This window comes from Triticum urartu, chromosome 7 (genome assembly GCF_003073215.2).
Source record: "Triticum urartu cultivar G1812 chromosome 7, Tu2.1, whole genome shotgun sequence".
Taxonomy (NCBI): domain Eukaryota; kingdom Viridiplantae; phylum Streptophyta; class Magnoliopsida; order Poales; family Poaceae; genus Triticum; species Triticum urartu.
In genome coordinates, this window is record NC_053028.1 from 458,948,669 (window position 1) to 459,020,757 (window position 72,089).

At 45.1% G+C, this 72,089-nt stretch overlaps 1 protein-coding gene across 18 annotated transcripts; it reads right to left on the minus strand.

Moving 5' to 3' along the window:
- Positions 1–23,471: 23,471 nt before the first annotated feature.
- On the minus strand, positions 23,472–28,370 carry LOC125518785. 18 transcript variants are annotated; one of them, XR_007288114.1, is made up of 6 exons: positions 26,907–28,370; positions 26,610–26,799; positions 26,405–26,490; positions 24,165–26,316; positions 23,902–24,000; positions 23,472–23,828 (listed from the first exon to the last, which is right to left on the minus strand). XR_007288114.1 is itself a non-coding variant. In XM_048683653.1 (3 exons), the coding sequence occupies exons 1-2, from the start codon at positions 28,103–28,105 to the stop codon at positions 26,242–26,244; spliced, it is 429 nt and encodes a 142-aa protein (XP_048539610.1). In that variant the 5' UTR covers positions 28,106–28,370; the 3' UTR covers positions 23,794–24,257; positions 26,213–26,241. The 18 variants fall into 18 exon arrangements, 4 of the variants coding, with proteins under 4 accessions (XP_048539610.1, XP_048539611.1, XP_048539609.1 ...); XR_007288117.1 differs by having other exon boundaries at positions 23,794–25,267; positions 25,943–25,983; positions 26,213–26,316; XR_007288116.1 differs by having other exon boundaries at positions 23,794–24,561; positions 24,630–24,680; positions 24,808–26,316.
- Between the last annotated feature and the right edge of the window lie 43,719 nt (positions 28,371–72,089).

Sequence of the window (72,089 nt, forward strand, 5' to 3'; positions counted from 1 at the left end):
TGTAGAAGCCCTTCGTGATCGATTCCCCCTCCGGCAGATCGTCGGAAAAGGCCCCAAGATGGGATCTCATGGGTACAGAAGGTTGCGGCAGTGGAAAAGTGGTTTCGTGGCTCTTTGCGATGTTTCTAGTGTATAAGAGTATATATAGGCGAAAGAAGTACGTCGGTGGAGCTACGAGGGGCCCACGAGGGTGGGGGCGCGCCTACCCCCTAGGCGTGTCCTCCTACCTCGTGGCCGCCTCATCGAGTTCCAAACTTCGACTCCAAGTCTTCTGGATTGCTTTCGGTCCATGAAAGATCATCGTGAAGGTTTCATTCCATTTGGACTCCGTTTGGTATTCCTTTTTTGCGAAACTCTAAAACAGGCAAAAAAACAGAAACTGGCACTGGGCCTCCGGTTAATAGGTTAGTCCCAAAAATAATATAAAAGAGCATATTAAAGCCCATTAAACATCCAAAACAGATAATATAATAGCATGGAACGATCAAAAATTATAGATACGTTGACGTATCAAGCATCCCCAAGCTTAATTCCTGCTCGTCCTCGAGTAGGTAAATGATAAAAACAGAATTTTTGATGTGGAATGCTACCTATCATAATTATCAAGGTAATTTTCTTTATTGTGGCATGAATGTTCAGATCTGAAAGATTCAACACAAAAGTTTAATATTGACATAAAAACAATAATACTTCAAGCATACTAATAAAGCAATCATGTCTTCTCAAAATAACATGGCCAAAGAAAGCTATCCCTACAAAATCATATAGTCTGGCTATGCTCTATCTTCATCACACAAAATATTTAGATCATACACAACCCCGATGACAAGCCAAACAATTGTTTCATACTTTTGATGTTCTCAAACTTTTTCAATCTTCACGCAATACATGAGCGTGAGCCATGAAAATATCACTATAGATGGAATAGAATGGTGGTTGTGGAGAAGACAGAAAGGAGAAGATAGTCTCACATCAACTAGGCGTATCGATGGCTATGGAGATGCCCATCAATAGATATAAATGTGAGTGAGTAGGAATTTCCATGCAATGGATGCACTAGAGCTATAAGTGTATGAAAGCTCAAAAAGAAACTAAGTGGGTGTGCATCCAACTCGCTTGCTCACGAAGACCTAGGGCATTTTGAGGAAGCCCATCATTGGAATATACAAGCCAAGTTCTATAATGAAAGATTCCCACTAGTATATGAAAGTGACAACATAGGAGACTCTATATCATGAAGATCATGGTGCTACTTTGAAGCACAAGTGTGGAAAAAGGATAGTAGCATTGCCCCTTCTCTCTTTTTATCTTATTTTTTTATTTAGGCCTTTCTCTTTTTTATGGCCTCTTTTTTCTCTCCCTTTTTTTATTTTTCGTCCAGAGTCTCATCCCGACTTGTGGGGGAATCATAGTCTCCATCATCCTTTCCTCACATGGGACAATGCTCTAATAATGATGACCATCACAATTTTATTTACTTACAACTCAAGAATTACAACTCGATACTTAGAAGAAAAAAAATGACTCTATGTGAATGCCTTCGGCGGTGTACCGGGATGTGCAATGAATCAAGAGTGACATGTATGAAAGAATTATGAAGGTGGCTTTGCCACGAATACGATGTCAACTACATGATCATGCAAAGCAATATGACAATGATGAATTGTGTCATAATAAATGGAACGGTGGAAAGTTGCATGGCAATATATCTCGGAATGGCTATGGAAATGCCATAATAGGTAGGTATGGTGGCTGTTTTGAGGAAGGTAAATGGTGGGTTTATGGTACCGGCGAAAGTTGTGCGGTACTAGAGAGGCTAGCAACGTTGGAAGGGTGAGAGTGCATATAATCCATGGACTCAACATTAGTCATAAAGAACTCACATACTTATTGCAAAAATCTATTAGTTATCGAAACGAAGTATTACGCGCATGCTCCTAGGGGGATAGATTGGTAGGAAAAGACATCACTCGTCCCCGACCGCCACTCATAAGGAAGACAATAAAAAAATCATGCTCCGACTTCATCACATAACGGTTCACCATACGTGCATGCTACAGGAATCACAAACTTTAACACAAGTATCTCTCAAATTCACAACTACTCAACTAGCATGACTCTAATATCACCATCTTCATATCTCAAAACAATCATAAGGAATCAAACTTCTCATAGTATTCAATGCACTTTATATGAAAGTTTTTATTATACCCATCTTGGATGCCCATCATATTAGGACTAATTTTATAGCCAAAACAAATTACCATGCTGTTCTAAAAGACTCTCAAAATAATATAAGTGAAGCATGAGAGATCAATAATTTCTATAAAATAAAACCACCACCGTGTTCTAAAAAGATATAAGTGAAGCACTAGAGCAAAATTATCTAGCTCAAAAGATATAAGTGAAGCACATATAGTATTCTAATAAATTCCGATTCATGCGTCTCTCCCAAAAGGTGTGTACAGTAAGGATGATTGTGGTGAACTAAAAAGCAAAGACTCAAATCATACAAGACGCTCCAAGCAAAACACATATCTGAATAAAAATATAGCCTCAAGTAAAGTTACCGATAGACGAAGACGAAAGAGGGGATGCCTTCTGGGGCATCCCTAAGCTTAGGCTCTTTCCACTCCTTATTCCAAAATCCATCAAATCTTTACCCAAAAACTTGAAAATTTCACAACACAAAACTTCAACAGAAAATCTCATGAGCTCCGTTAGTATAAGAAAATAAACCACCACTTTAAGGTACTGTAATGAACTCATTCTTTATTTATATTGGTGTTAAACCTACTGTATTCCAACTTCTCTATGGTTCATACCCCCCCCCCCCGATACTACTCATAGATTTATCAAAATAAGCAAACAACACATGAAAAACAAAATCTGTCAAAAACAGAACAATATGTAGCAATCTGGAGATTTCGAATACTTCTGTGACTCCAAAAATTCTGAAAAATTAGGACGACCATGATAAAAAGTATATTCATCTACTAAAGTTGGAATTGGTATTTTATCGCTCTCTGGTAAAAAATGATAATTATTTTTGTGAGCGCATACTTTCTGTTTTTATCAGCAAGATCAAACAACAATCACCCAAGAAGATCCTAAAGGCTTTACTTGGCACAAACACTAATTAAAACATAAAAAACACAATCATAACAGAAGCTAGATGAATTATTTATTACTAAACAGTAGCAAAAAGCAAAGAACAAAAATAAAATTGGGTTGCCTCCCAACAAGCGCTATTCTTTAAAGCCATTAAGCTAGGCATCTATAATTTTAATGATGCTCACATGAAAGATAGAAATTGAAACACGAACGGAGCATCATGAAGCATATGAAAATCACATCTAAGTCTAACATACTTCCTATGCATAGGCATTATATAATCAAACAAAATATCAAGACAAGCAAAAACTAACATATGCAAGGAAGGAGAAAGAAACAATAGCAATCTCAACATAACGAGAGGTAATTTAGTGACACGAAATTTCTACAACCATATTTCCTCTCTCATAATAATTACATGTAGGATTATAATCAAATTCAGCAATATAGCTATCACATAAAATTTTCTCTTCATGATCCACATACATGCAAAGTTGACACTCTTCCAAAATAGTGGGATTATCATAAAATAAAGTCATGACCTCTCCGTACCCACTTTTATCAAGAACTTCATAACATTGAACATTATCCAAATTTGTGGGATCTAAAGTTAACACTCCTCCAAACCCACTTTCAATATTATTGCAAACATTATTATCAATCTCATATTCATCATGGGGCATAAAAAACTTTTAAGATTATAAGAAGAATCATCCCAATCATGATCATTGCAACAAGTAGTAGACATAGCAAAATTAGCATCCCCAAGCTTAGGGTTTTTCATATTATTAGCACAATTGATATTAATAGAATTTATAATAACATCATTGCAATCATGCTTTTAATTAAAGGAGCTATCGTGAATCACTTCATAAATTCCGTCTTTCAACACTTCATCACAATTTTCAGATTCATGAATTTCGAGCAAAACCTCATAAAGATAATCTAGTGCACTCAACTCACTAGCAATTAGTTCTTCATAATTGGATCTCTTAAAAAGATTAGCAAGAGGATGATGATCCATAAACTTTTGGCAAGAGAAGATGCAAACAAAAATAAGGCACATGGTAACACAAGATCGAATGGAAGAAGGGCGAAAGAGAAGGCCAAATCTTTTCTAAAATCGTTTTAGAAGTGCGCGAGAGGAAAACGAGAGGTGAATGGAAAATAATGTAATGCGAGGGAGAAGAGTTTATGATGGGTACTTGGTATGTCTTGACTTGGTGTAGATCTCCCCGGCAACGGCGCCAGAAATCCTTATTGCTACCTTTTGAGCATGCGTTGGTTTTCCCTTGAAGAGGAAAGGGTGATGCAGCAAAGTAGCGTAAGTATTTCCCTCAGTTTTGAGAACCAAGGTATCAATCCAGTAGGAGACAACGCACAAGTGACCTAGTACCTGCACAAACAATCAAGAACCTTGCAACCAACGCGATAAAGGGGTTGTTAATCCCTTCACGGTCACTCGCAAAAGTGAGATTTAATAAAGATGGTAAAGTAAATATTTTTGGTATTTTTGTTGTATAGATTGGAAAGTAAAGATTGCAAAATATTAAACGAGATGCGATGTAAATAAAAGAGATGCAATATAATAAGAAAGAGACCAGGGGGCCATAGGTTTCACTAGTGGCTTCTCTCAAGATAGCATGTATTACGGTGGGTGAACAAATTACTCCCGAGCAATTGATAGAAAAGCGCATAGTTATGAAGATATCCAAGGCAATGATCATGAATATAGGCATCACGTCCATGTCAAGTAGATCGAAACGATTCTGCATCTACTACTATTACTCCACACATCGACTGCTATCCAACATGCATCTAGAGTATTAAGTTCATAAGAACAAAGTAACGCATTAAGCAAGATGACATGATGTAGAGGGATAAACTCAAGCAATATGATATAAACCCCATCTTTTTATCCTCGATGGCAACAATACAATACGTGCCTTGCTGCCCCTACTGTCACTGGGAAAGGACACCGCAAGATTGAACCCAAAGCTAAGCACTTCTCCCATTGCAAGAAAGATCAATTTAGTAGGCCAAACTAAACTGATAATTCAAAGAGACTTGCAAAGATATCAAATCATGCATATAAGAATTCAGAGAAGAACCAAAAATTATTCGTAGATAATCTTGTTCATAAACCCACAATTCATCGGATCTCGGCAAACACACCGCAAAAGAGTATTACATCGAATAGATCTCCAAGAACATCGAGGAGAACTTTGTATTGAGAATCAAAGAGAGAGAGAGAGAGAGAAGAAGCCATCTAGCTAATAACTATGGACCCGAAGGTCTGTGGTAAACTACTCATGCTTCATCGGAGAGGCAATGGTGTTGATTTAGAAGCCCTCTGTGATCGATTCCCCCTCCGGCAGATCGCCGGAAAAGGCCCCAAGATGGGATCTCACAGGTACAGAAGGTTGTGGCGGTGGAAAAGTGGTTTCGTGGCTCTCTGCGATGTTTCTAGGGTATAAGAGTATATAGAGGCAAAAGAAGTACGTCGGTGGAGCTACGAGGGGCCCACGAGGGTGGGGGCGCGCCTACCCCCCTGGGGACACCCTCCTGCCTCGTGGCCGCCTCGTGGAGTTCTAGACTTCGACTCCAAGTCTTCTGGATTACTTTCGGTCCAAGAAAGATTATCGTGAAGGTTTCATTCCGTTTGGTATTCCTTTTCTGCGAAACTCTAAAATAGGCAAAAAAACAAAAACTGGCACTGGGCCTCCGGTTAATAGGTTAGTCCCAAAAATAATATAAAAGAGCATATTAAAGCCCATTAAACATCCAAAACATATAATATAATAGCATGGAACAATCAGAAATTATAGATACGTTGGAGACGTATCAGAGTGGCAATAGTCGGGACACTTCCCGGTGATGACCGTAGTTTGAGGAGTTCATGTACTCACTAAGTGCTAATGCTTTGGTACAGTACTCTATTCAAAGGAGGCCTTAATATCCCTTAGTTTAGGACCCTGCTGCCACGGGAGGGTAGGACAAAAGATGGCATGCAAGTTCTTTTCCATAAGCACGTATGACTATGTTCGGAATACATGTCTACATTATATTGATGAATTGGAGTTAGTTCTATGTCACCCTATGTTATAATTGTTGCATGATGAATGCCATCCGACATAATTATCCATCATTGATCCATTGCCTCCGAGCTCGTTTCATATTGATTTTTGCTTTGCCACTTTTCCGTTTCCACTGTTATGATTACTACAAAACTGCTACTGTTACGTTTGCCATTGTTACCATTACTTCCATGCTACTTTACTACTAAATACTTTGCTGCAGATATTAAGTCTTTCAGGTGTGGTTGAATTGACAACTCAGCTACTAATACTTGAGAATATTGTTTGGCTCCCCTTGTGTCGAATCAATAAATTTGGGTTGGCTAATCTACCCTCGAAAACTGTTGCGATCCCCTGTACTTGTGGGTTATGAGGTATGTACATGCACTGTAGCTTTTCATTTCTCAAACTGTGGTATTTCATATGTCAAACTATATCTTTTCATTTCTCAAAGTGTAGCTTTTCATTTGTAAAACTATATCATTTCAATATTACCAACAACAGCTTTTCATTTGTCAAACTATAGTGTTGGTGCAATAATTTGCCTCCTTGTGTCTTGGAGGTTGTTGTCATAAACAGTGAGGGACTGATGTGTTTGCTAGTTCACATAGAGTAACAGGTCCCTGAAGTCATGTGGAGTTTGGTACAAACTCTGAAGATAATCTCCTACGTGGCACTGAGGATTATCACTGAAGACTATGTATATCATGTGTGACCCCAAAAATTGTTGATGCAAAGCAATTGGTTCGGTGTCTTTCCGAAGAAATTGATTGCAGCGGAGAAGTTGAAGACGGAGTGAAGACGTAACATTTATTTTGTTGTTCTTCTTTCTCTTTATTGAGTCATAGGACCACCATACTATTAAGAGGGGTATAGTGTTTGAAGCTTTGATTCTCTGATGCTAAACCCAAATCCTATGTGAGTTGAGATAGAAATCTCTTTGTGTTCTGAATAAATAGTCACCAGCTAGAGATGATGTTCTTCTCCGGCGCGAGAGATTTAATTCGGACTGAAGAATTAACATTACTTGTTCCTCAAGTAATGTTTTCACTATGCTCAAAATTCTACTATTGAGAACGTGTCGGTTAGCCATTGGCTGGACGGAGTGTCCAAAATGGTCATTTCCCATCCGGTTGCGGCTACAAATAGCCACCCCGCGCCAACATTGTCTGTTGGCTGCTCCGTTTGATTCTGAGACGATTGTGTGAGCAACCCTCTCTCTAGTGTGATTTGAGTTTAAAATCCACCGAGAGAAACCCAAGAGCCAAAAAAATAGATAGTCATTTAGCACCATTCGAATCTAAGTCCAATACGCTCCACCTATTACCCTTGAGAGTTGCGAACTCTCAGATTGTTAGGTGTCAAGTTCTTTAGAGACCAAGAGTCATTGTGGTTCTCGAAGAAGAACTCTATAAAGGTTCAGAGATCACCTCGAGCATCTACCATGAGTGATCAACATTGATTAATGAATCAATTGTTGAGGAGAATAGGGCAAAGAGAGTTTATCTTCTGTGTTAAATCACAACCCCTCCAACCAGACGTGGTCCTTTTGCAGAAGGGTGAACTATTCTACCAAATCTTTTGCTAAAGATAAGCTTGCATGTGAGAAGGAATTATCAAGCCGAAGAAGGATAAGGATCATCTATGTAGTGAGTATCAAAAATGGGGGGTGGTGTTACCAAGTGTTTAACTGGGAGGATGGTGTTGGCAAGGTGGCCTACCAGAAAGCAATGGATGCCGAGAAATTTGAGAAGAAAAAGGAAGAGCTGGAGATGGAGAAGCTTAGGCTAGCAAAGGAGCAAAAATGTATCCTTAAGTCCCATATGGAAATGATTTAAAACACCAGGAAGGACAAGCATGAGATCAAGGTGAACGTGGATTTGCTTACACAAGAGAAGAAAGAGCTGGCGACAGTTGTTGCTGAGCTGCTCAATGTTAGCCATGGTAGCAAGGACAATCTTGAGCAAATCAAGGCAATACTAGAGGCTTTAAGATTTGGAGAATGTTGGATAAGTAATTTGGCTTATATATAACAGGCCTGCAAGTTGATGGCGTTGGTTGTATATTTTGTTTAGTCTTATATGCACTGCTTAAGTTATGGTAACTTGAGTGATGCTAGTTAAGTCAAGAAATTGTTGGTTATGTTAAGTATTGCACTAGATGCTTATGTTCAGAACTTATGCTAAGTAATGCTATGAAGAATTATTTTAGTAGGTCAAGTTGTTTTTCTATCTTGTATGCTTATTTATGTTGTGCTATGTTTACTTGTAGCTAAATAGCCATTGTGGGCCTGCTACTGGGTTGTTTCCCACTATTTCTATCTGCCTCACAACTCCCCTGTCAATCTATAAAACCCACAACCCCATCTCACGAACCCAACTCACACCCTCAAGCCTGCCTTCTTCCCCCTGACCGCCAGAGAAAACCTAAGAACCCTAGGTAGGTGGAGATGGATCCAAGCCCGGGAGAGGTCATAGATGAAGAAGATGAGGTGCTTATGGGTGGCAGGTAGAGGGAGGCCAGAAGGGCAATGATGTAGAGGGAGGCTAGAAGGGAATCATCGCAAAGAGAGGCCAGAGGGCACCAATGGCAACAAGATACTCTCCGGACTACCACCGGCAGCTGCTAAGATTATCTTGGCAGCTCGCAATCACAAGGAGAAGCAACAGTTTCTGGAAGTCTTCCCCACTGCATCAAGCCTGAGTGATGATGATATCATCTACCAGGCAAGGAACGGGTCCAACTTCCATCCAATGCAGGTCACAACCATTCTTTCTATTCGGGCACCAAATAATAACCCTTTTGGTTCATTTCTATGGTACTTTCTGAATGTCCAAACATGATAATTAAGTGCCTTTCTGAACATAGGCATTGGTGAAGCAAAGGTCCATGCACAACTACTCATGTGCATCAAGTAGTGTAGGGTCATACCATTTCCTCTCCTTCTTCTTCAGTCTTCTCTTCATTCTAGAAGGTAGTAGCGCTACCTCTTCATCTGAATCAGAAGTGCCATCATCACCTGGGAAGCAAATTCACCAACTTCAGGCACATAACCTTCAAATTTGGGAAACTCTGGCTCATTTTGAGCTCTAGAAGTTGGACATGGGTTTAGTCCTCTAGAACTAAGCATTCAAGAGAAGTGGATGAAGAAAGAAAACTTACTCAAAGCCTCCAAATGTTGAAGCCTAGCGGTGGACGCCCACCGTATCAGCAGCGACGACGCTAGCCAAAGCCCTAGCCGCTCTGTATTCAAGTGATGGCTCCTACTACTCTGGTTGTGCTGTAGGTGTAGGTTGGCTCCATGTCAGCGATGTAGGTAATGGCGGCTGCGGTTGTGTAGGCGGCTGCATTGCGAAGCTGCCACTGTCGAGCCAATTCTCCACTTTAGGATACTCTCGGCCCTCCCCCCCGGTGCCACTGAGGGAGTCCTGGATTAGGGGGTCTCCGAACAGCCAGACTATATCCTTTGGCCGGACTGCTGGACTATGAAGATACAAGATTGAAGACTTCGTCCCGTGTCCGGATGGGACTCTACTTGGCGTGGAAGGCAAGCTAGGCAATACGGATATGTATATCTACTCCTTTGTAACTGACCTTGTGTAACCCTAGCCCCCTCCGGTGTCTATATAAACCGGAGAGTTTTAGTCCGTAGGACAACATACAATCATACCATAGGCTAGCTTCTATGGTTTAGCCTCTCCGATCTCGTGGTAGATCAACTCTTGTACTACTCATATTATCAAGAATAATCAAGCAGGATGTAGGGTTTTACCTCCATCAAGAGGGCCCGAACCTGGGTAAAACATCGTGTCCCCAACCTCCTGTTACCATCCGCCTTAGACGCACAGTTCAGGACTCCCTACCCGAGATCCGCCGGTTTTGACACCAACATTGGTGCTTTCATTGAGAGTTCCTCTGTGTCGTCGCCGTTAGGCTTGATGGCTCCTACGATCATCGATAGCGATGCAGTCCAGGGTGAGACTTCTCTCCCCGAACAGATCTTTGTGTTCGGCGGCTTCGCACTGCGAGCCAACTCGCTTGGCCATCTGGAGCAGATCGAGAGCTACGCCCCTGGCCATCAGGTCAGGTTTGGAAGCTTAAACTACACGACCGATATCCGCGGAGACTTGATCTTCGACGGATTCGAGCCCCTGCCTAGTGCGCCACACGATCACAACGAGCATGATTTAGCTCTGCCATCAGACAGTGTCCAGGAGATCACGCCGGCAACTGCTCCGACCCTCAATTCGGAGCCAGCTACGCCATCCATGGGCGGGTGGATAGACCCCACCACGGAGGCCATATCCTCAGCGGCGATCGAGCCGAATATCGACCTTACCCTTCACGAGAGCCGTGATGCCACACTGTCGGATCCTTCCCCGGCCACGGACTCCGAACCGCATGCGCCCGTGCCTATCGAATCCGATTGAGTGCCGATCATGGAGTTTACCTCCGCGGATATCTTTCAGCACTCGCCCTTCGGCGACATACTAAACTCATTAAGGTTTCTCTCCTTGTCAGGAGAGTCCTGGCCGAACTATGTCCGGCAGGATTGGGATGCGGATGACGAAGAAATTCGCCGCCCACCCACCACCCACTTAGTAGCCACTGTCGACGACTTAACCGACATGCTCGACTTCGACTCCGAAGACATCGACGGTATGGACGATGATGCGGGAGGCGAAGAGGAACCACTGCCCAAAGGGCACTGGACAGCCACCTCATCATATGATATATATATACATGGTGGACACACCCAAAGAAGGCAATGGCGACGAGACAGCGGAGGATGACCCCTCCAAGAAGCAACCCAAGCGCTGGCATCAGCGGCGCCACTCTAAGTCTCGCCAAAGCAAAAGCGGTGACCCCGGCACATGAGATAATAGCACTCCAGACAGTGCCGAAGATGACAACAATCCCCTCCAGCAAGATTTAGGGCAGGAGGATGGAGAAGCCAGCCCTCCAGAGAGAGTGGCAGATGGAGAGGCGGAGGATGATAATTACATGACTCCCTCCGAAGACGAGGCAAGCCTCGACGATGACGAATTCGTCGTGCCTGAGGATCTCGCCGAACAAGAGCGCTTCAAGCGCCGACTTATAGCCACGGAAAATAGCCTTAAGAAAAAGCAACAGCAGCTTCAAGCTGATCAAGATTTGCTAGCTGAAAGATGGACTGAAGTCCTTGCGGCCGAGGAATATAAACTCGAACGCCCCTCCAAGAGTTACCCAAAGCGTAGGTTGCTACCCCGACTGGAGGAGGAAGTACTCAAACCTACATCTCCAGCACATGATGCGGCTGACCGGCCACCTCATGGCCGCGATAGAGAGACATTTCAGCCAAAAACTCAGCCCGCACCCCGACGCCACTCAAATAAAAAATGACAAGGCGCGGGGAAACATGCTAGACCTGCGAGACATATTGGAGGACAAAGCAAAATATGGAAGATCGATCTACGGATCACAAGGGAGCGCCACATAGCGGGCAAGACTCATTTGAGCTGCGTCGCGATATAGCCCAGTACAGAGGCGCCGCACACCCTCTATGCTTCACAGACGAAGTGATGGATCACCAAATCCCAGAGGGTTTCAAACCCGTAAATATAGAATCATACGATGACACGACAGATCCTGCGGTATGGATCGAGGATTTCCTCCTGCACATCCACATGGCCCGTGGTGATGATCTACACGCCATCAAATACCTCCCACTCAAGCTCAAAGGACCAGCTCGGCATTGGCTCAACAGCTTGCCAGCAGAGTCCATTGGCTGTTGGGAAGATCTGGAAGCCGCATTCCTCGACAACTTCCAGGGCACTTATGTGCGACCACCAGACGCTGATAACTTGAGCCACATAAATCAACAGCCAGAGGAATCGGCCAGGCAGTTCTGGACACGGTTCCTAACAAAGAAAAATCAAATCGTCGACTGTCCGGATGCAGAGGCCCTAGCAGCTTTCAAGAACAACATCCGTGACGAGTGGCTCGCCCGGCACCTTGGCCAGGAAAAGCCGAAATCTATGGCAGCCCTCACGACACTCATGACCCGCTTTTGTGCGGGAGAAGACAGCTGGCTGGCTCGCAGCAATAACATATCAAAGAACCATGGTACTTCGGATACCAAGGATGGCAATGGCAGGTCACGTCGTAACAAACACAAGCGCCGCATTAACAGCGACAATACCGAGGATACGGCAGTCAATGCCGGATTCAAAGGATCTAAACCCGGTCAGCGGAAAAAGCCATTCAAAAAAGCACTCCGGACCCGTCCAGTTTGGACCGTATACTCGACCGCTCGTGTCAAATACATGGCACCCCCGACAAGCCAGCCAACCACACCAACAGGGATTGTTGGGTGTTCAAGCAGGCCGGCAAGTTAAATGCCGAAAACAAAGATAAGGGGTCACATAGCGATGACGAGGAGGAGCCCCGGCAGCCGAATACCGGAGGACAGAAGAGGTTCCCCCCACAAGTGCGGACGGTGAACATAATATACGCAACCCACATCCCCAAGAGGGAGCGGAAGCGTGCGCTAAGGGACGTATATGCGTTGGAGCCAGTCACCCCAAAGTTCAACCCATGGTCCTCTTGTCCGATCACCTTCGATCGCAGGGACCACCCCACTAGTATCCGTCATGGCAGATTCGCCGCACTGGTCCTAGACCCAATCATTGACGGCTTTCACCTCACTCGAGTCGTTATGGATGGCGGCAACAGCCTGAACCTGCTTTATCAGGACACAGTGTGCAAAATGGGTATAGACCCCTCAAGGATCAAACCCACAAAAACGACCTTCAAAGGCGTCATACCAGGTGTAGAGGCCCATTGCATAGGCTCAGTCACACTGGAGGTGGTCTTCGGATCCCCAGATAACTTCCGAAGCGAGGAGTTAATCTTTGATATAGTCCCGTTCCGTAGTGGCTATCATGCACTGCTCGGGCGAACCACATTTGCGAGATTCAATGCGGTACCGCATTATGCATACCTTAAGCTCAAGATGCCAGGATCTCGGAGGGTCATCACAGTTAATGGAAACACAAAGCGCTCTCTCCGTACGGAGGAGCACACTGCGGCCCTCGCAGCAGAAGCGCAAAGCAGCCTCTTAAGGTACTCCACTAGTTCGGCGATTCAAGACCCGGACACCTTCAAGCGCACCCGGAGTAATCGGCAACAAGACCGCCTGGCACGTTACGAGCTCGCATAGCAATGCGGCCCCATCCCAGTACTAGCCAAACGGCGAAATCTTTGCCACGCGTACATAATTACGCATTGAAAATACCATGGGCATAGGTGGGGAGGGGGGCACGACTACGGCACGCCCCAAGACGCGGCTTAACCGCACTAGGGGCTTCCTGCTTTGTTATTTTTCTCTCTTTCAGGACTTTAATCTTTGGAAACCCTGTCCGGTAGTATGATGGCCGAACACATGATGCAGCAACCAAGGAGGCAGAAAGCTACGTCGCACCATGGAACTCCTAGGTGGATTACGATAATGAGTGAAATACTTGCTTTAATACCATTCTTCAGCTTGCCCTTGGAGGGGACATGTCAAATAGTCCTACTTTTTGCTTATCGCACTACTTGTATCATTCTGCTTTAACGCACCTTTTTGAATAAACAATGCATAGCACTAGACTATTATTGCATTCTATATTCTTCTTTTTATATATATGTATATGTTCATTCATGACATCCAGCACCCGTACACTCTGGTACGGCCAGTACACTAGGGGCTTAAGCATACCCCATATTACGGCGTGAGAAGTCCGAACACTTTCGACAGTGCGGCACCCCAAACTTATAGCATTATATGCGTCAGCTCCGAATCATGTCTTGGGTCAATAGTTGGGTTTGCCCGGCTCCCATGTTTTGGTACCTTACATTCCGCTATATCGGCTAAGGTAGCACTGGGAGAACTACTGCGATTGTGCCCCGGTTCAGCTGGGCTAAGCACCTCAGTAGAGAAAGTTAAAACTGACTGTCATGATAAGGCGAGAGACTGGTCGCTGTTCGAGAGGTTTCGAGTCCCTAAAGACTTATGCCGCTTAGAGGGAGGAGTCGGCTTTGTCCGGCTTAAGGCGTGTATAGCGCCCCAAATTCGGCCCTCTGAATACTAGGGGCTTCTCCGAAATTTAAAATTGTAGAATTCTACGGCTAAGTGAGAGTGATAAAGCATTATAGTCTGATTGCCTTGTTCGTTGCGCTGAGCACCTCCCTTGAAGGGCCCAAAAATGGGAACAAGAGTGCTCAGGTTTATCCCGAACACCCCAACACTCGTGGCATGGGGGAAGAAGCCGACGACTAGCCATCTCTCAGATTTGATAAACAGCCGAATAGAAGGTAATATTTTAAATTCAAACAAGCGTTGCATAGCGCATATGAACAAGTTTTCATACCACAGGATCACACGAGCAAGTTCATTCAAATATTACATCTTTCGCACACTCGTCCGCTACAAGACGGGCACCCTTCAGGACACCCTCATAATACATCTCGGGGTGGCGATGCTCCTTGCCCTGCGGCGGCCCCTCCTTCACCAGCTTCTCGGCGTCCATCTTGGCCCAGTGCACCTTCGCACGGGCAAAAGCCCGGCGTGCACCTTCGATGTAGACGGACCGCTTGAGGACTTCCAGCCGTGGGCAGGCATCCACAAGCCGCCTCACCAGCCGAAGTAGCTGTTGGGAAGGGCGTCGCCAGGCCACATCCGGACTATAAGGCCCCTCATGGCCTGTTCGGCCGCCTTGTGCAGCTCGACCAGTTGCTTCAGCTGGTCACTCATAGGCATCGGGTTTTCGGTCCCAGTATACTGAGACCAGAACAGCTTCTCCATCGAGCTTCCCTCCTCGGCCTGGTAAAACTTTGCGGCATCTGACACGCGGCAGGGCAAATCTGCGAATGCTCCTGGAGAGCTCCGGACTCGGGTAAGTAACAAGTAATTTACTTTCACATGCATGCTTTGCATATTGAATGCCTTACCCGCCGCTATCTTCCTCATCGCCTCAATCTCCTGGAGGGCCTTGTGGGCTTCAGCCTTGGCATTCTTTGCGCTCTCAAGGGCCGCGGAGAGCTCAGACTCTCGCGTCTTCGAGTCAAGCTCCAACGCCTCGTGCTTCGTCACAAGAGCTTGAAGCTCTTGCTGCACCTCGCCCACCCGTGCCTCTTGCTTTCCCCGCTCGGTGCGCTCCTGGGCCGCTTTGTTTTCGGCCTCGCATAGCGCTTGCTTTAGGGTCGCCACTTCGGTCGTGGCCCCTGGCAAATTCATGATGATCCTGTCGTTTTGCAATCGCATCTTTTTTATATATACATATATCTATAGACAAGGTATTACTTACCTTTGTTCTCCTCGAGCTGCCTCTTAGCAAGGCCGAGCTCTTTCTCGGACCCCTCGAGGTCCTGCTTCAGTGTGGCAACCTCCGCAGTCAGTGCGGCAGAGGTCAGCAGCGAAGCCTGCATACGCATACAGACATACTTATATTAGACTCCTGCAGATATTATTTGATCCTCTATTCGGCTTTTCTTTGTGAACACCAAACAGAGCATCAGGGGCTACTGTCTATGCGGTAATAATTTTCCTATATTTTAAATACTTACCTCAAAGCCTATTAGAAGGCTGGCACAGGCTTCAGTCAGTCCGCTCTTGGCGGACTGAACCTTATTGATCACCGCACTCATAACTATTGCGGTGCTCTTCGTCGATGGAAGCGCTGCGAAGCACTCCCAGCAGGCTGTCCGGTGCCTCTGGATGGACAGAGGTCACCGGCACGGGCGTCTTACCCCTTTTGGAAGGGGCCGCCTGCCCGAGTCCGGAGCCACTGGAGGTTCCGGCGTGGTGTTCGGCTGAGAGCCGAACTTGGAGCCCCCGGGAGCCTTGCTCCCTTTGCTCCTGGAGTCCAGAAGGTCGCTTTGACGCGCCTCCGGGACTGTCTCCCCCCGGCTCGGTACCCCTTGAGACAATACCTCGGCATTGTCTGTAGGGCAAGGGGAGGAGGCGGTCAGAAGTGGATCGCTATCCATATTCGACGAATCCAAGGATCCGTCCGACGAGGATATGTCGATACGGGCTTGGGGCGGTATGCATAATCATATTCGGCGTTAGGAGAAGCAGCGCGACAAAGGTATGCTATGAGTTACTCTCGTATCCGAATACTTACGACTTCGCTAGGGGCTTGGCCCTAAGCAGCCACTCGTCTTCGCCTTCGGCGGCGGTGGTGGAGCAGTCCGGAAGAAGAGTCCTTCCCTTCTTGGACCCTTCGGCCTCCCCGGTCATGGCGGCCTTCCTTTTCTTGTGTCCCCCGGCTGGAGGGGGAGCATCTTCATCTTCCTCCTCGTCTTCATGGGAGGAGTGCATCGCGGAGTTATCGGACGATGAGTCTGATACCACCTGGCGCCGGGAACTCTTTAGGGTTCCCTTGGCCTTCTTCTTGGTCTTCTCTGGCACCTTATAAGGAGCCGGAGTCAGCATCTCCGTCAGGAGAGCGTCCGCTGTGTCTTCGGGCAGGGGGGCCGAACAGTCGATCTGTTCCGATGCCTCCACCCAGTCCTGTTAAAGGCATGAGAGCTCAGACCCCACACATGGTTAAGCTATGGGAAATAAATATCCTGCCAAATGTACAGAACTTACCGGATTCGCAGGGCGCTTCACGCTTAGCCCGCGGTCCTCGGTGAGAGAGGGAGGGACCTCGGCGCCCTTGAACAGCACCCTCCAGACGTCTTTGTGCATCGTGTCGAAGAGCTCGCTTAGAGTCTGGTTCCGGGCCCAGTCGAACTCCCATAAGTTGAAATCCCGTTGCTGACACGGGAGGATCCAGCGGAAGAGCATGACTTGGACTATGTTGACAAGGTTAAGTTTCTTGCTTTTCATGTTCCGGATACATTTCTGGAGTCTGTCCAGCTCCACCGATGAACCCCAGGACAGGCCCTTCTCCTTCCAGGAAGTGAGCCGCGCGTGGGGATTCTGGATCGAAACTCGGGGGCCGCCGCCCAGTTGGTGTCGCGCGGCTCGGTGATGTAGAACCACCCTGACTGCAACCCCTTCACGGTCTCCACGAAGGAGCCCTCGAGCCATGCAACGTTGGGCATTTTCCCACCATGGTTCCGCCGCATTCTGCTTGTTGGCCGCCTACAACCTTCGGCTTGATATTGAAGGTCTTCAGCCACAGGACGAAGTGGGGCCGGATGTGGAGGAAAGCCTCGCACACGACGATGAACGTCGAGATGTTGTGGATGAAGTTCGAGGCCATATCGTGAAAGTCCAGCCCATAATAGAACATGAGGCCACGGACAAATGGATGGAGGGGAAACCCCAGTCCGCGGATGAAGTGGGGGAGGAAGACCACCCTCTCGTGAGGTTCTGGGTTAGGGATGACCTGCCCCGCGGCTGGCAGCCAGTGCGCGATGTCCGCGGCTAAGTATCTGGCTCCACGCAACTTTTTGATATGCCCCTCCGTGACGGAGGAGGCCATCCACTTGCCTCCCGCTCCAGAGATGTTTTGGAGAGAGTTGAGGAGGAGGATGCGGACTTGGGCGCTGGAGCTCGAGTGCGCGAGAATGGATGAGCAAGGAGGAAGAAGGCGTGGTTAGAAAAAGGTGAGATCTTATCCCTTTATAAGGGCGGACTAAACTATACGCCCCCACTAGCCTGGTAAAACTCGCTTATCCCCCAAGCACCGTAATTGATGGCGCGGTTGGGTTACCCACGTCCGTATTGATGAGAATCCCGTAATAAGGGGAACACGATCTCTGCTTTGACGAGACATGTCAAGAAACCGCCTTGCGTTATGTGAGGGGCTGGTTAAGGAAAAACGGTTCGAATAATTACCGGGCCATGGCATGATGTCTTGCTGCCAAAACGTGTCAGCAGATTGGATTTGTGGAAATATTATTCTCTCTACGGTGGTATGTGGAACTTATTTTGCAGGGTCGGACACTATCTTTGTATTCAAATTCTTCCGTGGTGTATTCAGAGGAGGAACCCGCCTTGCAATGCCGAAGGCAACACTGCACGCCGGACTCATCGTCATTGAAGCCTGGTTCAGGGGCTACTGAGGGAGTCCTGGATTAGGGGGTCTCCGGACAGCCGGACTATATCCTTTGGCCGAACTGTTGGACTATGAAGATACAAGATTGAAGACTTCATCCCGTGTCCGGATGGGACTCTACTTGGCGTGGAAGGAAAGCTAGGCAATACGGATATGTATATCTCCTCCTTTGTAACCGACCTTGTGTAACCCTAGCCCCCTCTAATGTCTATATAAACTGGAGGGTTTTAGTCCGTAGGACAACATACAATCATACCATAGGCTAGCTTCTCGGGTTTAGCCTCTCCGATCTCGTGGTAGATCAACTCTTGTACTACTCATATTATCAAGAATAATCAAGCAGGACGTAGGGTTTTACCTCCATCAAGAGGGCCCGAACCTGGGTAAAACATCGTGTCCCCAGCCTCCTGTTACCATCCGCCTTAGACGCACAGTTCGGGACCCCCTACCCGAGATCCGTCGGTTTTGACACCAACAGCCACCCTCCCATAGAGTCACCGCCGTCGAGTGGTTTCGCCGCTGTCACCGGCATAGCCTAGGTCTACCAGATCGAGGGAGAGCGAGGAGAGAGAGAGAGAGAGAGTGAGAGGGAGGGAACCGGCTCGGGTCGTCTTGACCAGGTCGGAATGGTCGCGTCCTAATGGACGTCAGCATGCACGGCATCTGCCAGAGCCCACGTGGACCTGACGGGTGGGCCAGTGATAACCCGCAAGTATAGGGGATCGCAACAGTTTTCGAGGGTAGAGTATTCAACCCAAATTTATTGATTCGACACAAGGGGAGCCAAAGAATATTCTCAAGTATTAACAGTTGATTTGTCAATTCAACCGCACCTGAAAGACTTAATATCTGCAGCAAAGTATTTAGTAGCAAAGTAGTATGGAAGTAACGGTAACGGTGGTGATACGTCTCCAACGTATCTATAATTTTAGATTGCTCCTTGCTATATTATCTACTGTTTTGGACTATATTGGGCTTTATTTTACACTTTAATATTATTTTTGGGACTAACCTATTAACCGGAGGCCCAGCCCAGAATTGGTGTTTTTTTGCCTATTTCAGTGTTTCGGATAAACAGAATATCAAATGGAGTCCAAACGGAATAAAATCTTCGGGAACGTGATTTTCTCACCGAACGTGATCCAGGAGACTTGGACCCTACTCCAGGGGGTCAAAGAGGAGGTCACGAGGGTGGGGAGCGCGCCCCGCCCCCTAGGGCGCGCCCCCCTGCCTCGTGGGCCCCTCAGTGCTCCACCGACGTACTTCTTCCTCCTATATATACACACGTACCCCCAAACGATCAGAACAGGAGCCAAAAACCTAATTCCACTGCCGCAACTTTCTGTATCCACGAGATCCCATCTTGGGGCCTGTTCCGGAGCTCCGCCGGAAGAGGCCGTCATCACGGAGGGCTTCTACATCATCCTAGCCCCTCCGATGAAGTGTGAGTAGTTTACCTCAGACCTTCGGGTCCATAGAGAGTAGCTAGATGGCTTTTTCTCTCTCTTTGAATCTCAATACAAAGTTCTCCCCCTCTCTTGTGGAGATCTATTCGATGTAATCTTCTTTTTGCGGTGTGTTTGTTGAGACCGATGAATTGTGGGTTTATGATCAAGTCTATCTATGAATAATATTTGAATCTTCTCTGAATTCTTTTATGTATGATTGGTTATCTTTGCAAGTCTCTTCGAATTATCCGTTTGGTTTGGCCAACTAGATTGGTAGTTCTTGCCATGGAAGAAGTGCTTAGCTTTGGGTTCGATCTTGCGGTGTCCTTACCCAGTGACAGAAGGGGCAGCAAGGCACGTATTGTATCGTTGCCATCGAGGATAACAAGATGGGGTTTATTTCATATTGCATGAATTTATCTCTCTACATCATGTCATCTTGCTTAAGGTGTTACTCTGTTTTTAACTTAATACTCTAGATGCCTACTGGATAGCGGTCGATGAGTGGAGTAATAGTAGTAGATGCAGAATCGTTTCGATCTACTTGTCACGGACGTGATGCCTATATACATGATCATGCCTAGATATTCTCATAACTATGCTCAATTATGTCAATTGCTCAACAGCAATTTGTTCACCCACCGTAGAATACTTATGCTCTTGAGAGAAGCCACTAGTGAAACCTATGGCCCCCGGGTCTATTCTCACCATATCAATCTCCATCACTTTAATCTTGCTTTGCTTTTTTTTTACTTTGCTTTTACTTTTTACTTTGCATCTTTATACCAAAAATATTATATCTATCAGATCTCATTCTCGTAAGTGACCGTGAAGGGATTGACAACCCCTAATCGCGTTGGTTGCGAGTAACTATCGCTTTGTGCGGGTACGAGGGACTTGAGCGTGGCCTCCTACTGGATTGATACCTTGGTTCCCAAAAACTGAGGGAAATACTTACGCTACTCTGCTGCATCATCCCTTCCTCTTTGGGGAAAACCAACGCAAGCTCAAGACGTAGCAAGAAGGATTTCTGGCGCCGTTGCCGGGGAGTCTGCGCAAAAAGTCAACATACCAAGTACCCATCACAATCCCTATCTCTCGCATTACATTATTTGCCTGCCTCTCGTTTTCCTCTCCCCCAATTCACCCTTGCCGTTTTATTCGCCCTCTCTCTCTATCCTCCCTCTCTATTTGCCTCTTTTGCCCACTTGCTTTTTGTTTGCTCGTGTGTTAGATTGCTTGTTTGTCGCGATGGCTCAAGATACTACCAAATTGTGCGACTTCACCAATACCAATAATAATGATTTCCTTAGCACTCCGATTGCTCCTCTTACCGATACCGAATCTTGTGAAATTAATACTGCTTTGTTGAATCTTGTTATGAAAGATCAATTCGCCGTCCTTCCTAGTAAAGATGCCGCTACTCATCTGAATAGCTTCGTTGATTTATGTGATATGCAAAATAAAAAAGATGTCAATAATGATGTCGTTAAATTGAAGCTATTTCCTTTTGCGCTTAGAGATCGTGCTAAAGCTTGGTTTTCGTCTTTGCCTAAAAATAGTATTGATTCATGGAACAAGTGCAAAGATGCTTTTATCTCTAAGTATTTTCCTCCCGCTAAGATCATCTCTCTTAGAAACGATATTATGAATTTTAAGCAACTTGATCATGAACATGTTGCACAAGCTTGGGAGATAATGAAATTAATGATAATTTCCCTACTCATGGTTTGAATTTGTGGATGATTATACACAATTTTTATGCTGGATTGAATTTTGCTTCTAGAAATCTTTTAGATTCGGCCGCGGGAGGCACTTTTATGGAAATCACTTTAGGAGATGCTACTAAACTCCTAGATAATATTATGGTTAATTATTCTCAATGGCATACTGAAAGATCTTCTAATAAAAAGGTGCATGCGATAGAAGAAATTAATGTGTTGAGTGGAAAGATGGATGAACTTATGAAATTATTTGCTACTAAGAGTGTTTCTTCTGATCCTAATGATATGCCTTTGTCTACTTTGATTGAGAATAACAATGAATCTATGGATGTGAATTTTGTTGGTAGGAATAATTTTGGTAACAACGCTTATAGAGGGAATTTTAATCCTAGGCCATATCCTAGTAATCCTTCTAATAACTATGGGAATTCCTACAACAACTCTTATGGAAATTATAATAAGATGCCCTCTGAATTTGAGAATAGTGTTAAAGAATTTATGAATTCACAAAAGAATTTTAATGCTTTGCTTGAGGAGAAATTGCTTAAAGTTGATGATTTGGCTAGAAACATTGATAGAATTTCTCTTGAGGTTGATTCTTTAAAGCTTAGATCTATTCCTCCTAATCATGATATTAATGAGTCTCTCAAAGCCATGAGAATTTCCATTGATGAGTGCAAGGAAAGAACCGCTAGGATGCGTGCTTCCAAAGATGCCTTTATTAAAGCGTGTTCCTCCAATTCCTATGAAAATCAAGATGAAGATCTAGAAGTTATTGATGTGTCCCCTATTAAATCTTTGTTTTGCAATATGAATCTTGATGAAACTGAATATGATCTTCCTTTACCTAGAAGGCGTTCTAAAAATTCGGAGTATTTAGATCTTAATGATGAAATTGATGAAAGTGGGATTGAAAGAAATAAAAATCTAGATGTTGCTAAACCCACTATATTGGATTTTAAGGAATTTAATTATGAAAGTTGTTCTTTAATTGATTGTATTTCCTTGTTGCAATCCGTGCTAAATTCTCCACATGCTTATAGTCAAAATAGAGCCTTCACCGAACATATTGTTGATGCCTTGATGCAATTTTATGAAGAAAAACTTGAGTTGAAAGTTTCTATCCCTAGAAAACTCTATGGTGAGTGGGAACCAACTATTAAAATTAAAATTAAAGATCATGAGTTTCATGCTTTGTGTGATTTGGGTGCTAGTGTCTCTACTATTCCCAAGACTTTGTGTGATTTACTAGATTTCCGTAATTTTGATGATTGCTCTCTAAACTTACATCTTGCGGATTCCACTATTAAGAAACCTATGGGAAGAATTAATGATGTTCTTATTGTTGAAAATAGGAATTATGTGCCCGTAGATTTCATTGTTCTTGATATAGATTGCAATCCTTCTTGCCCTATTATTCTTGGTAGACCTTTCCTTAGAACGGCTTGTGCGATTATTGATATGAAGGAAGGGAATATTAGATTTCAATTTCCATTAAAAAAGGGCATGAAACACTTTCCAAGAAAGAAAATAAAATTACCATATGAAACTATCATGAAAGTCACTTATGGATTGCCTACCAAAGATGGCAATACCTAGATCTATCCTCGCTTTTATGCCTAGCTAGGGGCGTTAAACGATAGCGCTTGTTGGGAGGTAACCCAATTTTATTTTTATTCCTTGCTTTTTGCTCCTGCTTAATAATAAATAAATTATCTAGCCTCTGTTTTGGTTGTGTTTTTTGTGTTTAACTAGCACAAATGCCCGTGCGTTGCAACGGGAGAGAATTTTTTTTGGCATGCACTCAATTTTTCTAAGAAATATATATGCAAGCACAACCCCCATGTTTCGCTACGAAGAAAGTGCTAGTTACCCTGTCCACCTAAACACCGAACTCAAAACATCCGACTGCATGGCACGGCAACATCAGAATGTTGCCACCCAGGGAGGTGTTGCAACGGGATATTAATATCCTTGAACCCACACATCTAAACAGATAAATATCAAGCCAAATAACTGTTACATTGAACCGCTAAATTCTGGCATGCAAACGGAAGACAATGACAATCTCCATTTATCAAAGAACAAAAAATTGTATGAAACTAAAACAATAAATTTGGTCTCATACTATGAATAATTCATAATACAACAACAACAACTTATCAGGTCAAGGGTACAAATTATTTCTAGTGAAGTGCAGAACCCATGGGTGATTGACCTTACAAATATGATAATTCTGGTAACAAAATTGCTTGTCTTTTCCATATGCGCCAAAATGATCCTTGATAGAACACATGGATATAGTTCAAAAATGAACCGAGGATCAGAAGCTCGTGGATTGACGCGTTTCAAATTTAGTATGAACATGAGTAAAATAATTATAATAATTTATGACTGGACTGGAAATGTGATCTCCTCTGTGGATCACACCTGCAAAATAATGATATAATGTACTTGAATCTAGGAAAAAACTTATATGTAAAATTTTAGATAAGACTAATACCAAGCTGTGCATGTCTAGTTGTCCTGCTGAGCTCCATCTCAGCTGCAATCTCTGGACCAACTCACTTCTTAGCGATCAACAATGAGCGCAGGCAAGTCACTATGACAACACAGGAATGTCTCACAACAGATGTATCCAATAATTCAAACCGGCAGTTAAGCATCACTATGTACATTGTTGATGAAGACCCTAATACAGTGTTGCTGATTCAGAAAATAAATATGCAAAGCTGATGCTACTATTTTCAGGTATATACACAGTACCAAATAGAGGTAGGTTCATCAGTGAATATGTGAGTCCTTGATTGCACTGTCATCAAAAAAGCTGCTCATTGCCCATGTTTGTCTCCCAATTAGCTACAAACAGACAATAAGGTCAACTAAAAATGCACATTTTCATTAAGTTAAAAGCATAGCCTGCAAAATGAATCAGATGCCAAGATTTCACTATTCTTTAGTGCATTGAAGATCAATGGAAAACGCAAATCAGCAAAGGCCTGCAATCAAGGTATTTCATTCAAGTTTGTAGCATTGTGATCAGGTCTGCAGTTATGGTATTCCATTCAGGTTTGTAGCATTGAGATCATTGTCGTGTCTTGGTAACCATCATGATGTACAGCCCCGGAGATGTCAGCCGACAATACCAGCATCCATTGCAAATCTGCAACTATGTATCAGCACCTTGTGCACGTGCATGCCTGTAAGACAACTAACTCATGGGCTTCTTACCTGCTGTTCCTAATCGTTCTTCCTTGGACTTCAGTTTGGAATATTGACGGCCTAACAAATCAAAAGCATTTCAATCCATCTCATCAATCAGCTTATGTGCTAGCTCAGAGCGCCCAACCTTTTCAGGTCACTGATCAGTGGATGGTGGATATATAAATCAAAGGCTGGTGTAACTTACACACACTTGGACTCGGGCATCACCTTCAGATCATGGTGGACACCGTCTGGTCCAGTCCGATCCCTGACCAAGTCGTTGTTTGGATTGGCAGGTGGGCTATGTGAGCGAGTGATGTGAGGAAGCGGACGACGTGCGCGAGTGCCAACGTGCCCGACAAATTAACTGACAACTGAAACTTTGATGAAACTGATGAACTGAATTTTCTGAATCTGATGAAACTAAATCTGACGAAACTGAAAATGTCGAATCTGAGGGAACTTCAGGACAACATAGGTGGCACCGTAGTGGCCTCGTTCGAAGGTTGCTGCAGCCTCAGAGGGAGCTGCACGAGGGAGGGGCAGCCGAGTTGGTCGTCATCCCTTGTCGTGGATCATTGGAGCTGCGGGTCGCAGGTGGCGGAAGAGCATATCCGGGGCTGGGAGGAGTAGCCGCGGGTCGCCGCATATAGGGCGCGTCAATCCTGTATGGGCAGCCAGCATACCCAATCAGGATTAAGTCACGAACCCGCAATCCTGATGAAGTCAGATCTCTCAATAATAGGCTCCCGGTGTGATGCAAATGCTAGCAGTATGTGTACTTCTTAAATTAAGTGACACAAGTTCATACAATAATTAGAAGGTTCAGTACACTTTTCTGTTTCAGATTCTTTTTCTTGTGATGCGGCCAAGAAATTCTCCTATAGTTGCAAAAATCATTATTCATAGTTTAATAGTAATAATGTTCAGGCAGGCACACATTTATTGCTAAATGTCCGTGCCAACTATGACATCAGAGGTCTCCCGTTGTATCTGGAGTAGTGAATCCGAAACTTTTTGTTCTACTGAACCTATATAAATCTCAGATTCTCAATCCAAGAGCTTCTAACTCTTCTCCTCGACATCAGTAACGCCCATTTGTATCTCAATTATGGTATGGAGTGAAATCTAGGGTAAAATAGAAATGATTGAATAGGCTCAGCAATGCTTTTGCAAGTTTAAAACACAACTTTCAGTGATGGGAGAATATCAAAATTTCATGTTACCTACATGTTCAGTAAAACATGAGTACATTGCTTGCAATACGGCCTATAAGTAGGATCAAGATTTCAAGATCGGCGTTTCTGCACAAGAGAGTTTCACCAACAGTAGCAAGTTACCTGGTGGGGTATAACAACCACTGCTGCTCGCTGGAGTCCGACTGTGACGACGTATTCATATGTAAATATATATTCAATAAATATGTAAAGCCCAAATCTGTATTTTATCAATTTATTGAAGCTATAACTTTTATATTTTAGCACGACATGATTAATATAGAAAATTATGTAGGTTTGCAGCATGATAATTATCAAAATGACTTTGTATATAAACTACCAATAAGATATTCCAAGTTGTTCCGAAAATAACAGAGAAATGTTACTACATACCCATACTCCTCAGGCATATTTTTCTGTCGTTATTCATACGTCATTGCATCACACACACACAAACACACACCAGAATTGATCGCATCAAGTGTACTCCATTGCATCTGCCAACATTAATTGCGATATATGTCAGTGTACATAGATATCAAGAAAACTTACAAACTTTCATAGAAATAACTTCAGGAATCTTACAGTTGGAGTTGCTGTCAAAATTATTCTCCATAGATCACGTGCTAGTTTTTTTTCTTTCTTTTTTTGCCTAAAGCTCTCCATCTTCACTGCATAATTGTTACGTAGGTTGAAGTGGACCTTGTTAGATCAATACAATAGGCTAATTCCCATAAGAGAAATGATTTTGCAGGATACTTCGACAAATAAGTTAATGAAATTTTGCAACCTGGTAAGCAAAAGAGGTAGGCGCAAGATGAGAATTCACATGCAGTTGCAGAATAAATATGATGTGTCACCAATTAAATTGCTCTTGTCATATTTGTTAATCATAATGGCAATCTTGGGGGAAGAAGTAGAGGGCCCTAAAGCAGGTAGGACGACACGGAGGCAGACCATGTGTGCCGCAGCTTGCGGAACTGAAATTTAAACCAGCAGCAGTTCAGGTTACATGAGAAAACTGGAAATAGTTATTTACTAAGGTTTAGTCAATATAAGGAAAAGACGGGTAGAAAGCATACTGTACCCGATTCATGGTACATGTCTCTGAGTCTTTCAACAATCTTATAGCCCTGATCCTTGTCCCTTTCTTTAGAAACACTGAAATCCTCCTCAAACTTAGAAATTCAGACTATACTGCTTAGCGGCAGTATAACACCCTGACCTGAACTCTTTATTTGGTGCCAGGTAGCACTTTGATGCCGTGTTTATATGTTCCAAAACTGTAGGTGGACTGGTGGAGTACTACTTCAGTGATGAGGATCTTCTGATGCATATCATGCCATCAATTACCTCTCTTTGGACATCTTCCTTAATTTAGTAACTCAATTTTCTAATGGGAAACTAATGGCGGAGATCCTATAGACCTCTGATGCAAATTACCTATCCACGACAGTCATAGAACGATCAAGCTATTCTTTTTCTTTACTAATATTGCGGGTCGTACAGATCCGGCCAGACCTCACCGCCGACAGGGAGGCATTGAGGTGGGGGCCATGTTCGTCGTGATACTCATTAGCATGGCAATGAGAGGTCCTTCCGGCCCAGCGGCTTCATCAACCAGCGCGTGTGCCACTGCCATATACAAGAATCATCTACACAGAATTTCTGTTTAGTGCGTTCATGCCTTTTTAATTTGCAAGTGATCGATGCGTGGACTGCCGGAACATGCATTCGGCGGTGGTGCAGACACTACAACAAACACAATCAATTCAAAGTCAGAAACAGAAAAGGGATAAGCAACAGCTAGACCATTCACCAATTGTAGTAACTGCTTCATCTTACAGGCCACACAACTTCAAGAGCATAGCAAGCAAGCAAGCAGAAGCAAAAAAACTGAAGCAACAAAGATAAAAGTCAAACAGCACTCACCGACGGCAACTGGAGCTCTGCGCGGCCCCTGCCAGCGCCATCGCAGACCACCAGCTCGAACGGCCCTACCATGTCACGGACCCTAACGCCGGAGCCGAACGCCAGGTCGCCATCGCCGGTCACAAAGTCGACCCCATCGGGCCCGACCACCTCCTCCACCGCGGGGGCGTCGGGGCGGCTCCAGTCGACGGCCCCGTCGGAGGCCCGCGCCAGCGCGACCGTGGGGCCCCACGCGGGCGGGGAACTCGTAGCACTACACGGCGTCGACGAGCGCGCCCTCGGCGTCGAGCGGCCAAACCCGGACCTCGGCGTCGGGGTCCCAGCCGTACTTGTCGACGATGGCGTCGACGACATCGTCGAAGAAGGTGGGATCCGGGGCAGGCACCGGCTGATGGCCCGCGAAGGCGTAGGCGTGGGAGGAGGCGTTGGAGATGGCCGCGAGCGGGGACAGCGAGGAGCAGCGCGAGGAGAAGTAGGAGGATCGGGCAGGCGTAGGAGGTCCGATCCCCCCGGAGGCCCGGACCAGCGCCGCCGCCATCTTCGTCCTCATGGTGTGTTGGGGACGACGGCCTGGAGTCGGGATTGGGGCAGGCAGAGACCGGGCATTGCGTCCGTCCGTTCGGGTGAGAACGAATCATTTTTTTTACTTATTACTACTAACTTAAATCTGGAGTGCGGGTTAATTACTAAAAATTTGAGGGAGTGTTTTGCAAAAACGCCGCGACGATGAACCCGAAGACTCAGGACATGCCAAGTAGAACCGTTGGGAAGACTTGGGGAAAGTCTTGTTAAACTTGCTGTAAAAAATAGAAACTTTAGCGCTCACGAGAACTGCTGTCATTTTTATTTGAAGATTGATATTTAGTTAATTCCTTTTGCAGATGATTAATAGATAAATTCCTCACGTCCAGCAATTTATTTTAGATTTTTTGGGGTTCCAGATCTTGCGCTAGCTACAGATTACTACAGACTGTTCTGTTTTTGACAGATTCTGTTTTTCGTATGTTGTTTGCTTATTTTGATGAATCTATGGCTAGTAAAATAGTTTATAATCCATAGAGAAGTTGGAATACAGTAGGTTTAACACCAATATAAATAAATAAATAGTTCATTACAGTATCTTGAAGTGGTCTTTTGTTTTCTTTTGCTAACGGAGCTCACGAGTTTTCTATTTTGAGTTTTGTGTTGTGAAGTTTTCAAGTTTTGGGTGAATTTTTTTGATGGATCATGGAACAAGGAGTGGCAAGAGCCTAAGCTTGGGGATGCCCATGGCGCCCCTAAAATAATCCAAAGACACCAAAAAGTCAAAGCTTGGGCATCCCCTCTTTCGTCTATTTCCATCGGTAATTTACTTGGAGCTATATTTTTATTCACCAACATGATATGTGTTTTGCTTGGAGCGTCTTGTATTATTTGTGTCTTTGTGTATTAGTATGCCACAATCATCCTTACTGTACACACCTTTTGATAGAGCCATACATGAATTAAAATTTGATAGAATACTCTATGTGCTTCACTTATATCTCTTGAGCTAGTTAATTTTGCTCTATGTGCTTCACTTATATCTTTTGAGTGTTATAATTTTGCTCTATGTGCTTCACTTAGATCTTTTAATCTCTCATGCTTTACTTAAATTATTTTGAGAGTCTCTTAATAGCATGGTAATTTGCTTAATAATAATATGCTTGGTATTCAAGATTTGTGAAACTTTCTTTTGAGTGTGTTGAATACTAAGAAAAGATTGAAGCATGATAATTGTTTTGAGATATGGAGGTGATAATATTAAAGTCATGCTAGTTGAGTAGTTGTGAATTTAAAGAACACTTGTGTTAAAGTTTGTGATTCCCGTAGCATGCACGTATGGTGAACCGTTATGTGATGAAGTCGGAGCATGATTTATTTATTGATTGTCTTCCTTATGAGTGGCGGTCGGGGACGAGCGATGGTCTTTTCCTACCAATCTATCCCCCTAGGAGCATGCGTGTAATACTTTGCTTTGATAACTTCTAGATTTTTGCAATAAGTATATGAGTTCTTTATGACTAATGTTGAGTCCATGGATTATACGCACTCTCACCCTTCCACCTTTGCTAGCCTCTCTAATACCGCGCATCTTTCGCCAGTATCATACACCTACCATATACCTTCCTCAAAACAGCCACCATACCTACCTATTATGGCATTTCCATAGCCATTCTGAGATATATTGCCATGCAACTTTCCACCATCTAGTTCATCATGACATATTCATCATTGTCATATTGCTTAGCATGATCATGTAGTTGACATAGTATTTGTGGCAAAGCCACCGTTCATAATTTTTTCATACTTGTCACTCTTGATTCATTGCATATCCTGGTACACCACCGGAGGCATCCATATAGAGTCATACTTTGTTTTAGAATCGAGTTGTAATCACTGAGTTGTAAATAAATAAAAGTGTGATGATCATCATTCAATAGAGCATTGTCCCAAATAAAAAAAGAGAAAGGCCAAAGAAAAAAAAGAAGGCCCCAAAAAAGGGGCAATGCTACTATCCTTTTTTCCACACTTGTGATTCAAAGTAGCACCATGATATAGCGAGTCTCATATATTGTGCTTCAAAGTAGCACCATGTCTTTCATATAGAGAGTCTCATATGTTGTCACTTTCATATACTAGTGGGAATTTTTCATTATAGAACTTGGCTTATATATTCCAATGATGGGCTTCCTCAAAATTGCCCTAGGTCTTCTTGAGCAAACAAGTTGGATGCACACCCACTTAGTTTCTTTTGTTGATCTTTCATACATTTATAACTCTAGTGCATCCGTTGCATGGCAATCCCTACTCACTCACATTGATATCTATTGATGGGCATCTCCATAGCCCGTTGATACGCCTAGTTGATGTGAGACTATATTCTCCTCCTTTTTGTCTTCTCCACAACCACCCTTCTATTCCACCATAGTGCTATATCCATGGCTCACGCTCATGTATTGCGTGAAGATTGAAAAAGCTTTGAAAAAGTTAGAGTATGAAACAATTGCTTGGCTTGTCATCGGGGTTGTGCATGATTTAAATACTTTGTGTGGTGAAGATGGAGCATAGCCAGACTATATGATTTTGTAGGGATAACTTTCTTTGGCCATGTTATTTTGAGAAGACATAATTGCTTTGGTAGTATGCTTGAAGTATTATTATTTTGTTGTCAATATAAACTTTTGTCTTGAATCTTTCTAATATGAATATTCATACCACAATTAAGAATATTTGCATAATTATGCCAAGTAGCACTCCGCATCAAAAATTCTCTTTTTATCTTTTACCTACTCGAGGACGAGCAGGAATTAAGCTTGGGGATGCCTGATACGTCTCCAACGTATCTATAATTTTTGATTGCTCCATGCTATATTATCTACTGTTTTGGACTATATTGGGCTTTATTTTCCACTTTTATATTATTTTTGGGACTAACCTATTAACCGGAGGCCCAGCCCAGAATTGCTGTTTTTTTGCCTATTTCAGTGTTTCAGATAAATATAATATCAAGCGGAGTCCAAACGGAATAAAATCTTCGGGACGTGATTTTCTCACCGAACATGATCCAGGAGACTTGGACCCTACTCTAGGGGGTCAAAGAGGAGGTCACGAGGGTGGGGGGCGCCCCCCCTAGGGCGCGCCCCCTGCCTCGTGGGCCCCTCGGTGCTCCACCGACGTACTTCTTCCTCCTATATATACACACGTACCCCCAAACGATCAGAACAGGAGCCAAAAACCTAATTCCACCGCCGCAACTTTCTATATCCATGAGATCCCATCTTCGGGCCTGTTCCGGAGCTCCGGAAGAGGGCTGTCATCACGGAGGGCTTCTACATCATCCTAGCCCCTTCGATGAAGTGTGAGTAGTTTACCTCAGAACTTCGGGTCCATAGTTAGTAGCTAGATGGCTTTTTCTCTCTCTTTGAATCTCAATACAAAGTTCTCCCCCTCTCTTGTGGAGATCTATTCGATGTAATCTTCTTTTTGCGGTGTGTTTGTTGAGACCGATGAATTGTGGGTTTATGATCAAGTCTATCTATGAATAATATTTGAATCTTCTCTGAATTCTTTTATGTATGATTGGTTATCTTTGCAAGTCTCTTCGAATTATCCGTTTGGTTTGGCCAACTAGATTGGTAGTTCTTGCCATGGAAGAAGTGCTTAGCTTTGGGTTCGATCTTGCGGTGTCCTTACCCAGTGACGGAAGGGGCAGCAAGGCACGTATTGTATCGTTGCCATCGAGGATAACAAGATGGGGTTTATTTCATATTGCATGAATTTATCTCTCTACATCATGTCATCTTGCTTAAGGTGTTACTCTGTTTTTAACTTAATACTCTAGATGCCTACTGGATAGCGGTCGATGAGTGGAGTAATAGTAGTAGATGCAGAATCGTTTCGATCTACTTGTCACGGACGTGATGCCTATATACATGATCATGCCTAGATATTCTCATAACTATGCTCAATTGTGTCAATTGCTCAACAGCAATTTGTTCACCCACCGTAGAATACTTATGCTCTTGAGAGAAGCCACTAGTGAAACCTATGGCCCCCGGGTCTATTCTCACCATATCAATCTCCATCACTTTAATCTTGCTTTGCTTTTTTTTTACTTTGCTTTTACTTTTTACTTTGCATCTTTATACCAAAAATATTATATCTATCAGATCTCATTCTCGTAAGTGACCGTGAAGGGATTGACAACCCCTAATCGCGTTGGTTGCGAGTAACTATCGCTTTGTGCAGGTACGAGGGACTTGAGCGTGGCCTCCTACTGGATTGATACCTTGGTTCTCAAAAACTGAGGGAAATACTTACGCTACTCTACTGCATCATCCCTTCCTCTTCGGGGAAAACCAACGCAAGCTCAAGACATAGCAGGTGGCAAAAGTATCAGTATTGGTTTTGTAGTAATTGTAACAGTGGCAACGGAAAAGTAACTAAGCAAAGATCAATATGTGAAAAGCTCGTAGGCATTAGATCAGTGATGGATAATTATGTCGGATGCGATTCCTCATGCAACAGTTATAACACAGGGTGACACAAAACTAGCTCCAGTTCATCAATGGAATGTAGGCATGTATTCCGAATATAGTCATATGTGCTTATGGAAAAGAACTTGCATGGCATCTTTTGTCCTACCCTCCCGTGGAAGCGGGGTCCTATTGGAAACTAAGGGATATTAAGGCCTCCTTTTAATAGAGTACCAGACCAAAGCATTAACACTTAGTGAATACACGAACTCCTCAAACTACGATCATCACCGGTAAGTATCCCAATTATTGTCACTTCGGGGTTAACGGAGCATAACACATAATAGGTGACTATAGACTTGCAAGATAGGATCAAGAACTCACATATATTCATGAAAACATAATAGGTTCAGATCTGAAATCATGGCACTCGGGCCCTAGTGACAAGCATTAAGCATAGCAAAGTCATAGCAACATCAATCTCAGAACATAATGGATACTAGGGATCAAAACCTAACAAAACTAACTCGATTACATGATAAATCTCATCCAACCCATCACCGTCCAGCAAGCCTATGATGGAATTACTCACACACGGCGGTGAGCATCATAAAATTGGTGATGGAGGAAGGTTGATGATGACGATGGCGACGGATTCCCCTCTTTGGAGCCTCGAACGGACTCTAGATCAGCCCGCCCGAGAGTGATTAGGGCTTGGCAGCGGCTCCATATTGTAAAACGCAATGAATCCTTCTCTCTGATTTTTTTCCCTAAACGTGAATATATAGAGTTGGAGTTGAGGTCGGTGGAGCACTAGGGGGCCCACAAGGCAGGGGGCGCGCGCCCAGGGGGGTAGGCGCGTCCCCCACCCTCGTGGACAGGGTGTGCCCCCTGGCCTTGATTCTTTTGCCAGTATTTTTTATATATTCCAAAATGTTCTTCGTTGATTTTCAGGTCATTCCAAGAACTTTTATTTCTGCACAAAAATAACACCATGGCAATTCTACTGAAAACAGCGTCAGTCCAGGTTAGTTCTATTCAAATCATGCAAGTTAGAGTCCAAAACAAGGGCAAAAGTGTTTGGGAAAGTAGATACGTTGGAGATGTATCAACTCCCCGAGCTTAAACCTTTGCTTGTCCTCAAGCAATTCAGTTGATAAACTAAAAGTGACAAAGAAAACTTCTACAAATTCTGTTTGCTCTTGTTGTTGTAAATATGTAAAGGCAACATTCAAGTTTTCAACAAAGATTATAAACTAACCATATTCACAATAACATTTAGGCCTCATGTTTACTCATATCAATGACATAATCAACTAGCAAGCAATAATAGTAAATCTCGGATGACAACACTTTCTCAAAACAATCATAATATGCTATAACAAGATGGTATCTTGCTACCCCTTTCTGAGACCGCAGAACATAAATGCAGAGCACCTCTGAAGATCAAGGGCTGACTGGAAATTGTAATTCATGGTAAAAGAGATCCAGTCACAGTCATACTCAATGTAAACTAATAGTAATGCATGCAAATGATAGCGATGCTCTCCAACTAGTGCTTTTTAATAAGAGGATGATGACTCAACATAAAAGTAAATAGATAGGCCCTTCGCAGAGGGAAACAAAGATTTGTAGAGGTGCCAGAGCTCGATTTTGAAATAGAGATGAATAATATTTTGAGCGGTATACTTCCATTGTCAACATAACAACCGAGAGATCTCGATATCTTCCATGCTACACACATTATAGGCGGTTACCAAGAAGAATGGTAAAGTTTATACTCCCCCTACCACCAACAAACTTCAATCCATGGCTTGTCCGAAACAACGGGTGCCTCCAACTAACAATAATCATGGGGGAGTTTTGTTTGCAATTTTATTGATTTGATTTGAGCATGGGACTGGGCATCCCGGTTACCAGCCATTTTCTCGTGAGTGAGGAGCGGAGTCCACTCCTCTTGAGAATAACCCGCCTAGCATGGAAGATATAGACAACCCTAGTTGATACATGAGCTATTCGAGCATACAAACAGAATTTCATTTGAAGGTTTAGAGTTTGTCACATACAAATTTACTTCGAACGGAGGTAGATACCGCATATAGGAAGGTATGGTGGACTCATATGGAATAACTTTTGGGGTTTATGGAAGTGGATGCACAAGCAGTATTCCCGTTTAGTACAAGTGAAGGCTAGAGAGAGACTGGGAAGCGACCAGCTAGAGAGCGACAACAAACATGAACATGCATTAAAATTAATCAACACTGAATGCAAGCATGAGTAGGATATAATTCACCATGAACATAAATATCATGGAGGCTATGTTAATTTTGTTTCATCATGGTCTTCTCCTCTCGACCCCCAAAGAAAAGAAAGGAAACAAAACTATTTACATGGGAAAGCTCCCAACAAGCAGAAGAAGAACGAGAAATCTTTTTGGGTTTTCTTTTAGTTATTACTACTACACGCATGGAAAGTAAACTAGCTAAAAGCTAAAACTAATTTTTGGTTTTTCTTAAGGTTTTTCAAACACACAAGAAGAAGGCTTAAAAAGAAATTAAACTAGCATGGATAGTACAATGAAAAAGTATGAGCACCGACAACTAGAATGAGTGTGTGAACATGAATGTAATGTCGGTGAGAAATACGTACTCCCCCAGGCTTAGGCTTTTGGCCTAAGTTGGTCTATGTCCATGGATCAAAATGGTCTTCTCCAGTGTATTGAGGAGGATCCTCAGGGTGCCACTGGTTGGCAATCTCCTCCAGATCCCACTGATAAACAGACTGACGGTGAGGATCAAGTGGTGGCTCCGGCTTAGGCTCTGGAGCTGATGTCAGGCTCCGGTATGCATGAACGGCCTCCGGCAAAACAAGGTACGTGCCTGAAAATATGTTGAACAAAGAGGGAGCGGGCAAGGTAATAGTCTCAAAGTAATTTTTATCAAATATCAGTCTATATTTAAGCATCTTCTTCTTATCCTTAACAATAAAATCATGTGCTACCATACTCTTATAATCTATAAAAATAGGAGGCAGACTTTTCCTCTTTCTCATAATGCCTAATAGGTACGTTAAAGTGTGCAGCAAGGCACGAGGCAAAGATGCCTCCAAAGACGGGATCCTTCGTACGGTTCAGATTTAACCATTTAGCAATAATAGCGCCTAAACTAAAAGTAGCATCACAAAACAAGGCATGGCACAAAATAAAAATATCAGAGGCACTAAGGTTTCCACTGTTCCCACGACCAATCAAGCATCTACTAGCAAATATTGCAAAGTAACATAGAACAGGAAAATGTATGCTAGTAATTCTTGCATCGAAAACTTTCCTCGTTTCCCCTACAGCAATCATATCAATAAATCCTTCCACATCATTACGATGTGGTTCCTCTATGCTGCCCGCAAAGGGTAACTTGCAAACCGCACAAAAATCATAAAGTGACATGTCCTTAAACTCATCATATAAATAAAAATCCATCGAAGGTGGCGATCTCCTAGCATGGAAATGAAAATTTTGCACAAAAATATTAGTGAGTAGGAGATACTGTTCAAGCTAGTCGTGGAGGAAGTCGGTGAGGCCTGCATTCTCAGCCAATAATGAAACTCTTCATAAATCGTGACTGCTCTCAAGAACTCATCACAAGGCCATTCACACGGCCGAACCTCCGCAGTGCGAGGGAGATTATATTTGGACTTATTATTCTCTTTACTTTGCTTATCCTTCGAGCTTTGGCTCAAAGAGCCCCTCAAAAATCTCTTCATCATTTTCTAAAAAATTTAGTAACTTAAAATAAAAGTGAACTAAACTCAACAAGCTTGATAGAATCTACGCCCACAAGTGCCTAGAGACTATATCATGCATTAAAACTACTTGGGACCATATAAATTTGACATGCAAGCTCAAGAATAGTGTCACCTAAGCAGCAGAAATTAGCAATAAATAAAGCACTAGAACAAAAACTAATTGGGTCACTGGAGGAGTCACATACCGAAGAACAATCCCCCAAAGCAGTTTTGTGAATTGAGCTTTGAGCAAGGAGATCGAAAATGGTAGTAAGATGAGCTAGAACTCGGGTTTGAGCTGGTGGAGGATTTTTTTTTCTGGAGGAACACGAAGTGTGTGGGTACAAGAATAAGTGGAGGGGGCCACGAGGGGCCCACGAGGCAAGGGGCGCGCCCTGCACTCTCATGGCCAGGTGGTTGCCCCCTCTGTGTGTTCTTAGTGCCAATAATTTTTAAATATTCTACAAAAAATCATATTTAATTTTCGGGACATTTGGAGAACTTTTATTTTCGGGGTATTTTTTATTGCAAGGATAATTCAAGAAACAGACATAAAATACTATTTTTGCTTTATTAAATCTAAATAACAGAAAATAAAAAGAGGGTACTGTTGGGAATATGACTACTAGATATAACCCGCCCAGGAGGGGCCGGGTCAACCACAATGGCGGTTCATCTATATGAAGCCCATGAATATACAAGATGGCGGTTCACAGATAGGCTTGTAAGAGGCCCAAGCCCAGAGGTGGCTTAAGGCCCGTAAGTATAAACCGCCATGTACGTGTAGACTTGTAATTAATGCATGTAAGATACGTCACCGAGCCGGACACGTTCTATGAGCCGGCCGGGACTCTGTAGGTCGCAGGCGTCAACCCGTGTATATAAGGGGACGACCCAGCAACGGCTTAGGGCAAGAGACATCAAGTCGAGAGCCAGGCAAAGCATATTCGCTCCCTGGTAATCAAAACCCTAGCAATACCACCTCAACTGGAGAAGGCCTTTACCTTCACCGCAAGGGGCCGAACCAGTATAAATCCTCGTGTCCTTTGTCCCGTTTTAACCCCTTTAAGCTAACCTCGTCGCAATGGCTCTACAACTAAGTCCTTCTATGAGGACATCTGCCGTGACACTTCCATGACAGTTGGTGCCCACCATGGGGCTAGCGCACGGTGGTTTCGAGTTCTTAAAGGGCAGCTTCGGAGGGCTCAAGTGATACGCTGTGGTACGGATGACCAAGAGTCGTCGCGGCAAGCTCTACATCGACGATGCAGGCTGGGGGCCCGAGGCTGGCTCAATTGAGTACGGGTACCGGGTCCCCTTTGATGGAATCCACATCTTCATCGGCAAGATCCGCGAGCCGGGCCCTGAGCCGGACATCTGCACCGACATCATCGAGACGGCTCGGCGTGCACGACCCGCCCCATCTCAGCCAGCCGTAAGGCATGTCTTCGTTGGGTTCACCCATGGGGCTGAGTTGGAAGGCTCTATCTCTGGCGGTAAGACAGAGATCTGCTCTGATGATGAGTCCACGGACGAGACCAATTCAATGTATTAGCTACAAGATGGAAGGCTTGGGGGCTGTTCTGATGGCGATAGTATTCCAGACCCCCGTGAGCCGTCAAACAAGGTGGCGATCTTCATGGCCGGCACACAGTCGGTTCTTGGCTCGACAACCGCCGCGGCTATAACTTTTGGTGCAGCTACGGTCACGGCAGCTGGGTCTGGCGGTTCAGCTCTCCCGTCGGCTCAAGTCTTAACAGGTCTACTGGATGCTCTAGCGACTCTGATGGAGGTTGAGGTAACCCCAGAAAACCAGGAGCAACAGAAGGTAGAAGTGGCTAAATTACGTGATGGAATAGCGCAAGCTAAGGCAGACTTAGTGGCAGAGAACGCTAGGATGGCTGCAGAACAAGCCATTTTGGATGCCCAAGCACAACGGATTCAAGCAGATTCATATCGGCTTAGGGTAGATCATAACGCCTCACACAAAGTCTTGAGGAGGAAGCGCCGGAGTCGTTTGCCCTTGGTTTACGAGTCAAGGGACCTCTTCAACACCCCCAGAGCTAGGGCCAGTAACCCGCCGGTGGTAAACCGGATAGTTGAACCGCCCGGCCAGCCGCATACGAACAACACTCTACCTCAACGTGTGATGACACCGCCGGGTCATTACTCCACCCCTCTGGACAACATGATCGCTGCAGCTACACAATTGGTGGCTCTGCCCGACGAGGGCGAAACCCCAGCAGCGGTTGAAACCCGAAGGGCCTGGGAACTTCTTCAAACGGCTCTGGTGTAGCAGCAGGCTTACTCTTATAGTTGTGATCGGATTCATGAGACCCCTCGTCCAAGCCGGAGTTACAGCAGGCACATTGACTCGCCAACGGTCTCAAGTACTGAACGACGCCGTAACCAACCTCATGGACATGACCCAGCACGCAATGGAGCCAATGCACAGGATTTGGTGGACCAGGCCAGAGCACATCGGGAGGCTGAGCTAGCGGCTCAACGGGAGGCTCATCAGCACGCGCCGGTTTACCCGACAGCTTCAATCGAGGCAGGTGTGACTTCCAAGGCTTTCGATGTGCCGTGTCTAACGGCAGCTATACGAAATGAGTGTCTGCCCAAGGACTTCAAAGGCCCTCATAAGGTGCCTAATTACACAGCCGATCAACCCCCTAAGGCATGGGTGGAGAGTTATGAGATGGCCATGAAGATGCTGGATGTTAGTGAAGCTGCTTACGCCAAGTACTTCACCATGATGTTAGAAGGGACGACTCGTAACTGGTTAAAGGGATTTCCGACTAATTCCATCGGGTCATGGGCGGAGCTGAAGGCCCGATTTATACAGAATTTCAAAGACACGTGCAAGCAGCCTATGTCGATTGTGGATTTTATTTCTTGCGTTCAGGCTGAAGGCGAGTCAACAACCAGCTGGGTGCGCCGGGTCTCAACTATCATACATTCTTCAGATAATATCAACGTTAGCTCGGCGGTTCTGATGTTGGAGAAAAATTGTTGGTTCATTCCACTCAAGCAGAAGCTTGGGCGGCTCAAGCGTCATTGCAATGACATGGGGGAGCTGATGGCGGCTCTAGTTAAGTATGCCGACTCTGATGGTAGCAAGGACCCCGATTCAGAGGATGAAAGGTCGGGAAAGGGAAAGAAGAGTAATGGCATGAAGGGACAACAATATAACTCTATCAGTCAGGGTGGCAATGGTAAACGCAAAGATGATGAATTTGTGGCTAACACAGGTGCACGCAATGATAACCGGTGCCGTAGGGGACCGCAGGGGCCGCCGGCTTCAAGGACAGGATTCAACCTTGAAGCAATGTTAAACCAGTTGTGTCCAAAACACGGAATGGATCGTAAGCCGGCTACTCATTCGTGGAAGGATTGCAGCATAATGAGAAGCTTTCGGGAATCCATCCAGCGCCACCATGGCCCAAATGGCGGATCAGGGTCCGGCTCTCATGGTCGGAGTCATGGAGGCGGCGGTTCAAGTTCCGGGTTTCAAGGTCACGGTAACCAGGGTGGTTACAATCAGCAGAATAGTCAGGGGAATGAACAGCAGCAGTAGTCCGGTTATCAGAGCAATCCAAAACAATTGAATAGTGGGCAGTACCACGTCTTCACCACCAGTTTGTGTAAACGGGATCAGAAGCTTCACAAGAGAGCTATGAATGTTGTTGAGCCGGCGGTCCCATGTTATCTACGATGGTCGGAGCAGCCTATTGTATGGAGTCGAGAGGATCATCCACCCCGGGTCGATAATCCGGGTCATCTGGCTTTGGTAGTGGTGCCTCAAGTTGGGGGTTATAAGTTTACTAAGGTTCTCATGGATGGAGGTAGGAGCATTAACATTCTTTATCATGAGACCTTCCATCGCATGGGACTCACAGATAAGAATCTTAAGCCGTCCAACATTGTCTTGCATGGTGTCGTGCCGGGTAAGTCAGCCTATCCAGTGGGGAAGATATCGTTAGAAGTTTCCTTTGGAGATGAGCATGATTCCAGGTCTGAGACATTAAACTTCGAAGTGGTCAAAATCAAAAGCCCTTATCATGCTCTGTTCGGACGACCGCCTTATGCTAAGTTCATAGCGAGGCCCTATTACGTCTACTTGCAGCTTAAAATGCTGGGTTATAAGGGAACCATCACAGTGCACGGGAGTCGCAAGGTGGCCTTGGAATGTGAGGAAGGAGATGCGGCTTATGCTGAATCAATTTGTGCAACGGAGGAGCTGAAATTTTACAAAGACAATGTTGACCCGGCGGACATGATGTCCTTGAAGAAACCAACCACTGGGCATGATCCTTCGTTAAAATTTAAATTGGCGGACGATACTAAGATGGTTGATTTCGTCCCTGGCGACTCATCTAAGCAGTTCAGCATCAGCGCTAGTCTGGATCCAAAATAGGCAAGCGCGCTCATCGAGTTCATCCACGAGAACCGGGACATCTTTGCATGGAAGCCTTCAGACATGCTGGGTGTACCGAGGGAACTCGCTGAGCACACTCTTAATATTGATCCAAAGTTTAAACCGGTCAAGCAATTTCTTTGCCGGTTTAACGAGGAGAGGCGTGATTACCCACAAGTATAGGGGATCGCAAAAGTTTTCGAGGGTAGAGTATTCAACCCAAATTTATTGATTCAACACAAGGGGAGCCAAAGAATATTGTCAACTATTAGCAGCTGAGTTGTCAATTCAACCACACCTGGAAACTTAATATCTGCATCAAAGTATTTAGTAGCAAAGTAATATGATAGTAGTGGTAACGGTAGCAAAAGGTAACGGTAGCAAAAGTAATATTTTTGGTGTTTTGTAGTGATTATAACAATAGCAACGGAAAAGTAAATAAGCGAAGAACGATATATGGAAAGCTCATAGGCAATGGATCGGTGATAGAGAATTATGCCGGATGCGGTTCATCATGTAACAATCATAACCTAGGGTGACACAAAACTATCTCCAATTCATCAATGTAATGTAGGCATGTATTCCGAATATAGTCATACGTGCTTATGGAAAAGAACTTGCATGACATCTTTTGTCCTACCCTCCCGTGGCAGCAGGGTCCTAGCGGAAACTAAGGGATATTAAGGCCTCCTTTTAATAGAGTACCGGACCAAAGCATTAACACATAGTGAATACATGAACTCCTCAAACTACGGTAATCACCGGGAGTGGTCCCGATTATTGTCACTTCGGGGTTGCCGGATCATAACACATAGTAGGTGACTATAGACTTGCAAGATAGGATCAAGAACTCTCATATATTCATGAAAACATAATAAGTTCAGATCTGAAATCATGGCACTCGGGCCCTAGTGACAAGCATTAAGCATAACAAAGTCATAGCAACATCAATCTCAGAACATAGTGGATACTAGGGATCAAACCCTAACAAAACTAACTTGATTACATGATAAATCTCATCCAACCCATCACCGTCCAGCAAGCCTACGATGGAATTACTCACGCACGGCAGTGATCATCATGAAATTGGTGATGGAGGATGGTTGATGATGACGATGGCGACGGATTCCCCTCTCCGGAGCCCTGAACGGACTCAAGATCAACCCACCCGAGAGAGTGTAGGGCTTGGCGGCGGCTCCATATCATAAAACACGATGAATCCTTCTCTCTATTTTTTTCTCCCCGAACACGAATATATGGAGTCAAGATGGACGTCGGTGGAGCTCCAGGGGGCCCACAAGGCAGGGGGTGCGCCCCCACCCTCGTGGCTAGGGTGTGGGCCCCCTGGCCTTGATTCCTTGCCAGCATTTTTTATTATTTCCAAAAATAATCTACGTGGAGTTTCAGGTCATTCCGAGAACTTTTGTTTCTACACATAAATAACACCATGGCAATTCTGCTGAAAATAGCGTCAGTCCGGGTTAGTTCCATTCAAATCATGCAAGTTAGAGTCCAAAACAAGGGTAAAAGTGTTTGGAAAAGTAGATACGACGGAGACGTATCAACTCCCCCAAGCTTAAACCTTTGCTTGTCCTCAAGCAATTTAGTTGACAAACTGAAAGTGATAAAGAAAAACTTTTACAAACTCTGTTTGCTCTTGTTGTTGTAAATATGTAAAGCCAGCATTCAAGTTTTCAGCAAAGATTATGAACTAACCATATTCACAATAACTCTTAGGTCTCATGTTTACTCATATCAATGGCATAATCAACTAGCGAGCAATAATAATAAATCTCGGATGACAACACTTTCTCAAAACAATCATAATATGATATAACAAGATGGTATCTCGCTAGCCCTTTCTGAGACCGCAAAACATAAATGCAGAGCACCTTTAAAGATCAAGGACTGACTAGACATTGTAATTCATGGTAAAAGAGATCCAGTCAAATCATACTCAATGTAAACTAACCGTAATGAATGCAAATGACAGCGGTGCTCTCCAACTGGTGCTTTTTAATAAGAGGATGATGACTCAACATAAAAGTAAATAGATAGGCCCTTGCAGAGGGAAGCAGAGATTTGTAGAGGTGCCAGAGCTCGGTTTTGAAATAGAAGTGAATAATATTTTGAGCGGTATACTTTCATTGTCAACATAACAACCAAGAGATGGCGATATCTTCCATGTTACACACCTTATAGGCGGTTCCCAAACAGAATGGTAAAGTTTATACTCCCCCTCCACCAACAAGCATCAATCCATGGCTTGCTCGAAACAACGAGTGCCTCCAACTAACAACAGTCCCGGGGGAGTTTTGTTTGCAATTATTTTGATTTGATTTGCATAAAGCATGGGACTGGGCATCCCAATGACCAGCCATTTTCTCGTGAGTGAGGAGAGGAGTCCACTCCTCTTGAGAATAACCCGCCTAACACGGAAGATACAGACAACCCTAGTTGATACATGAGCTATTCGAGCATACAAAACAGAATGTTTATTTGAAGGTTTAGAGTTTGGCACATACAAATTTACTTGGAACGGCAGGTAGATACCGTATATAGGTAGGTATGGTGGAATCATATGGAACAACTTTGGGGTTTATGGGATTGGATGCACAAGCAGTATTCCCGATTAGTAGAGGTGAAGGCTAGAAAAAGACTGGGAAACGACCAGCTAGAGAGCGACAACAGTCACGAACATGCATTGAAATTAATCAACAACGAATGCAAGCATGAGTAGGATATAATGCACCATGAACATAAATATTGTAGAGGCTATGTTGATTTTGTTTCAACTACATGCGTGAACATGTGCCAAGTCAAGCCACTCGAATCGTTCAAAAGAGGATACCACCCTATCATACCACATCACAACCATTTTAATAGCATGTTGGCACGCAAGGTAAACCATTATAAGCTCCTAGCTAATTAAGCATGGCATAAGCAACTATAATCTCTAATTGTCATTGCAAACATGTTTCTTCATAATAGGCTGAATCAGGAACGATGAACTAATCATATTTACAAAAACAAGAGAGGTCGAGTTCATACCAGCTTCTCCCATCTCAACCAGTCCATCATATATCGTCATAATTGCCTTTCACTTGTACGACCGAATGATGTGAATAATAATAACAGTGCATGTGCATTGGACTAAGCTGGAATCTACAAGCATTCAATAAACAGGAGAAGACAAGGCAATATGGACTCTTGGTTAAATCAACAATAATAAATATAGGAGTCACTTCAACAATTTAATCATGGTCTTCTCCTATCGACCCCCTAAAGAAAAGAAAAGAAATAAAACTATTTACACGGGAAAGCTCCCAACAAGCAAAAGAAGAACATGAAATCTTTTTGCGTTTTATTTTTAATTACTACTACAAGCATAGAAATTAAAACTAGCTAAAAGCTACAACTAATTTTTTTTGTTTTTTTCTTAAGGTTTATCAAACACACAAGAAGAAAGCATAAAAAGGAAATAAACTAGCATGGATATTACAATGAAAAAGTATGAGCACCGACATCTGGCAATGATTGTGTGAACATGAATGTAATGTCGGTGAGAAGTACGTACTCCCCCAAGCTTAGGCTTTTGGCCTAAGTTGGTCTAATGGCACGGATGGCCTGGCGGATATCCAAAGTTGTAGTTGGGGTCGTACTGAGATGCAGCAGTCATTGCATCGTGGGCTGCAGCTTGGAGGCGAGCTATCTCAGCCCTCCTCTTATACTCTTACGCCTCCTCTCTGGTTATAAAATATCTCCCTTTTGCTTGAAAGTCAAAGAAAGTAGAAGCAAGGAGAGCAACATGATATGTGCATCGTTTGTCAAAGATTAGTCGGTACTGGAGGAAATGATCGTTCCTCTCAACAAAATGATGATGAACCATAGCCTCATAATCCAAATAAGCAGGAGGCAACTCAATATCATCCTCACATATGGTTATACCAAGAAAATTAGCTACGCGGGTTGCATAAATTCCACCAAAGAAATCTCCATTAAATCTATTATGATGCAACCTACGTGCAACAATGGCTCCCAAATTCTAAGATTGATCTTCTAACACAGCACTCCTAAGAATACTGAGGTCAGGGACACACATGTGACATGCTTCATCTTTACCATTAATGCATCTACCTATGAAGAGAGGAAAATAATGTATAGCAGGAAAATGAATGCTCCCTATGGTAGCTTGTGTTATATCTCTAGATTCCCCCACAGTTATACTAGCAAGAAACTCTCTAAACTCAGATTTACGAGGTTTACTAGTACTACCCCATTGTGGAAGTTTGCAAGCAGTGGTAAAATCCTCTAAGTCCATAGTATAAGAATTTTCATAGAGATCAAATAGGACAGTTTGAGAATTGCGTGAAGATGAAAATTCAAACCTCCTCACAAAGGAACTAGTGAGATAGTGGTACTGACGGCACTTTTCTGCCTCGAAGCTCACAAGATCAGCGTTACGCAAATATGCGTTAAATTCTTCCTTAATTCCTGCTCGATCCATGAAGTCCTCTGAAGGCCATTCACAAGGCCGCACTGGGGCGTCCCTTGGTGGTTCATCATCAGCATCACGCATTGCAAGCCTGGGTCCTTGCTTCCTTGAAGAACCACCTTGGTACATTTTCCTAAACATATTTCTTCTTCTAAAAAATTTCTGAAATTTTTAGTAACTTCAAATAAAAGTGAACCAAGCTCAACAAAATTCATAGCAACTACTCCTACAAGTGCCTAGAGCCTATATCATGCATTAGAACTACTTGGAACCATATAAATTTGACATGCAAGCTCAAGAACATGGTCACCTAGGGAGCACAAATTTGCAATGAATAAAGCACTAGAACAAAAACTAATTGGACCAATGGAGGAGTCACATACCAAGGAACAATCCCCCAAAGCAGTTTTGTGAGAGGTGCTTTGAGCAAGGAGATCGAAAATCGCAGCAAAATGAGCTAGAACTCGTGCTTGAGCTGGATGGTGATTTTTTTGGGAGGAAGAAGAAGTGTGTCGGTGCAGGAATAAGTGGAGGGGAGCCACCATGGGCCCACGAGGCAGGGGGGCACGCCCTGGACCCTCGTGGCCAGGTGCCAGCTCCCCCTGTTGTGTTCTGAGTACCAAATATTCTCAAATATTTCAGAAAAAATCATATTAAATTGGCAAGGCATTTGGAGAACTTTTATTTTCGGGGTATTTTTATATTGCACGGATAATTCAGAAAACAGACAGAAATTACTATTTTTTCTTTATTTAATATAAATAACAGAAAGTAAAAAGAGGGTACAGAAGGTTGTGCTTTCTAACTTCCTCCATCTCATGCTCATCAAAAGGAATCCATTAACAAGGTTGACCAAGTCTTGTTAATAAACTCATTCCGAGTAACATGGAACCGGAGAATTTTCGAATAACACTAGGTTACCTCAATGGGGATATGCATGTCCCCAATAATAAGAATATCATATTTCTTCTTGACAGTAGGTAGAGGAAATTCAAAACCTCCAAAAATAATCGATGGAATTTTTCCAATAGAATTGATACTGTGGACTTGAGGTTGTTTCCTCAGAAAGTGTACCGTATGCTCATTACCATTAACATGAAAAGTTACATTGCCTTTGTTGCAATCAATAACAGCCCCTGCAGTATTCAAAAAGGGTCTTCCAAGAATAATAGACATACTATCGTCCTCAGGAATATCAAGAATAACAAAGTCTGTTAAAATAGTAACGTTTGCAACCATAACAGATACATCCTCACAAATACCGACAGGTATAGTAGTTGATTTCTCAGCCATTTGCAAAGATAATTCAGTAGGTGTCAACTTATTCAAATCAAGTCTACGATATAAAGAGAGGGGCATAACACTAACACCGGCTCCAAGATCACATAAAGCAGTTTTAACATAGTTTCTTTTAATGGAGCATGGTATAGTTGGTACTCCTGGATCTCCTAGTTTCTTAGGTATTCCACCCTTAAACGTATAATTAGCAAGCATGGTGGAAATTTCAGCTTCCGGTATCTTTCTTTTATTAGTAACAATATCTTTCATGTACTTAGCATAAGGATTCATTTTAAGCATATCAGTTAATCGCATACGCAAAAAGATAGGTCTAATCATTTCAGCAAAGTGCTCAAAATCCTCATCATCCTTTTTCTTGGATGGCTTAGGAGGAAAAGGCATGGGTTTCTGAACCCATGGTTCTCTTTGTTTACCGTGTTTCCTAGCAACAAAGTCTCTCTTATCATAACATTGATTCTTTGATTGTGGGTTATCAAGATCAACAGCAGGTTCAATTTCTATATCATTATCATTACTAGGTTGAGCATCAACATTAACATCATCATTAACATTATCACTAGTTTCATGTTCATTACCAGATTGTGTTTCAGCATTAGAAATAGAGATATCATTTGGATTCTCGGGTGGTTCAGCAATAGGTTCACTAGAAGCATGCAAAGTCCTATCATTTTTCATTTTCTTCCTTTTAGAAGGACTAGGTGCATCTATATTATTTCTCTGAGAATCTTGCTCAATTCTCTTAGGGTGGCCTTCAGGATACAAAGGTTCCTGAGTCATTTTACCAGTTCTAGTAGCCACTCTAACAGCATAGTCATTATTCTTACTATTCAATTCATTGAGCAAATCATTTTGAGCTTTAAGTACTTGTTCTACTTGAGTGGTAACCATAGAAGCATGTTTACTAATGAGTTTAAGTTCACGTTTAACTCTAGATATATAATCACCAAAGTGTTCAATCATATAAGCATTTTGTTTCAATTGTCTACCAAAATAAGCATTGAAGTCTTCTTGCTTAACCTAAAGTAATCAAACTCATCCAAACATTGGCTAGCAAACTTAGTAGGAGGGATTCTCAGGTGTGTCAACAGCACGAGGGTCACTAGAAGCATGCAAGGTTCTATCATTTTTCTTTTTCTTCTTCTTAGAAGAACTAGGTGCATCAACATTAATTCTCTAAGAATCTTGCTCAATTCTCTTGGGGTGGCCCTCAGGATACAAAGGTTCCTGAGTCATTTTACCCCCTCTAGTCATAACTCTAACAACATTATCATTTTTCTTATTATTTAATTCATTGAGCAAATCATTCTGAGCCTTAAGTACTTGTTCTACTTGAGTGGTAACCATAAAAGCATGTTTACTAATAAGTTTAAGTTCACCTTTAACTCTAGACATATAATGTAACGCCCGGATAATTAAGCTATAGTAACCCATGCTAATGGTGCCATGTCATCACAATTAAGCTAAGCCAAATTTCCACTTGGTAAAAGTCACAACCATTTTCAGGTTCACAATAAAGTCAAAATAATATTTCTTCAAAACAGAAAACTAAAATGATCACATTATTGTAAAATTTCACCTGATCATTGTCATGTTGTAACCAACATCATTTGACTCACCAAATAATTCCTAGGAAATTAATAAATGGTCCAGCAACAATTAATTTGGCCTTTTCAAAATAAAAAAAATATCCATACGTTTCCAAATGATGAGAAACTTTATTGTGGTCTCGGAATGTTGTACTATAATTATGTGCCAAGTTTCAACTCAAACCAAATTCATTTGCTATTTCTAATTAAATGGAAAAATGCAGCTAATTCCCCTGACAGCAAAAGAAAGCAAAAAGGAAAAAGGAAGAGGGTACTATGTACTTGTAGGCCCAGCAAGCCACAATAGCCGGCCCAGCCCACCACCTCTCCATCAACCTCCTGTAGCAGGAGGCAGAGGAGAGCGTGGCGGCCATCCAGGCCTCCCTGGCCGGCGATGCCGCCGTGGCGCCCATCCACGGCACCCTTCCTAGCTGGATAAGATCCCCCCCGTCTCCATGGACGAACCCTAACCCTCATTCCCTTCTCCCTCGCGCCGCTTTTCTTCCTCCCCGCGACAAGACGAAGCTCCGTCTCATTGCCGTCGCCAACCTCGCGCCCACCGTCGTTCCCGCCACTAGGACTGCACCAGGAGCTCCCAAGACCTCGTCCACGTCAACGGCAAGCGCCAGATCGAGATCATCGCCCCTCTGTCGAGTGGATGGACCTCGTCTTCCTCCTCGGTCACTAGCGCCTCTCCGTAGAATACACCACCGCTGCTGCTCCTAAATTCCCAACGGGCCCTCGTGCGCCTACTAGGTGAGCCCCGCCGTGGTTTCCCCTTTTTGTTGTTGTTCGATACTCAAACCGCTGCGGTTGCCCGCTGTTGCGGGTGGTGCTACGCCAGTCCGCCGCGGCCCACGCCCATGGCCGTCGTCACCACTGGCGCTCCCCTGCAGCCGCCTCGCTCATGCGCCTCCTCCCGCGTCCACCGTCGATGCTCACCGGAACTTTCCTCGCGCGCCCGCCGGGGCTCTACAGCCCGGCCCCGCCTACAGCGTGTGCGCCCGCCTCTAACCCCGCGTCTGCCCGCCTCTGCGCCGCGCCTTCATCGCTGTCGCTACCGCCGAGTACTACTGCTGCTGCTGCTCAAACTACTGTGGCTGGGCCTGCCCGGACATGCGGTCGCCGCTCGCCTACTGTCACCATAGCCGTCTGCGTTCGCCCGTGCGGAAGCACCACCTTCGCCCTGCCGCGTACTTCGTTGCCTTGCCCACCTGCATCTGCGCGCCCCGCTCTCTAGTTGCCGCGCCCTGGCCGCATCCGCCATCGCGCGCCCACGCCCTTGTTGCCGCTGCGCCCGCATGCCTCGCGCTGGCCGTGCCTTGTGCATGCACACGCGCCGGTGTGCCTACATGCTGTCTGCTGCTACTGCTTGCTACTCGTCTATTGTTGTTGATGCTAACTGATGCTTACTGTAGCTGCTAGTTAGCTTTTCTAATATTACGACGAGTAACCCCCTGGACTGCCCTTAAACAATGAGTAAACAACTGCTAACAGGAGCAAGAATATTATGGGTAGGTAGTACACTTGACAAGGTTCAAAACATCCCATTGGACCAAACTCAAAAGATGTAAGGATTAAATCCTACGAAAATCACAAAATCCTATGTTCGTATATTTTAACAGTTTCTGCAATTAACTTCAAGTGGCACTTTTCAAATGCAGTTTTGATCAAGCAACTGAACTCTAACATGGATGTGAATGATACTATCATGTAGATCACAGAAAGATGATAAAAATTGGTAAAGGGCACTAAGCCATAGGATGTACAGAATTACAATTATAGCCTTCGGAAAACAGCTAAGTGGTGTTAAAACTGAGTGATTCTCAGACTTAGCCAATTTTTTGGAATTCCAAATAACTGTTTAAAACTTTTTAAAATCATAGTAATTTAACCGTAGCTCGGATGAAAAAGTGTTATACATGAAAGTTGCTCAGAACGATGAGACGAATTGTAGTACGCTCTCCATTCGTCTGTCACATGCCCCTAGCATAGCAAACATCGAACTTTTCCCCTCCGGTTCGCCTGTCCGAAAATGCCTAACTCGGGAAAACTTTCCGGATGTTATCCCCCTTCGCCGGTATCGCGTAGTACTGCGTTAGAACACCCATAGCACCGCCTTTTGTCTTGCCATGCATGTGTTTGCTCTGTATTTACTGTTTCTTCCCCCTCTTCTCTCTGGTAGACCCCGAGACCCTTGCTGATGCCCCTGTGATCGGCTACGTCGACGACGACACTTCTTCCTTTTCTACAGAGCTTCCAGGCAAGCAAACCCTCCTTGAGCATTCCGATATCGCCCATTTCTTTCCCTCTCATGCTTGCATTAGAACTGCTACTGCTTTCTGTATGATCCTACTCTGATGCATAGCCTGTTGTTGTTACCTGCTTTCATACCTTACTTGCTTATCCTAAACTGCTTAGTATAGGTTGGTTAGAGATCCATTAGTGACCCCACCTTGTCCCAGTTGCCTCGCTTTATGTTCGATGACTCGATCAATGTGATCGAAGAACAGGCCCCGACACCGCACATCACTTTCCCCCTTAGTTGCTCGACACTACCCGGTTATTATCGAGTGCCGAAGGTGAGACCTCTTCAGCACTTCTGATGTTAACCCTGTAGTGTAGCTATTCGGTCGTGGTCATCGAGGGTGATTTCCTCCTTAACCACTTCCGATACGACTCTGTCGTGCAATCCCTCAAGTGTGAACCTCGAGGGTGGTCCCTCTTACGTTCACCTTGATGATTACATCGAGTGGAATTCGCCGGGGGTGATTCCTCGGGTTTTCCCCTTGATGTTTGGACACACAGTTACTATGGTTACTATGACTTTACACTGAACCATGTTACTAAAGACGGGCCGGCCCTGAGGGGTACCCGTGCGAGCTTAATTGCGAGTGATGTGGAGTTGGGTTGACCTGGAGGGTGCCCGCAAGACAATTATGAGGCGTGGCCGGGCATTCTTAGCCCTTGCCGCAAGCACTCGAGACGGGGCAACGGGGTCACATCTTTCGTGAGTCTTTGCTTGTTACCGCGTGCTCCTAATCCACTACAATTTGGATATTTGATCCGAGGGGCCTCTGGCCTGATAGCACTAACCATCACGTGGGCATAGTATGGGCGTTCTGCGTCGTATACATCAGCCGAAGCTTAATAGACGTCAGCGACTGAGCGGCGCGCGCCGGGTTGGACTGGTAAGCACCTACCTTTTTGAAGGAGGTAGCTAGGTCTGCTCACCAGCCGCATACGCAACGTGCAGGAGTTCCCGGGGAGATGGCCATGACCCCTGGGGGCATAGGTTTAGTCCGGCGTGTTGACCTCTCTATTAAGCCTAGGTCGGGTTGCGGCGTATTGTTTGGCCGAGGCCGGGCATGACCCAGGAAAGTGTGTCCGGCCGGAGTTAATTGAGCGTGGTGGGTAAGTTGGTGCACCCCTGCAGGGAAGAAAACATCTATCGATAGCCTGTCCTACGGTAACGGACACTTGGAGTTGTATCCCGATCGATACAACTAGAACTGGATACTTGTTATGAGAAATGGATTGTGATGAGAAATGGATAGTATGGCTCTGGGATTGCTTTCTCGTAGGGAGTCGAGAAAGGATCTCTGGCCGAGGTTAATAACACTTCTACTACTTTACTTTATGCTACTCTACTCCCTCCGATTGCTGCAAGATGGTGGGTCCAGAAGATGCTAGTCTTCGATAGGCTAGGCTTTCCCCTTCTCTTCTGGCATTCTTTAGTTTAGTCCACAGATACAGCCAATTTCCTTTGATACAGATGCATACTTAGTTTAGATCTGATGTAAGTCTTGCGAGTACTTTGGATGAGTACTCACGGTTGCTTTGCTACCTCTTTTTCTCCCATACCCGTTTGTTGCGACCAGATGACGGATCCCAGGAACCAGACGACACCACTGATGACTACTACTACGTGAAGACCGCCGATGATCAGGAGTAGTTAGGAGGCTCCCAGGCAGGAGGCCTTGCCTTTTCAGTCGTTGTTGCTTTTGTGCCAGCCTTCTTAAGGCAAACTTGTCTAACTTATGTCTGTACTCAGATATTGTTGCTTCCGCTGACTCTTGTGTATTCGAGCCCCCGAGGCCCCTGGCTTGTAATATAAAGCTTGTATTATTTTAAATTGTGTCTAGAGTTGTGTTGTGATATCTTCCCGTGAGTCCTTGATCTTGATCGTACACATTTGCGTGTATGATTAGTGTACGGTCGAAATGGGGGCGTCACATATAATCACTCAAGTGTTCAAGCATATTAGCATTGCATTTCAATTTTCTACCAACATAAGCATTGAAGTTTTCTTGTTTAACAATAAAATTATTAAACTCATCTAAGCATTGGCCAGCAGACTTATAACGAGGGATATCACCTTCATCAAATCTATAGAGAGAATTTGCCTTTACTACCTGTGTCGGGTTATCAAGACCATGTGTTTCTTCAATATGTGATGGATTTAGACCATATATTTCTTCAACATGCGGTAAATTAAGACCATGTATTTCTTTAATAGAAGGTAAATTCTTAACATCTTCAGCTTTAATACCCTTTTCTTTCATAGATTTCTTTGCCTCTTGCATATATTCGGGACTGAGAAATAGAGCACCTCTTTTATTCGGAGTTGGTTTAGGAATAGGCTCAGGAGTTGACTCAGGAGCTGGCTTAGGAAGTGTCCAATTATTTTCATTTGTCAACATATTATTCAATAGAATTTTAGCCTCATCCGGTGTTCTTTCCCTGAAAACAGAACCAGCACAACTATCTAGGTAATCTCTAGAAGCATCGCTTAGTCCATTATAAAAGGTATCAAGTATTTCATTTTTCTTAAGAGGATGATTAGGCAAAGCATTAAGTAATTGGAGAAGCCTCCACCAAGCTTGTGGGAGACTCTCTTCTTCAATTTGTACAAAATTATATATACCCCTTAAGGCAGCTTGTTTCTTATGAGCAGGCAAATATTTAGCAGAGAAGTAATACATCATATCCTGGGGACTACGCACACAACCAGGATCAAGAGAATTAAACCATATCTTAGCATCACCCTCTAATGAGAACAGAAACATTTTAAGGATATAAAAGTAGCGAGTTCTCTCATCATTAGTGAGCAGGGTGGCTATATCATTTAATTTAGTAAGATGTGCCACAATAGTTTCAGATTCATAGCCATAAAAAGGATCAGATTCGACCAATGTAAATTATATCAGGATCAATAGAGAATTCATAATCCTTATCAGTAACAAAGATAGGTGAAGTAGCATAAGCATGATCATATTTCATTCTAGCATTCAGAGTTTTTTGTTTACGCTTAGCTAATAATTTCTTAAGATCACTTCTATCATTGCAAGCAAGGAAGTCTCTTTTAGTTTCTTCATCCATATCATAGCCCTCAGGCACAACAGGCAATTCATATTTATTAGGAGAGCCTTCGTCATCACTTTCATCAATATTATCACTTTCAATAATTTCATTCTCTCTAGCCCTAGCAAGTTGTTCATCAAGAAATTCACCAAGTGGCACAGTAGTATCAAGCATAGAAGTAGTTTCATCATAAGTATCATGCATAGCAGAAGTGGCATCATCAATAATATGCGACATATCAGAATTAATAGCAGAAGCAGGTTTAGGTGTCGCAAGCTTACTCAAAACAGAAGGTGAATCAAGTGCAGAGCTAGATGGCAGTTCCTTACCTCCCCTCGTAGTTGAGGGATAAATTTTGGATTTTGGATATCTCAAGTAGTTCCGAATGATAAGCAGATATAATCCCGAGTGACTCAAAGAATAGAGCTATGCTCCCCGGCAACGACACCAGAAAATAGTCTTAATAACCCACAAGTATAGGGGATCGCAACAGTTTTCGAGGGTAGAGTATTCAACCCAAATTTATTGATTCGACACAAGGGGAGCCAAAGAATATTCTCAAGTATTAGTAGCTGAGTTGTCAATTCAACCACACCTGGAAACTTAATATTTGCAGCAAAGTATTTAGTAGCAAAGCAATATGATAGTAGTGGTAACGGTAGCAAAAGTAATATTTTTGTTGTTTTGTAGTGATGATAACAATAGCAACGGAAAAGTAAATAAGCGAAGAACGATATATGGAAAGCTCGTAGGTAATGGATCGGTGATAGAGAATTATGCCGGATGCGGTTCATCATGTAACAATCATAACCTAGGGTGACACAGAACTAGCTCCAATTCATCAATGTAATGTAGGCATGTATTCCGAATATAGTCATACGTGCTTATGGAAAAGAACTTGCATGACATCTTTTGTCCTACCCTCCCGTGGCAGCAGGGTCCTAGCGGAAACTAAGGGATATTAAGGCCTCCTTTTAATAGAGTACCGGACCAAAGCATTAACACATAGTGAATACATGAACTCCTCAAACTACGGTCATCACCGGGAGTGGTCCCGATTATTGTCACTTCGGGGTTGCCGGATCATAACACATAGTAGGTGACTATAGAGTTGCAAGATAGGATCAAGAACTCTCATATAGTCATGAAAACATAATAGGTTCAGATCTGAAATCATGGCACTCGGGCCCTAGTGACAAGAATTAAGCATAGCAAAGTCATAGCAACATCAATCTCAGAACATAGTGGATACTAGGGATCAAACCCTAACAAAACTAACTCGATTACATGATAAATCTCATCCAACCCATCACCGTCCAGCTAGCCTACGATGGAATTACTCACGCACGACGGTGAGCATCATGAAATTGGTGATGGAGGATGGTTGATGATGATAATGGCGACGGATTCCCCTCTCCGGACCCCCGAACGGACTCCAGATCAGCCCTCCCGAGAGAGTTTAGGGCCTGGCGGCGGCTCCGTATTGTAAAACGCGATGAGTCCTTCTCCCTATTTTTTCTCCTCGAACATGAATATATGGAGTCAAGATGGACGTGGTGGAGCTCCAGGGGGCCCACGAGGCAGGGGGCGCGCCCCCACCCTCGTTGCTAGGGTGTGGGCCCCCTAGCCTTGATTATTTGCCAGTATTTTTATTATTTCCAAAAATAATCTACGTGGAGTTTCAGGTCATTCCAAGAACTTTTGTTTCTGCACATAAATAACACCATGGCAATTCTGCTGAAAACAGCATCAGTCTGGTTAGTTTCATTCAAATCATGCAAGTTAGAGTCCAAAACAAGGGCAAAAGTGTTTGGAAAAGTAGATACAACACACACGTATCAAGGCGCAAGGCCATTGATGAGGAAGTGGCCTAGCTTTTGGCAGCCGGGTTTATCATTGAAGTTTTTCATCCTGAGTGGTTTGCTAATCCAGTGCTGGTACTCAAAAAGAACGGCACTTGGCGAATGTGTGTGGATTACACGGACTTAAATAAGGCTTGTCCGGCTGATCCGTTCACTCTCCCTCAATTGATCAAATCATTGATGCTATGACGGGTTGTGAGCGTTTGAGTTTTTTGGATGCTTATTCTGGTTATCATCAAATCAAGATGGCAGTTAAGGACCAGGAGAAGACAACTTTCATTACTCCATTTGGAGCATTCTACTGTGTGTCTATGCCTTCTGGGCTCAAGAGCGCCCAGGCGACTTATCAGCGGTGTGTACAAAATTGCCTTCACAATCAGATTGGGCGCGATGTTCATGCTTATGTAGATGACATTGCGGTGAAGTCAAGAGAGAAAGAGACCTTGATTGAGGATTTGAAAGATACATTTGACAATCTCCGGGTCTACAAGATGATGCTTAACCCGGCCAAATGTGTCTTTGGTGTGCCAGCAGGCAAGCTCTTGGGATTTCTGGTTTCTAACATAGGTATTGAAGCTAACCCGGAGAAGATCAAAGCCATTACTTCATTGGCTAAGCCGGCGTGTGTTAATGATGTTCAACGTCTGGCGGGTAGTATTGTGGCTCTGAGCCGGTTCATAAGCCGGCTGGGGGAGAAGGCTATTCCTCTTCATCAGATGATGAAGAAGACATATCACTTTGTTTGGAGTGATGATGCTAATCAAGCGTTTGAGGATCTGAAGAAACAGCTGGCTGAGCCGCCCATGCTTGCTGCCCCTGTTGATAAAGAGCCTTTGTTGTTATATGTGGCTGCTAATAGCCGGGCCGTCAGTGTAGCCATTGTGGTGGAAAGGAAGGAGGCAGGCAAAGAATATCTGGTTCAATGGCCGGTTTATTATATTAGTGAGGTGATTATCGAGTGCAAACAGAGATATCCACACTGGCAGGAGCTTGTATATGGGCTTTTTATGGCAAGCGGGAAGCTTAAGCAATATTTTCAAGGTCATCCTATCATTGTGGTAAGTTCTGCTCCTTTAGGAGATACCATTCAAAATAGAGAAGCCACAAGCTGGGTTGCTAAATGGGCCATTGAGCTCGGTCCTCACGGTTTAAAGTATGTGCCACGCACGGCCATCAAGTCCCAAGCACTGGTGGATTTCATAAATGATTGGACAGAGTTGTAGGCGCCTGAGGAAAAGCCGGATAACACATATTGGACTATTCACTTTGATGGATCCAGACAGCTGGAGGGCTCTGGGGCTGGAGTTGTTTTGACTTCCCCACGAGGTGACAAGTTTTCCTATGTTCTTCGGTTAATGTCCCCCTGTACTAACAATGCAGCAGAGTATGAGTCCTTACTCCATGGTCTTCGGATGGCTAAGGAGATGAGCTTAAGTCGGGTGAGGTGCTTTGGCGATTCAGATCTGGTGGCTCAGCAAGTTTCTGGCACTTGGGATTCCAAGGATCCTCTTATGGCGGCTTATCGCCGGGAGGTTGATGCTATTGCATGTCATTTCAAGGGTTACCAAGTTGAACATATTGATCTTTGGAAGAACGAGGCGGCTGATACCTTAAGCCGGCTAGGATCTCAGTGTAAGCCAGTGTCGCCCAATACGTTATTGGATATTCTTCTTAACCCGTCTCTGAAAGTGCCTACAGAGGAGGACCTTGTTGTTCCTGACCCGGAAGCACAATTGGTGGCAGCTCTCCATGCTATTCCTGATTGGACGGTTCCGTATTTGGCTTACATGACCCGGGGTGAGTTGCCAGAGGATGAGGTCTTGGCCACACAGGTAGCCCGGCGGTCTAAGTTAATGACGATTGTCAATGGAGAGTTGCACCATCGCAGCGTTACAGGAGCGTTTCAACATTGCGTCTCTCCTGAAGAAGGCTGTGAGATTTTACGAGAAATCCATGAAGGAGATTGTGGTCATCACTGAGGGAGTCTGGGATTAGGGGGTCTCCGGACAGCCGGACTATATCCTTTGGCCGGACTGTTGGACTATGAAGATACAAGATTGAAGACTTCGTCCCATGTCCGGATGGGACTCTACTTGGCATGGAAGGCAAGCTAGGCAATACAGATATGTATATCTCCTCCTTTGTAACCGACCTTGTGTAACCCTAGCCCCCTCCGGTGTCTATATAAACCGGAGGGTTTTAGTCCGTAGGACAACAGACAATCATACCATAGGCTAGCTTCTAGGGTTTAGCCTCTCAGATCTCGTGGTAGATCAACTCTTGTACTACTCATATTATCAAGAATAATCAAGGAGGACGTAGGGTTTTACCTCCATCAAGAGGGCCCGAACCTGGGCAAAACATCGTGTCCCTAGCCTCCTGTTACCATCCGCCTTAGATGCACAGTTCGGGACCCCCTACCCGAGATCCGCCGGTTTTGACACCGACATTGGTGCTTTCATTGAGAGTTCCTCTATGTCGTCGCCATTAGGCTTGATGGCTCCTTCGATCATCGATAGCGATGCAGTCCAGGGTGAGACTTTTCTCCCCGGATGGATCTTTGTGTTCGGCGGCTTCGCACTGCGGGCCAACTCGCTTGGCCATCTGGAGCAGATCGAGAGTTACACCCCTGGCCACCAAGTCAGGTTTGGAAGCTTAAACTACACGGCCGTTGTCCGCGGAGACTTGATCTTCGACGGATTCGAGCCCCTGCCGTGTGTGCCACATGGTCACGATGAGTATGATTTAGCTCTACCATCAGACAGTGTTCAGGAGATCGCACCGGCAACCGCTCCGACCCTCAATTCGGAACTAGCTGCGCCATCCATGGACGGGTGGATAGACCCCGCCACGGAGGCCGCACTCTCATCGACGATCGAGCCGAGTATCGACCTTACCCTTCACGAGAGCCGTGATGCCGAACTACCGGATTCCTCCCCGGCCACGGACTCCCAACCGCCTGCGCCCGTGCCTATCGAATCTGATTGGGCGCCGATCATGGAGTTTACATCCGCGGATATCTTTCAGCACTCGCCCTTCGGCGACATACTGAACTCATTGAGGTCTTTCTCCTTGTCAGGAGAGTCCTGGCCGAACTATGTTCGGCAGGATTGGGATGAGGATTACAAAGAAATTCGCCGCCCACCCACCACCCACTTAGTAGCCACTGTCGACGATTTGACCGACATGCTCGACCTCGACTCCGGAGACATCAACGGTATAGACGACGATGCAGGAGACGAACAGGAACCACTGCCCACAGGGCACTGGACGCCCACTTCATCATATGATGTATACATGGTGGACACACCCAAAGAAAATGACGACGAGGAACGGAAGGATGCAACGAAGGGTTGTTCCCTCGAGAAGCAGTCAAAGCGGCGGTGTAAGCGCCGCTCCAAATCCCGCCTCGGCAGAAACATTGGTCACACAGACCCAACGATAGAGCAGGGTGAACCATCGCCCGACCAGGGCAACACGGAGAATCAAACCGAAGAACCCGACTCCGTCGAAGATAACAGTCCAGACGATATCACACCGGACAGGCGCCCATAGCAACAGAATGCCCATCAAATGCTTGTTTCCACTACGAGGAGTCCGAAAAAGCAGAAGCAAAGGCTCAGGGCTGCACAAGACACACTCAGAATCAGATGGAGTGAAGTACTCAGCACTGCAGCGAAGTATGACAGTAATTGCCACACCAAGAGCTACCCAAAGCAAAAGTTGCTACCTGAATTCGACGAGGAGGCCTTAGATCCCCTGCAATTAGAAAAAAAATGGCCATCCGGTCGGATAGATGACCTTGCGGCCAATATAGAGTGGCAAACGACTCCGCACATAAGCCAGTACGCGATCCACGCGAGGGCTCTCATCAAAAGGATGGCGCAACCAGATCCATATACGGGCCACGCAAGCACGCTCCAGTATGCAATACAACACAACAAACATCCGAACACCATGGTACACCCAAATACAGGGGTGCCGCACACCCCCTATGTTTCACCGATGAGGTGCTGGACCATGAATTTCCATAGGGATTCAAACCCGTAAACATAGAGGCGTACGACGGAACAACAGACCCTGGGGTCTGGATTGAGGACTATATCCTCCATACCCACATGGCTTGAGGAGACGATCTCCACACCATCAAGTACTTACCCCTCAAGCTCAAAGGGCCAGCTCGGCACTGACTTAAAAGCCTCCCCGAAAACTCCATTAGCTGGGAAGAGCTCAAAGACGTCTTTCAGGCAAATTTTCAAGGGACCTATGTCCGACCACCGGATGCAGACGATTTAAGTCACATAACTCAACAGCCTGGAGAGTCAGCCCGAAAGCTTTGGAACAGGTTCCTCACTAAGAAGAACCAAATAGTCGACTGTCCGGACACCGAAGCCCTAGCAGCTTTGAAGCACACGTTCGAGACAAATGGCTCGCCAGACACCTCGGCCAAGAAAAGCCGAGAACAATGGCAGCATTAACAAGCCTCATGACCCGCTTTTGCGTGGGCGAGGACAGCTGGTTAGCCCGATGCAGCACCAACGACCCAAGTACATCCGAAGTTAGGGACGGAAACGGGAAATCACGACGTAGGAAAAACAAGCGCCGGAATAAAGAAGACATCCCGAAGAGCACGGCGGTAAACGCCGGATTCAGAAGCTCTCGGCCAGGTCAGCAAAAGCCGCCCTCCAAAGGCAACAGAGACGAACTGTCCAGCCTAAACAAGATTCTGGACCATGTATGTCAGATCCATAGTACCACCGACAAACCTGCAAATCATACCCATAGAGAATGTTGGGTCTTCAAGCAGTCCGGCAAGCTCAACGCCGAACATAAGGGGCAGGATACCCCAAGCGAAGACGAGGACGAGCCTCGCAAGCAAAGCACTGGGGAACAGAAGAAATTCCCACCTGAAGTCAAAACAGTTAATGTGTTACACGTAATAAAGGGGAGAAACAAAGCGGCACTCCCAGAGACACATGCCCAGGGCCTATCACCGCGGAATTCTGCCACTGGTCGTCCCAACCGATCACTTTTGACCATCGGGATTACTCAGCAAGTGTCCGGCGTGCAGGATGGGCTGCCTTGGTATTAGACCCAATAATTGACGGATACCACTTCACACGAGTTCTGATGGACGGCGACATCAGTTTAAATCTGATATATCAGGACACAGTACGCAACATGGGGATAGACCCAACAAAAATTAGCCATAGCAATACTTCCTTTAAAGGAGTAATGCCAGGCCTAGAAGCCCATTGCACGGGCTCCCTGCTACTAGAGGTTATATTCGGCTTTCCCGATAACTTCCGCAATGAAAAGTTAACCTTCCACATCGCTCCGTTCCAAAGTGGCTATCAAGCTCTACTCGGATGCGAAGCTTTTGCTCACTTTAACGCAATACCGCACTACGCTTCTCTTAGGCTTAAGATGCCCGGTCCATGCGGCATCATTACGGTAAATGGAAATACTGAGCACTCCTTGCGCGCGGAAGACCGTGCGGCTGCCTTGGTGGCCGCACGCTAAACAGCCTCACTAACCGAAGCATCTGACAGGTCGTTAAGACCACAGACGCGGTTAGACGAGTTGGGCGCAGTTATATGTAATTGATACAAGTTTGATGGCTATACCCCTATTACAATACAAGGGGCTCAACGCGCGTAAACAAGTGGCAATTAGGCTCAACTTTTCTCATCTTGAACTGTACATATTTTCTTTAGTACAACCTACCTTTTTGCACGACAACTTTTCAACTAAGTTCCTCTCTTTTACAGATGACCATCGTGCTACACCCGTCCAGGATATGGCACAACGGAGACACAGACGCAGACCTGCAGCAGGATTCTTTTTAGATTAAGACCCTACGTAAACCTTTTTTACTGTCTCTTGTTGATACACATCCCCTGAATTCTCAGTACAATTGAGAAGGATGCTGACGTATTGGCATCTGGCCACGTCAGAATATGCACGTACCTGGACACCAGGGGCTTATTACAGAGGGCACTGTTTAGGCCCGGTTTACACCATAAAGATCGAATACCTTAGGGAGTGTTCGGCGTCGCGAGTTTGGCCTTATATGCATCAGCTCTGAATCATGTCTTTGGTCAAATGTTGGGTTTGCCCGGCTCCTGTGTTTTGCTGCCTTACATTCCGCTCTATCGGCTAAGGCGGCACCAGGAGAACTACTGCGATTGTGCCCTGGTTCATCCGGACGAGCACCTCAGTAGAGAAAGCCGAAAACTGACTATCATGATATAGCGTGAGACTGGTCAACCACTCGATGACCTACCAGAATCTTCGGGATTCCTCTGCCTTAAAGAAGGACCGTTTCCCGGCCAGGCATGTACGCACCCCGAATTCGGATGAGTGCGGAGCCACCAGGGGCTATATAGTAGCCCCACTGTCAAACTCCTCTGGCTAAGTGAAAGTGTTAAAGCATTATAGTCTGGTTGCCAAGTTCGCTGCGCTATCACCTCCTTAATGGACCAAGACATTGGATCAAGTGTGAACATGTGTCTTCTGCGAACACCCCCGCATTATATGCGTGGGGGCTGAAGCCGACGACTGCAATCTTCCAGGTTATATACATATATACATAAACGGCCGCACAGGAGGCATCTTAATACTTTTGGGCAAAAGTATAAATACAGCCTTGATAAACTTAATAAAATATTGTTTTTACAATGGGAATACATGTCATTCAAACATAATATTCTTCGAGCACCGGGCCTCTATCGAACGAGCGCCTTCAAGAACTTCTTCAAAATAGTGCTCTGCGGCCACTCGGCCTATCGTCGAGCCCTGCGTCGCGACAGTGGTGGCATCCATCTCCACCCAGTATGTTTTGACATGGGCAAGGGCCATCCGTGAGCCTTCTATGCACGCCGACCTCTTCATCGCATTAATGCGCGGCACCGCACCAAGGAACTGTTGCACCAAACTAAAATAGCTATCCAGCTTTGGCCTTTCCGACCACAGATGATCCACAACAGACCTCATGGCGACTCCGGACAATCTATTCAGCTCGGCCCATTCGACAAGCCGATCAGTCAATGGAAGCGGACGCTCAGGAACAGTAAACTATGACCAGAATAGCTTGTCCACTTCACGATCTGTTTGATCTCGGAAGTATTCGGCCACATCGACAGCACTCGCCGCCAAGTCCAGATATGCGTCCGCCAAACTCCACAGCCGGTCCAGAGGGGCATACTGAGAATCTCCAAACTTCCTCCGCAGCATGAAGGGTTTCCCAGCCGTGATATCCACGGCTTGACGCAGCTCCTCCTTCTTCGCTCTCATCGCAGAGCAGGTGTCTTTGGTCGCCATCGTGGCCTTTTCCAGGTCCGTCGCCTTCGCCCGGTTTTCTTCTTCAAGAAGCTGGCAACGGTCCGCGGTGTCTTTTAACTTTATAGCCATCTTGGCCATTTTCTCTTTGCTCTCGCAATGCGCGGCCTTCTTGGCTCTTAACTCTTCGGCCGCCTTTAAAGCGGCCGCATTACTACTCCTTGCTTGCTCCTTGGCTCGGGCAAGCTCCGCCCGAAGGGCCTCCATGGTGGCAGCTCCATCTGCAGTCACAACATATTAAAGATACTGGCATCATGCTGCTCTTATTATGTGACGATCACCAGAAAAATCACTCACCCTGTGCCTCGTCAAGCCGCTTGTTGACAAGCACAATGTCAGCATCTGCCGCATCCAATTGCCGCTTTAGTCCGGCAAACCCATCAGTCCGGCTAGCCACCGGAGCTTCAACCACCTGCACATAAAGGCGGTCTGGTCATTACCTGGGACTACGATCCTCTGTTCGCCTCCGTTCTCGACGACAACCAGAGTCTCAGGGGCTACTATCTACACAGGGCACACCTTAAAATGTGCGGTACTGTCAAAAATGTACATCATTTCACGTACCTCAAAACCCGTCAGTAGACTCATAAAGGCTTCATGCAACCCGCTTTCGGCGGACAAAATCCTTTCAATCACCGTACCCATCAACATACGGTGCTCTTCTGAGATAGTCGCTCGGTCTTGCAGATCCCTCAGTACGTCCGACCGCATACCAGACGATGCCGGACTCTTTCGGTGGCTCTCTTCAAGAGCCGGTTACTGGGGACTTCAGGTGGCCATAGGATTATCTTCTGGCCTCGCCGGATCGGGAGAGACCCTCCGTGACGACACTTCAAGGTCGCCCGCTTCTTTGGCTGGGGAGTCCGGGGGAGGCGTTTCTCTCTCCATCATCTCCGGAAGAAGGTCCCCCGAAGACGAGCTCTGCTGGGAAGGGCTAAGATCCGAACTGGAAGATAAATGCTTCGGTTATTTTCCTCAGAAGTAGGATACCTTCACTATTAAGTACCTTTTGATTACTTACAGCTCGTTAAAGGGCTGATCCCCGCGGGGACATTGTGCGGCAAGAGCACCCTCCAAGGTAGGACCCTCTGGTGGAGATTTCTTCTCCCGTTTGGAAACCTTGGTTTCCGGATCTTCAGGGGTAGTCCTCTTCCTTCCCTGGGACAAGAGAATGTCAGATTCTTCCCCTGGGTTGTCCTCCCTCATGGAGGCGCTCGTTCCCTCGATTTGAATCGGTAGCAGTGGAGGCCCGCTTTCGCCCTCTTTATTCCCTCCTTCATATTCCTTTGAGGGCACCAGGCAAGGTGCTAGCTCGAGCATCTTTTCCAGCACCGGATTGTCCAAGCCTTCAGGAAGGGGGGCCGAACACCGGATCATCTTCGCCTTTGTTACCCAGTCCTGGTCAAAGAGCGATTCTTCAGAATGATGTCATGATAAAGAAAAAGGACAGTGTGTTCGGCCATGGGATTACTTACTTGGGCCGCGGTGCGGTTGCTACTTAGGCCCACATCCTCGGTAGTGTCCGAACACTCTATTTGGGGTCCGAAGAACGATTTGTACATCTCCTCATGCGTCATGCCGAGGAAATTCTGAATAGTGTGTGGTCCTTCCAGGTTGAATTCCCACATGCGGAGGGGCCGGCGTTTGCAAGGCTGGACTCGACGAACAAGCATGACTTGGATTACCATAACCAGACTAAAATCTCCCTCAAAGAGATCTCGGATGTGGCTCTGCAGTATGGGCACGTCCTTGGCCGGGCCCCAGCTCAGCCCCTTGCTGATCCATGGCATCAGCTGTGGTGGAGGGCCCGAGTGGAAGGTGGGGGCAGCTACCCACTTGGCACTTCGGGGAGCTGTGACGTAAAACCACTCCCGTTGCCACAATTCGGATACCTCTAGAGAGGAGCCCTTCGGCCATGGAGCGCCAGCAATTTTGCTTATTAGAGCACCTCCGCATGCTGCGTACTGCCCCTCGACCATCTTCGGCTTCACGTCAAAGGTCTTGAGCCACAGGCCGAAGTGAGGGGTAATGCGGAGGAAGGCCTCACAAACGACAATAAATGACGAGATGTGAAGGAGGGAATCCGGGGCTAGGTCGTGAAAATCCAACCTGTAATAGAACATAAGACCCCTGACAAAGGGATACAGAGCAAGTCCTAGTCCTCAGAGGAAGTGGGAGATGGACACAACGCTCTTGTTGGGTTCGGGAGTAGGGATGACGTGCCCTCCGGCGGGCAGCCTATGCGAAATTTTGGCGGTCAGGTATCTGGCCTCCCTTAACTTCTTGATATCCTCCTCCGTGACGGAGGAAGGCATCCACCGGCCTTGAAGGCTGGATCCAAACATGATTGAAGGTCCAAAGCACCTGACCCAGGCTTTGGGTGTTAGAACTCAAGGCGGGGGAAGGATTCGATTGAGCACGGGAAGGAAGATGTAAAAGCCTTGTCCCTTTATAAAGAGGGTGAATATCAAGCGTCCTTCTCGTGGCCGTTTGGGACTTGCCTAAAATCTAGGAGTCCTAGGCACGGTTGGGTTACCCACGTCCGTATTAATGAGAATCCCGTAATAAGGGGAACACGATCTCTGCTTTGACAAGACGTGTCAAGAAACCGCCTCGCGTTATGTGCGGGGCTGGTTAAGGAAAAATGGTTCGAATAATTACCGGGCCATGGCATGATGTCATGCCGCCAAAACGTGTCAGCAGATTGGATTTGTGGAAATATTATTCTCTCTACGGTGGTATGTGGAACTTATTTTGCAGGGTCGGACACTATCTTTGTATTCAAATTCTTCCGTGGTGTATTCGGAGGAGGAACCCACCTTGCAATGCCGAAGACAACACTGCGTGCCGGACTCATCGTCATTGAAGCCTAGTTCAGGGGCTACTGAGGGAGTCCGGGATTAGGTGGTCTCCGGACTATATCCTTTGGCCGGACTGTTGGACTATGAAGATACAAGATTGAAGACTTCGTCCCGTGTCCGGATGGGACTCTACTTGGCGTGGAAGGCAAGCTAGGCAATATGGATATGTATATATCCTCCTTTGTAACCAACCTTGCGTAAGCCTAGCCCCCTCTGGTGTCTATATAAACCGGAGGGTTTTAGTCCGTAGGACAACAGACAATCATACCATAGGCTAGCTTCTAGGGTTTAGCCTCTCCGATCTCGTGGTAGATCAACTCTTGTACTACTCATATTATCAAGAATAATCAAGCAGGACGTAGGGTTTTACCTCCATCAAGAGGGCCCGAACCTGGGTAAAACATCGTGTCCCCAGCCTCCTGTTACCATCCGCCTTAGACGCATAGTTTGGGACCCCCTACCCGAGATCCACCGGTTTTGACACCGACAATCACGCCGGCTCTAAATCCCTGGTAGCCAAGGCTTTCCGTCATGGGTTTTATTGGTTAATGGCTCATGCTGATGCTGGGGATTTGGTAAGCAGATGTGACGGCTGTCAGAAATTTGCACGACGAGCTCATGTGTTGGCTCAAGAATTGAGGATGATTCCAATTACTTGGCCATTTGCAACTTGGGGGCTTGATATGGTTGGGCCTTTCAAAAGGTCCAAGGATAAGAAGACCCACCTCTTGGTGGCAGTTGATAAGTTTACTAAGTGGATTGAAGCAGAGCCGGTTAGTAAATGTGATGCGGCAACGGCGGTTCAATTCGTGAAGAAGGTGATCTTCTATTTTGGCTTTCCGCACAGCATCATAACAGATAATGGAACTAATCTTTGTAAAGGTGCTATGGAAGAATTTTGTCAACGGGAGCACATCCGGCTTGATGTTTCCTCTGTAGCTCACCCTCAATCCAATGGACAGACAGAATGAGCAAATCAGGAGATTCTGCGAGGTATCAAGCCCCGGCTTATGGTTCCTTTATAGAGAAGCCGGGTTGTTGGGTGGAGGAGTTACCCTCAGTGTTATGGAGCATCAACATGACCCCCAACAGATCTACGGGTTACACACCTTTCTTCATGCTTTATGGGGCAGAGGCGGTTCTCCCTAGTGACATCCGTCACGATTCACCCCAGGTGGCGGCTTATGTTGAGGCTGACAATGAAAAAGCGCGTCAAGACGCACTTGACTTATTGGATGAGGAGCGTGACCTCGCGGCGGCTTGTTCGGCGATTTACCAGCAAGACCCACGGCATTATCCCAGCCGCCGGGTCAATACCAAAACCTCTCAAGAAGGCGACTTAGTGCTCCGGCTCATCCAAGATCAGGTAGATATGCACAAGTTATCACCACCTTGGGAAGGACCTTTTGTGGTCAGCAAGAACTTACATAATGGGTCATACTACCTTATCAACGTTCGAGACAACAAGGACTCACACACATCGGAGGAGGAGACTCGTCGGCCGTGGAACATTGCTCACCTTCGGCCCTACTATACTTGAGCCTCCGGCTCTCATGATGTACATAGTTATCTGATGTATATATTATAAGTAGTATAATAAAGACGACATCCCTGACAATACAGGGCCTCTATCATTTCACTTTTTCAAAGCTGAGTCTTTATCATCATTTAAGAGGCTTGATGCCCACAATTTCAAGAACCAAAGAGAGTTGGATGCACATCACAGCTCAAACATAGGTCCCTGATGATCATTTGGGGCTTCCTGCTCATCGAGCATAGCTGTCGGTACCCTCTTGATCGGCGCAATGCCAAAGTTCATGTGATCACTTGGGGGCTTCCTGCTCATCGAGCATAGCTGTTGGTACCCTCTTGATCGGCGCAAGGCCAAAAGTTTATATGGTCACTTGGGGGCTTCCTGTTCAAACATAGGTGTATTCACCAAAGAGAACATAGATGTCGGTACCCTTTTGATCGGCTCAATGCCACGCTTGTAAGTATGTCACTTGGGGTCTTCCTGTTCAAACATAGGCGTATTCGACCAAAGAGAACATAGCGTTACTACCCTCTTGACCAGGTTTGTTCAAACATAGGCGTATTTGACCGAAGAGAACAAACTCTGACTGGGTCGTCCTACCTGTAACACCATCTGCTTCAACTCCATCAGGTCATCCTGATTGACCCGCCGAACTCTTAACGATCAGTCTTTACAACGTATTCGACCAAGATCTAAGCTCAGTTAAGGTTCAAACGGCGGCTTGTCATGCGAGACTACGGTTTACAGTGTCAGATGGATCCAGGCTTCATAAGCTGCCTTCCTTGAAACTTGGATAAATTGGCCCATGATACTGTTACTCTGGCCCCGCGTACTCCTCGTAAGTCTTTGAGCAAGACCAGACTTATCTAGGGTTCAAATGTCGATTGGGCACACTGTGAGTCAGGATCACGGCAGCACGAACAATCTAGTGGCTCCGGCTAGTTTCATTGAAGAAGACACTTTAATTTGATAGTCTACAAAAGCCTTGAATTTCTTTTGATTTCTTATTCGTATTTGAGTTTTTCGCTGCCTTCCGGTTTTTTATAAGTCGGACCCAACTGCCCTATTTACGGCTCACATTGGAAGCACGCTTTGGGTTTATACAACCTGTCGGGAGGACAGACTCTAAATCGCCAAAGCGGAATGAATACCTTGGTTGAAGTTATAGTTCTAACACCTCTAAATTGCACGAAGCTAATAAGCCGCCAGTTTAAGTATATATCACAAGTATGTTGTTTTCCTTAGCAGTTATCAGACCGGCCCTGTTATGGACTATTCATCCCTAGCGGCTTTCATTGGGTATCATGACCCGCCCGGCGGTAAGCCGCCAGGGCCCTTGTGTTTTCTTTGTGTGCAGGATCATAATAATTCAAATCTGCATAAGTCAAAGACTATCATACAAAGAGTGGTTTTTTAAACCGGTGGATCATCAGTGTTATGGAAAACAGAAAAACGTGCATGATGGCACGACCATTTCAAGTTTTAACTACCCTATTACATAGATCCATGAGCCAACATGAGGTCAAGTGTTTTGTCAAAGCTTAAGTCTTTAAACCGCCTGGTGGTTCACTCTTCTTGATCTTGCTGATGGGAGGCCTTCAATTCATCCCTTGCCGGTTCTTCTTCCTCCTCCACTGTCTGGGAGTTTGGTTTGGACTAGTCAAAGCCACGCAAGGCGAAGAATTCAGCTTCGTCGCCAATCAGATTGGATGGGTCAATATCAGGGGCGAAAGTGTGCTGATGAACTGGCGGAATTAAGTCCATCACTTTGTACGCAGGTGTATGCATCTTCTGATTATCTGCATCGTAAGCCGATTGATATTTGGAAAGATTGGTCTCTTCAGCGATGACTGTTGCATGAGGACGAATCTCTTTGACACAGGCGGCAAAGTCTTGCTGATCGAAAGAGGTTCCATCTTCCTTTAAGCTAGGATACCCACTAGCCACATCTGCCCGGTCTAATTCCGGTACCCACGCTTTGGCACGGCTCAAGGCCGTCACAGTGTCGGCTCTTGCACAAGACCGCTTTATCTCTTGGATTCTGGTGGGCATGATGGATAATTTCTTCAGCACATAGCTTAACAGATTGGGTCCTTGATTAGCAGGGGAGATGGTAGCCAATGTACATTGAGCACCAGTATATAATTGCTCAACAAGAGTATAAACCGCCTTGAGCTTCACAAGTGTGTCTTGGCTAAGGTTGCTGCTCCTGGGACCTGAGTAAGTTACAGATTGGTTAAATGGCGGCTTACATTAAGGCGACAAGTACTCTCTTTGGATGAATAACAAGGCAACTCACCAAAAATAGCAGAAACCATCTGAGACACACGGTGTTTTAAGCCGGAGAGCTCAGTGGTCACCTCCTGAAGAGTTGTTTCTGCTTTCTCGGCCCGCTGCGTTAAGGCAGTCTTTTCTTCAACCCAAGTCTTTCTCTCCGCCTCAAATCTGGTCTTCAACTTTTCTGATTCAGTCACACTAAACTGGAATTTCGACTCAGCCTTCCGGGTTTCATTTTCTTGAGCCGCCAGCCGGGTCTTGGCATCGTTCAGTTGAGATTCCAGTTCAGCAGTCGCGGCCTGCATACGACATAGATTTATCAAACATATTTCATGGCGGATTACAACAATATAAGTCCCAAGTCCTTTGCAAGCAACAACACTTGGCACTTGGGGGCTAATGTCTGTCAAAATAATTTTTCAAAGAAACGACTCTTATGAATAAAGTCCCAAGCACTTTGCAAGCAACACTACTTGGCACTTGGGGGCTAATGCATATTGCTTGTATCTTAATAATAATGAGCCGGATGTGCTGTAAACAATCTCAGCCGACTGATGGGGGCTATGTAATTAAGCTCTACTCTTTTGCATAGTGATCAATAGGACCGGCTCATTCATACTGATTAAACCGGCCCTTGGGGACTACGAATGCAAAATTACGCTATTTCAGCATCCGGTTTAGTTTTAAACCAGACTTGGAGGGAGTCTAGGACAGAAGTTTATGATTCTTCTAAGTCTACAGATTATTCATCCTTATCATAAATCAGAAGACTTGGGGGCTAGCAGGATATACATAACTTATGTAAGCCAGATGACATACCTCATACTTCTGGTGCATTTGTTTCACCATATTTATCTCAAGGTCGCGACTGGAATGAACTTGGTTAAGATAACCAGAGAATACGTCATTGAAAGACAGTTGATAATAATTAGCGATGTCAAGCTTCAATTTCCACTTCTCAATGAACTCATTATTTGCGGAGTGTTTGGCCAAGACAGTTGGACGTACTGGTTCTTGAAAGTCGGTGCCAGTAATCATAACGTCTTCACCATGCTCTTCTGGCAGCTTAAATGGGTTGGATGACTCGGTGGGCGCAGGATTGACATCCGTGCGGTCACAGGAAAGGTCAGGAATTTCAGGTACAGGGCCAGAGACAAAATCTTCCGGCTGTTTGTCAGAAACTTCAGGCGTAGAAACTTGTTGCTCCGGCTCAACAACTTCAGGCACCTCAGCTGGCTTGATAACTTTCGCCTTCTTGTTAGGTTTTTCTTGACCACTACACGGTTTATGACAAGTTAGTACAAGTTTAAGAGTATAAAGAGGTACAGAATAAAATTAATTGTCATTACCCAGGAGCAGTTTTAAAAGCCGGCAGCTCAGTTTGCGATGAGTCGCCAGAGGAAGAATGGGCAAGCTCCTGGTCAGTTGGTTCAACAGAGTTAGGAGGAAGGAAGATAAGGCCCGCGACGAGTGGAAAGAGTTTAAAATTAAAAAGAAACTCATTTCAATGTTTTCGAGGAGCAGGGATGTTTGGTAAGCTGGAGGACATCTCGTCACCTTCACTGGTCCGGGTCTAACGGCGACTCTCGTGTTGCTTTCATTTCAAAAGAAAGTGAGGATCTATATAAGCCAAGGGGTGTGAAAACCTTACTTTCCGGGTTACTTGCCGAAGTTTCTGCCTTGGCAAAGATTCTAAGTCGGAGGAAATAGTAGTTACCTCTTCTTCAATTGCTTGGCTGGCTCCCGTGTCATCCTGGTAATAGTCAGTGTCAATAAGTTGGTTGAAAAACAAGCCAAGAGAGTCAAGGGCTACCTCCGACTCAGAAGTATTATCCAGCTTAAACATGTCAGAGGCGCTTGATTTCTTCTTAGGTTTCTTGATGGTCTTTCTGGCGGCTTTCGCGGCAACCCTAGCCTTTTTGGCGGCTTCGTGATCATATTTTGCCTTCCAGAAGTCAGACTTATCCTGCGAAAGAGTAACATACTTGAGCTCACATAATATTTGGACGAAGCGATAAAGTAAGGGAAATCAAGAGACTTACATCTGGCGGCGGGTTAAGCTTGCAGAAAGGGTTCAGACCCACTTTGCTGCAGTCTTCGAATTTAATTTACAAGGGTTGTTGCCATTTCAACAATGCCCTCTTCAGTCAGACGCAGAGAGATATGGCGTAATGGATCGTCTTTTGCTTTGGTATAAGTACACATCAAGCCAGATCGGCGACTTAAGGGTATGATCCACCAGGCGACCCAGCAGTGGACCAAATCAACTCCAGTTAAACTGTTTCCTAGAAGGGCTTGGACCTTTCTGATAGTAGGTGCGAGTTTCTTCCATTCGGCGGCGGTAAGCTTTTCAGGGAGTTGATGTTTCGGGCCAATACGTTCAGCACGATAACCCGACAATGGATTTTCATCAGCCGGCGAGATATCTTTACAATAGAACCACGTCTGATTCTAGTCCTTAGGTTGACTCGGTAGAGCTGCTTGAGGGAAGATAGCGTATCTTCTGCGTAGAATCGATATTC

Coding starts and splice junctions, on each gene's coding strand:
- LOC125518785 (XM_048683650.1), bottom strand. CDS start 28,105: ATGTCGTCGACGCCATCGTCGACAAGTACGGCTGGGACCCCGACGCCG. Junction 27,572..27,751: donor CAGAGCTCCAGTTGCCGTCG/GTGAGTGCTGTT, acceptor TGTTTGTTGTAG/TGTCTGCACCACCGCCGAAT.